This window comes from Zingiber officinale, chromosome 3B, assembly GCF_018446385.1.
Source record: "Zingiber officinale cultivar Zhangliang chromosome 3B, Zo_v1.1, whole genome shotgun sequence".
Lineage (NCBI taxonomy): Eukaryota > Viridiplantae > Streptophyta > Magnoliopsida > Zingiberales > Zingiberaceae > Zingiber > Zingiber officinale.
In genome coordinates, this window is record NC_055991.1 from 10,219,756 (window position 1) to 10,291,844 (window position 72,089).

At 36.0% G+C, this 72,089-nt stretch overlaps 2 protein-coding genes and 1 pseudogene across 4 annotated transcripts; 1 reads left to right on the forward strand and 2 right to left on the reverse strand.

Moving 5' to 3' along the window:
- Positions 1–2,747: 2,747 nt before the first annotated feature.
- Positions 2,748–15,820, reverse strand: LOC122054673 (annotated as a pseudogene).
- Positions 15,821–42,247: 26,427 nt separating this feature from the next.
- LOC122055860 (probable zinc metallopeptidase EGY3, chloroplastic) lies at positions 42,248–46,286 on the reverse strand. Of its 3 annotated transcripts, none has more exons than XM_042617524.1 (7): positions 46,116–46,286; positions 45,200–45,966; positions 44,910–45,107; positions 44,107–44,331; positions 43,726–43,964; positions 43,466–43,620; positions 42,248–42,720 (listed from the first exon to the last, which is right to left on the reverse strand). In XM_042617524.1, the coding sequence occupies exons 2-7, from the start codon at positions 45,731–45,733 to the stop codon at positions 42,362–42,364; spliced, it is 1,710 nt and encodes a 569-aa protein (XP_042473458.1). In that variant the 5' UTR covers positions 45,734–45,966; positions 46,116–46,286; the 3' UTR covers positions 42,248–42,361. The 3 variants fall into 3 exon arrangements, with proteins under 3 accessions (XP_042473458.1, XP_042473457.1, XP_042473456.1); XM_042617523.1 differs by having other exon boundaries at positions 45,200–45,997; XM_042617522.1 differs by having other exon boundaries at positions 45,200–46,286.
- Positions 46,287–50,083: 3,797 nt separating this feature from the next.
- LOC122055861 (growth-regulating factor 6-like) lies at positions 50,084–54,170 on the forward strand. The gene is made up of 4 exons (XM_042617525.1): positions 50,084–50,597; positions 51,047–51,268; positions 51,801–52,125; positions 53,023–54,170. Exons 1-4 carry the CDS (start codon positions 50,189–50,191, stop codon positions 53,867–53,869), a joined length of 1,803 nt encoding a protein of 600 aa, XP_042473459.1. The 5' UTR covers positions 50,084–50,188; the 3' UTR covers positions 53,870–54,170.
- The last annotated feature ends 17,919 nt before the right edge of the window (positions 54,171–72,089 follow it).

Sequence of the window (72,089 nt, forward strand, 5' to 3'; positions counted from 1 at the left end):
GAGTGGTGGATCGACCAGGTGGACTGGTTGGCTTGGCTTGGCCAAGAAGACTGGAGGATTGGCCAAGAAGAGTGGTGGATCAGCCAAGAAGAGTGATGGATCAGCCAGGCGGACTGGTTGGCTTAGTTAGGCTAGGAAGAATGGAAGATCGACCAAGAAAAGTGGTGGATCGGCCAAAGTGGCAAATCAACTAGGAAGAGTGGAGAATCGGTCGGGAAGAGTGGCGGGTTGGCCAAGAAAAGTGACAAGTCGATCAGGAAGAGTGATAGATCGACTAGGATGGCAGATCGACTAGTCGGATTAGTCAAAAAAGATAGTCATTGACCTCCCTTAACATTATCACAACTCAACTTCTTGGTCGTCATGGCCGCTCTTCCTATTATCCGTATCCGTCATCTTGTCCATCGTAAGCTAATTTTTTTCAAATTTAGTAAACCTAATTTCTTTTCCCTAATCATGTTCCCTCAAATCCACCCTCCATTCCTCTTCGCATGTGCGGCCATTCTTTTCCACGAAGACAACAATCTATCGGATCTCCCTTTAGATGCCATGAAGTTATTTTTCTCCTGGAGCGCTCCGCGATCGAGGTCTCCTAGGCCCTCTCACCAATGGCCCCGTCGCAAGAGGAAGCTGAAGAGTTCTTATCTGTGATCTCTACCTACTTCGTCACCTTGCAGATGGTTTTGAAGTAAATAATGTCACAATTGGTGGGTTTTTAGTGCCTTAAAATCTTATATTTTCTACTGATTCAAACTATCCAAAAATGAGATTTTAGGTTTTATTTTTTGTTTTTGACATTTGGAAGTATGAAGTTTGATCGGAACAAAATAGTCTCTGAGAGCGATCAGCTCTTCCATCTAATGAGTGATTTAAAAGTATTACTGCTTTAGAACGAAACCAAATGATTTGTTGCCACTTTCTCTTCGAACTATCAAGATCTTCTGTGGGAGCAATTTGTCCATTACATGGATAAGATTTCTTAATCCCCTGCTCTTAGACAATGTTATGGGTAGTGCTTCCTATACTCTTTAAGATAAATCCCTCCTTCATGCTGATACATTTCAAGTACTGAAGTTGGGTAAATGCAATTTATTGGTATCAACCGTTTGTAGCTTGTCTTCCTCAACAAAAGTTCTCATATCTTATTATTTAGGCTATATTTGATTAGGAGTATTGTAATCAAACTTATAATGTAATAAAATTAATAATTTAATGTAATGTAATTAACATTACATTATTATGTTTGGTGAAAAAATTATATATTATGTATACATATGCAATATTTAATTATAAGAATGATTACAATTTTCTTTTTATTGTTCATTATTTTTATAAGAAATGTAAATCATATTATTATAAATGATAAAAATATAAATATAAGTAGTTTTATTCTTCCTCTTAATTATATCAAATTAAATCAGACTAAATTAAATAAGATCGAATTAAATCAAATTAAATTTTATCGAATAGAACAAAATCAGACTAGCTAAACTAAATCAAATTAACTCGTATCAAATGAGTCACTTTGTTTGGATCAAATAAGTCAGTTAAGGAACTTGAGATACTATTGTAGCAGCTTTAAGCAATACTCAGTTATAGTAGCTTTATGGAACTTGTTGCAGAAACTTAAGAAACTGTTGCATAGAAAAATAAAGTTTAACCACCTACGAAATTAAAAGCTTAACATACCCAAAGAACATACAAGGTCTACCCCTCAAATCTCTCCACTCAAGAATGCTTTCACCTAAATTTCTTTCTCATCATCTGCTAAAAAGTCAACACCTAAAATGATCATTTCTCAAGTCGGCTACTGGACTCACCTTTCATAATACTAACAAAATCAAAAGCATAGATTAAGGAATTTTGGTGTAGTCGTGGATGCTAATGGAGGTAGTGGATCAAAGTCTTGGCAAGGTTTTAATGGAAAGCAGAGACAAGGGAGGTGATGTCGGCGTTGATGCTGACAGAGGCACTAGGATTATGGTGCACGCATCCGTACAAAGGGCAAAGGCAAGGGAGGTGGTGTCGGTGCAACTTGAAGGTTGGTTTAATCGAAGAGATAAGATTGGGATTATATTTGGCACTTAAATTTTCGTTAAATATTAGATTTGGAATGTAATTGGATTATATGTTATTATCCTTGTAATTGGAGATGATGTTGATTCTATTTTGATCGAGGAGGGCCGGAGGTACTATGTCAATATGGGTTAAAGAATTTAGATATATATAGGTGCATGGAACATCTTTTTTGCCAAGGCATGGAGGTTAGAAGAGGCAAATAAGAATAAGATGAGAATGTAAAAATAGAACCAACATTGTCATATGGACTTGCTTCTTGGTTACTTGTTGGAAACACAATAATTTTGAGAATACTATGAAATTGGAGGTGTTGTGCACACATGACATTTCATGATGAGGATGGCGCAGTGTATACACTTATATTAGATTTATATGCTTGGGAGGAGGGGCAGGTAAAATAAATTTCTTATATCGAAGTGTATGTTCTATATAAATTTCTTTCCTCATCACACCATTATACTTAGTAAACATAATTACCTTCCACATGAGCTATGATTAATTTGGTTTGTATATTTTTCTAGAGTACACATCATTATAGAGCTTATATGTTGGACAATGATTCCCGGGGTATGGTATTACGGTAGGATATCCAGGTTGTCATCCAGTCATTTGTAGTTCGAACCCCAGTTATGACGTATTTGTAGAAATTTTTCCTCCAAATGGAGGGCTTAATTCTCGAGCGAAGGAAATGGCAAAAGCAGTCGACCAACCCCATGGATCCCAATAGCAAGGAAGTGAGCCATCAAACTGATAGGACGAGGATTAAGACCGGAGAGTAAGCCCATCAGTCCACTCGAATAAACACCTACAATGCTCAGGTAGTCAAAACAGGCTTGGCACATTTCGCTTCGAGCTCTGTCAGATGAGGCACGAAATATCTTTGTACAAGGCGTTTGCCAATGTGTTTATCGTAGAAGCCACCGGCTGCAAAGAAAATGACAGTGCACAGGGCACAATCAAACAATGAGTGTGACAAGCATATTAAAGTCAGATTCCTTTACTACTTTTCTTAAGGTGTAGAAGGATTCCAAGTATTTGCACAGAGAAGCTGCATCATGGAGATAAGGGATGGGCCTCAGGAGGTCACGGAGCACAACAATATCGGACAAGGCGACCGTCATTCTGCCTTCGGTAAGTGGGTGACGCATATTAAAAGCATCCCCTAACAGGAGTGCTCCTGGTGTAGGATGTGGAGCGGCCGGCATGCTTTTGTTTGGCACAGACCTAAAGCTTCCTTTATCAATGGCCTCAATAAAAGGATCATGCAGTTCAGTCGGAACCTGAATTGATTGATTACAGGAATTACGGTGAGGGAGTAACGCATCTTGTATTTCTATTCGAGTAAATCTGAAGTACCTGAGGAGCCATAGCAGTCTTCAGGAAATTTGTCATTTCACCGATAGCAACAGACGGTATCTTGTTTCCAGGCACATCGGCCAGACAATGAACCTCAGTGCTACTTATTGGGTAAAACAGTATGATCGAAGGGTCTCCTAAGATGATAAAACTGTAGTTGGAAAATGGAAGCTGAGTACCATACCGACAAAGCGAGAAGGCACATCCACCTAAGGAAATAAATAAATAAATAAATTGTTAGAATGATTGATATGAAAACAGAAAATAAATCTAAACGAAGAGTTTTAGGTCTTCTTTTTACCTTTGGAGAGCAGAGTGTTCGTCTCAAATTTGAAAAGGCAACGTCACATACAATTGTAAGTGGTGCAAAAGCTTCGCGTTGCTCTTCGCCAGAATTAGTCTTGTAAACAACTCTCTCGACTGTTCCATTTTCTTCAATCAAGGACGTGATTGTTCCCTGCTCCAGTTCAACACTGGAAGAAAGATTCATGATCCATCGATCTCGAAAGTGATACTCTAATAATATTTACTGCATGAATGACAGATATTCAAAAGTCTATACAAACGGAATAGAAATTAGTTATGGAAGGAAATTGCTCTCTCTCGCATCCTTTGGATGAAACACCCATTACGAAAGCTCCTCCCGGCAACAACTTCATGATGTTTCTTCGAAGGGTATGTGTGCCTGGCGCTTTTCCTATCTTTGAAAAGGGCATAACCAACGACTCGTTGAGCATCGATTTCATCAACACGGTCTGGGACAAATACCGGGAAAGATGGTATGAGCTTTCAATGTTCAATTGGAGTTTTCAATGTCGATAATAATTATTGAAATTCAATCAACAATAATCAACTTGATGGCTTACCTTCGAGGCCCAGCTCTAGCAATTTTACACTACAAAAAAATAAGGGTTTAGCAGCGGTTTTTCAAGGCCTATACAAGCGGTTTACGACCGCTGCTAACCCTATTGCACCGGTTACAAAACCGGTGCAGGTGTTGGCGACGCTAAATGCAACCGAAATGGTAATACTGACCGGTGGTTTAAACTTATAAACCGCTTCTAATGCTTACCAATAGCAGCGGTCTTAAGGTGGACCTTTAGGAGCGGTTAGTAACCGCGTATATAGATCAATATGGGTCGCCTTAAGGTGGACCTTTAGGAGCGGTTAGTAACCGATTCCGAAGGTCAACTTTTACAAACAGTTAAAACCGGTCTTATAACTTACTTTGCAATTTAAAAATGACTTTTTAGAAGTGGTCTAAAACTGACACAGAGGGCTGATTTATTAAAGGCGGTTGTAAACCATTTTAGAAAATAGTCGTTTAGATGCGGTTGTAACCGATCCTATAAGTTTATTATACAACAGTGACACTATATATAGGAGCGGTTTTAAACCACCTCTAAATATACAGAATTACCATATTTAAAAATGCTTTTATATCATATTGTACCTATAGATTTCCAAAATAAATGCTCAATTTAAATCAATTGATAATATTAATATTTCACTGCACAAATCTAATTTATATTCATAACACAATTTGGATTACCAAATAAACAAGTCATATTCATATTTAAGTTCAAAATATTCATAACATACATTTAACACCACACTATACCACTAATACAATCCTTTCTTTAATTCCCAAAATATATAGAAACTTCAATAACAAGTTTTCTTCGCCAATAAAGCATCAAAAGGCATTTGCTTCAAGCGACAAAAGGCATTTGCTCCAACCTTCAATAGCAACCTTCAAAAAAAATGCAAACTTCAAATAATGCAAAGACATATAGAAGGGAAAAAGATATAAAAGACTATATAGCTATAAAGAATGATGAATACCCTTGCGACTTTAGTGATCAAAGTAAGAATATAGTTTTTTGCTTCATAACATTAGCAATAGCCTTTTTAAAGATTCATAACATCATGCTAACCTAAAATGACTAGCATATGACCATTTTCGAGAAGAACAAGCAATCTATTCATATGTTTGGCCAATCCAACTATTTAGTAGTTGGAAAAAAATACATTACAGGATGAAATAGAAAATTTAGACAAGATCAAGGCACAAAGCAGCTATACATGGTCTTCATAAACTACTTTTGTTGGTTGCTACTCGGAAAACCTAGAGGTTCCACTGTACAAAAATTTTGTACAAAGGTCTGAACCTTTTCCTAGCTACCATGTGTTCTTTTAAATTAAATTTTTGATCGCCTGCGGAACTTAACACGTTTGATCCAAAACTTAATCTATTCGTTCTTTTAGGTTTTGACTTGGGTTTCCTGCGGAACTTAACACGTTCGACCCAAATCACCTTAAGTTATTAATTCTATTAAATATTAATTTCCATAATTGGTTCCCAGTACTGACGTGGCGAGGCACATGACCTTCTTGGATATGGGAGCAACCACCACCGACTAGACAAAACCTTTTATGGAAAGCTAATATTTAATTTCCTAAAATAACTTTAGGTTAACCGAAAAGAACAATCAAATCACAAGGGAAAGAAAAACAAAAGAACACCATATCGAAAATAAATTCGAAACTCTAGAATCGTATGCCTCTTGTATTTAGTATTATTTCCAAAAATAACTAGTATGATGCGGAAACAAAAATTACTAGTTATACCTTTTAAAAAGACCTCTTGATCTTCTACCGTATTCCTCTTCTAACCTCGGACGTTGTGTGGGCAACGATCTTCCGAGATGAGAACCACCAAGCACCTTCTTCTTCCTTACAAGTTTCGGCCATCAAAACTTCTCCTAGGATGAAGAGGTTCGGCCACCACCACCATGCTCCAAGGGATGCTAGAAAAGAGGCTTCTTTTCTCTCCTTCTTCTCCTTCTTAGATCCGGCCACCAAAGCTATCTCCACCATGAGAAGGTTTCGGCCACACAAAGGAGAGGAGAGGAAAGAAAAGGGCCGGCCACACCCAAGGAGAAAAGAGAGGAAAAATAGAATAGAGTCGTTAGCATTGAAGCCTCCTCTACCCCCTCTTTTATAATCCTTGGTCTTGGCAAATAAGGAAAATTTAATAAAAACTTCCTTAATTCTTTTGCCATTTAAAAGGAAAATTTATTTAATTAAAATAATTTTCTCTTTTCAAATTATAATGGTCGGCCACTCTTCTCCCCAAAACAAGGAGAGTTTTAATTAAAACAAAAATTAAAACTTCCTAATTTGTTTCTAGAAATTTATAAAAATTTCTCCAATAATTTTAATCCCTTCATGATTGGTTAATAAAAAGAAATTTTATAAATTAAAATCTTTCTTTTAAACATGTGGATAATTTCCAAAAAGGAAAGTTATCTCTAAAAATTAAAATCTCCTTTCAATCTACAAATAAGGAAAGATATTAAATCTTTTCTTAATCTTTTGTAGAAACTAATAAAAGAGAATTTTTAATTTTTAAACTTTCTTTTAAATCATGAATATAATTAAAAGGAAAGTTTTTACCAAAATTAAAATCAACCTTTTAATCTACAAATAAGGAAAGAGATTTTAACTCTTCTCTTAATCTTTTGTAGAATCTTATAAAAGGAAGGATTTAAATTTTTAAACTCTCTTTTAAATTATATTATCCACATAAGAAAAATTTTAAAATTAAAATTCCTTTTTATTTTAATAGGGCCGGCCACATGAATTCACCCATGAACATACCCATGGCCGGCCCTAACTTGGTCTCCAAGCTAGCTTGGCCGACCCCTATAGCATGGGTAAGAAGGTGGGTATAGGTGGGTATAGTACTCTATAATTAAGAGGCTACGATAGGGACCGAGAGGAGGAATTGGTTTTGGTCTCCCGATAAAATTAAGCATCCCGTGCTCGCCCCGAACACACAACTTAATTTTATCAATAATAATTCATTCCACTAGAGAACTATTATTGAACTACGGCACCAATCCCAAATTACATTTTTGGCTCCTTCTTATCATGAGTGTGTTAGTCTCCCTGTGTTTAAGATATCGAATGTCCACTAATTAAGTGAGTTACTGACAACTCATTTAATTAATATCTTAGATCCAAGAGTAGTACCACTCAACTTCATCGTCATGTCGGACTAAGTCCACCTGCAGGGTTTAACATGACAATCCTTATGAGCTCCTCTTGGGAACATTCTCAACCTAGATTACTAGGACACAGTTTCCTTCTATAATCAACAACACACACTATAAGTGATATCATTTCCCAACTTATCGAGCTTATTGATTCATCGAACTAAATCTCACCCATTGATAAATTAAAGAAATAAATATCAAATATATGTGCTTGTTATTATATTAGGATTAAGAGCACACACTTCCATAATAACCGAGGTCTTTGTTTCTTTATAAAGTCAGTATAAAAGAAACGACCTCAAATGGTCCTACTCAATACACTCTAAGTGTACTAGTGTAATTATATAGTTAAGATAAACTAACACCTAATTACACTACGACCTTCCAATGGTTTGTTCCTTTCCATCATGGTCGTGAGCCACTGTTTATAATTTATAAGGAACCGATAACATGATCTTCTGTGTGTGACACCACACACCATGTTATCTACAATATAAATTAATTGAGCAACTACATTTATCATAAATGTAGACATTTGACCAATGTGATTCTTATTTCTAGATAAATGTTCATACCAAAAGCTAGGCTTTTAGTATACACTCTAACAACTTTAACTCGTTCAATGCTTATCTAGTCAAGGTTGTGAGATATGATATTGCAGATCTACAAGATTTCCATCATCAACAAAACTCAATATGAACCATGAAATATCCAAGTTAAATTCTATAAGGAATAAACAACTTTTTTAGATTTTTAGAGAGACCATGGTAAAGGATATCTCATTGTAGCACCTGTATAGAGGAAGTAGTCTGTAGTTTAATATCTCAAGGAGCAATATAGACATTCCAGGCTTGTTCAAAAAAGATAATGATCGTTGGGTCAAATTCTGCAGATACAAAAAATAAAGTTACAAAAGAGCACATTGTTCTAGTATATTGCTAGCAAGCAAATAATGTAAATTTATCAATTAGGTAAGGTTTTTTTTTCGGTTGAACAATTCAATTTCCTGAACCAGTACAGCAGAGGTCACTTCAGTGAGGTAAATTTTCACAGTTAACTGCTCCAATCAGAGCTATCATACATAGCATCTCAATTAAGTTGAGAGATGATCAAGATTGATGCAATAACCAAAGCAAGATTTGATCTTACTGCTTAAGAAGCCAGAAAAGGCATCACACTAAGCAATTAACATCAGCCAAAATCATACTTTGAGACTTTAATGAAGTCATACTTTACGACTTTAATGACTATATACTAACTTGATAAAATAGTAAACTTATAGAGTCACAAAATAGAGTTTGACCTTAAACTTAATTCAAAATTTAATTGTTTCCAGTTTAATTGTGATAAACAAGATGAGCTGCTAAAACTTCATCTTAACAAAAACATTTGTATTTAAAAATTTCTAACCTGTCTAGTTATTATCTGATTCTTGTGATGGAGAGGATCTACATCTATTTCCTTCCGCAATTGATGAAACTTGTTGTTGCATAATATTTGTAAGCATAGCTGTCATCTACAAAAATAAATAAATTTGCTATCATGTACTTAACTATACAAATAATTTTAAACAAATTCTTTTATTTTATTAATGTTATTACCTGTGCCGGTAATGATTCAGGTCCATGAGAACCTCCAGCACTACCCGACATCATACTGAGCATTACCCATGCAAAATTTTGGAATTGATCATTTTCTTTCATTTGTCTTTTCATCTGCTCTATTTCCATTTGTCGTTGTGCTTCTCGCAACTCCATATCTTTAATTTTCTCTCCCATTTCCTTAAATTTGTCCGTCATATCTGAATTAGAGTGATAGTCTTGCCAATACATTGAGCTATGTTTATATAACTCTGGGAACACTTGACTAGGCAACGCACCAGCTCCTAAACATCGTACCCGACCAGAATGCTCGGGGTCCAAAAACCTCACTATATACTGAATAAAATTAAAGTTGAACCATTTGCAACAGCTTTTACAAAAATGAAATGAAATTTAAAAAATATTATTACCGAAATGCCTCCTCATGGACTTCTATTGGTTGTGTTCCTTCAGGTTTATCTTGAAGGTGACGATCCACAGTCTCTTTAAGTAAATTCTAACAAGAAAATAAATTGTTAATAGAATAAAAAAATATTTAAAAGTCGACTTAAAAAGTGAAATATATTATTACCTCAATTCGTATTGCCTCGTCATCAATAGGGGCGCCTCCTTTCTTTCTACTTCTTTGACTCAATTGTTGTATTTCAATACGACTCGGTTTTCTTCCATTTTCTTGAAACTAACAGGATAACAAATCCACATTTAGCACCAAATATTAATAGCATAAATTCTTCTATTTGCATAACAACTTATACTTCTAATTTGCAAATTCCATCAAAAACTAACTATATACATTACATTGCTTGTAATCAATTTCTAGAATCTCATAAAACCTTGGAACTTCAAGGATAAGAGCATTAAAGTGTAAAACAGTAAATAAGCAGTGTGAAACTAACTGTAAGAAAGAAAAAAATAATAATTTTGATTCTTACAAATTTATATTCCAATGATGGAATATTAGTGCGTCCTTGTGCATGAATCCCTTTCTTTTTGTTCGCATTTTCTCTATTGATTTTTGAAGTTTTCTGGCACAAAAATTTATAAGGAAATTATAACATCCATAACCATATATAAAAACCTATTAATACTAGTTGTACCTCGGTAGACTTCCAATAGTTACATAAAATTTCCCATGTTTGAAGTGTCAACCCATGAGGAATGAGTTGTATTGCAACAAGCTCTTCTAGTGGAGTATTTAAATCATAAGATGTAGCTTTCACTTCAGTCCTCCACCGTCTCCACGCAGCCCCCATCATTTGCATTATAACTCTTCTATGGCAATTGGAGATGCAGAAACGTGCCTATAAACATAAAATAAAATATGTACATGCTTTAAATTCATAATTGAAATTATGATCTTATAAACTTACAGTAACAAGTTTCCATGCATCATTCAAGCGATTTGTTGGCATTTTTATCCAATCTAAAAAGCTCAGGGGCAACACAACTCCATTCTGTGCAATAGTCCCAATATAATTTGCAAGAGTCGGTTGTAGATCATCGTAAGGCTGTCCCCTTTCATTGAATTTCACTACCAGCATATGATCGGGATGTAATGCATGAATATCTCTCATAATAGTCTTTCCACGTTTTCTTTTCTGAGCTTGGGATGAAGACATGATCTCATTTTCATCTGAAAAATATAATTTTCACTTAGTGTTGCAAAAAATAATTTTCTATTCATATCCAAAAACGTTTTTCACCTTGCTCATTAACCTCCTCATTTTGTAGCTCTAATGGTGAATGAGATGTTGTGTCTTGTGATTCATTTTCATGATCAACTCCTTGTTACTTGAATCTTCTCTTGTAGATCGTCTTTGGCTATTTTGTATTAGCTTTCGCATTCTTTTGTTTGCCATTTTTGAAAGTTACCTACAAATCACAATATAGAAATATGAATGAAGTTTGAAGTGTAAAATCTGAAATTGTCATAAAATGTTCAAGCATAATAACAAAAGAGAACAAATTTTCTGCATTAAAAAAACATCTAGATAATTGACTTCGGTATCAATAACAAAAGAGAAACAATGTTCCGCATTAAAAAACACAAGGAATGAATAAAATGCATCGTATCCATATCATCTTCATTGCCCATGTTATACATATCTCTTGGTGTGTGACGAATGGCGCAGTACCAATCCTCCTCCTTTGGATCGCGAACATAATAAACCATTTGAGCTTGCGTAGCCAAAATAAAAGGTTCATGTTCCTCACGTTCTGTTGTATGTATCAAGCATGAAAAATTCAGCATTGAAAATCCAAATGGATCAATTTTGAAACCTGTAGTAGTGTTAACCCAATCGCATCGAAAAACAACAATTCGTCCACAACCACCATAATCAAGTGAGATGACATCAGTTAGTCGACCATAATAGATTGACTCATGATCATCATTATCATGCATCGCCTGCACCATAACCCCACTATTCTGCACCTTTTTGTTTTTTTCAGATTCCACAGTGCGAAATGCAAAATCATTTATGTTGAACCCATGATAACTAAATGCTATTGGATTTGGACCACGCGAAAGCACCCGAAGATCTAAGTCATCGATTCGTTCATTTAGTCGATCAACCTGTACGGTACACATATAATTTTTACAGTAAAAAAATTAACAAGTCCATTTATTAAAAATTTATAATATAAAATAAATCACATATATTACTTACTCGTCTTGCAAACCATTCTGGAAATTGCATTCTAACCATGTCATCCAATTGAGAATTACTTGGACGTTGACCATATCTATGTCTTCTCTTCAGTTCATTTTTTATTTCACTGTTGAATATCAACATTAATATATAATTAGAACCAATTATTGATCATAAAATAGTAAAATATTATGCAAAAAATTTTAAAAAATAGTAATACTTACTCACGATATGGTTGCAACACTGTACAATTAGAGAGAATATATCCATGAGCTTGAGTTAGAGTTTTGTTATCTAAGGTAACTACTTGAAGCCCTTTTGTTGGTCGCCCTACATGCGGAAACATCGAGAGTGTGGGAAACTCATCATTTGGTGTCTCTTTATGTCGTGTTCCGAGATTGTTTAATAAGATGTTACCATCTACATAATGAGAACAAAACACAACACATTCATCTGCTAAATATGCCTATGCCATGTTGGCCTCTGGTCGTGCTTTATTTTTAACAAAATTTTTAAGTTTCCCCAGATATCTTTCTATTGGGTACATCCATCGATAATGTACAGGCCCAACAATTCTTGCTTCATACGCTAAATGTACCACCAAATGAATCATTATTGTGAAAAAAGATGGTGGAAATATTCTCTCTAATTGGCATAAAACCAAAATAACTCCTTCTTCAGCCTTTTGTAATTCATCTTCTTGTAGGGTCTTTGCACATACTGTTCTAAAATATTCACACAACATAATAAGTGGAGCGGTTACCTTTTTTGACAACACGCGACGAAGAGCAATTGGAAGGAATTGTTCCATCATAATATGACAATCATGGCTTTTTAAGCCCATAATCCTACAACGTCCAACATCCACACACTTTGAGATATCAGATGACATACCATCAGGAACACGAATATCTTTCAATACAGAACAAAATATCTTTTTTTCATCTTTACACATAGAGTAACATGCAGGTGGCAAATACTCTCTACCATCTGAATGTACCCGGGGCCATAATTGTTTCATAATACCCAAATTCTTTAAGTCTCTACGTGTTGCATAATTATCTTTGCTCTTGTTGGAATCACCTAAAAGTGTTCCAACAATATTGTCGCAAACATTTTTTTCAATATGCATAGGGTCCAAATTATGTCGGATCAAATTAAATTCCCAGTATGGAAGGCTAAAAAATATGCTTTGTTTTCTCCACATTTGTTCAATTGATCCTGTTTTTATTCTCACATTTGGTTTTGATGCATTACTCTTACCAAAAATCACATTCTTGTTTAAGGTCATTCGTAGAACATCAGATCTAGACAATGGTGCCAAATCTAACTCACATAGCTCAGGTTTGCCATAACTTGGCATTGTTCGCATTTCTGAATCTGGTGGTAGAAAACGACGATGCCCTCTGAATGATCACTTTTTGCCATATTTTAGGTACACTGCATCTGTATTATCAGCACAAGTTGGGCATGCATTCTTGGCATATGTATTCCATCCAGACAAACAACCCAAACCAGGAAAATCACTAACTGTCCAAAGTAATGCAACCCGCATTTGAAACATTTTTTTGTCACAAGCATCAAATGTGGCAATTCCATTTTCCCATAAATCTTTCAATTCAGTCAATAGGGGGCGCAAATATACATCAATATCAATGCCAGGTGCTTTTGGACCTGGAATAAGGGTGGATAAAATAATAGAATAAGGCTTCATGCATTCCCAAGGCGGCAAATTGTAAGGCATCAAGACAATAGGCCAAGTACTATGTGAAGTGCTTTGATTTTTAAATGGATTAAACCCATCAGCGACGAGTCCCAAGCGTACGTTTCTAGGATCAGACGCAAATTCATAATGACGTTCATCAAATTCCTTCCATGCTCGAGAATCAGCTGGATGCCTTAGATTTCCATCTGAAACACGTTTTTTGAAATGCCACTACATATTTTCAGACGTCTTAGATGACATGAATAACCGTTGCAATCTTGGTTTCAATGGAAAATACCAAAAGACTTTAGCTGGAATTTTAACCTCGAGACGTTTTTTTCCACCTTTATACGATCTCCTTGATGATTTCTGCAAATTTTTCCATCTTGGAAGGTTACACACTTTGCAAGCCTGTTCATTCTCATTTCCCTCCCAATAAATCAGGCAATCATTTGGACAAGCATGTATTTTTTTATAATGAAGTCCTAAACTAGAAATTAATTTCTTTGCTTCATAAAACGACTTAGGCACTTGAGCTTCAGATGGAAGTACTCGACGAAGGAAGTCCAACAATGCTGTAAATGACTTATCACTCCATTTTCCATTCACTTTCAGTTGAAATAACTCAACAAGGAACGACAGTTTAGAAAACTCTGTGCATCCGGTATATAGCTGTTGTTTCTCTTCCTCAATTAGTCGATAAAAATCTTTAACATTAGACTCAATTGGTGTATGACTCGTTGATGCTCCAATGTAATTTTCATTACTTGTAGATCCTTCATGAATTCCAAATGCATAATGCAGCATTTCTTGTACCATCGGTTCATGGCTAGTTACTTCAGAAACTTGTTGCACTGAATAATGAAGTTCTTTGTTATCATGATCTTGTACAATTAGTTTTCTCCATGAAAATTCCAGATGTGATAATCTTGTAAAATACCATTTATCATCAGATGTTCGTGTACTGTCTCACGATCATGACTCAATGAATTTATGCATTTGCAACAAGGACATGGTCTCGTGACATCTGGAGCCGCATCACCAAATGCATAACGTAAAAAATATAGGATTCCCACCCGATACTCAAGACTGCCATGTGGCGCAGCCATCCATTGCTTCTGCATAATTTGATGCTGTTCAATAATTTATAAAAGTTAAAACATTGAAGCAAGATTTATCAAAAATTAAAGAAACTTCGTAGATAAAATTTCCAAGAATTCAACAAACATATATATAAATACAATTACTAAATATAAAAATGAAGCTTAGCATCATAGACACGTTGTAAGCAAACTACAATAATAAACTTGAAAAATAATACGGATAACTTGTAGAAAAAAACAAATCAAATTAAGGGATTCATTGGAAAAATTTACAAATCTACCGGCCAACACAAATTAAACCCTAATCGATTATAATTTTTATCACCATTAACATATAAAAACATTGTCACCATACGAAAACTAAACCAAGAAATTACCTCGAGAAACAAAATCAAAGGTGATTTATGATGTGGATGTCGAAGGATGACGCTAGGGTGCAATTAATCTGATGTGTCGCTATAATAGAGAGGATCGCTGGAATATAGATGGTCGATAGAAAAGAGAAGGTCGCTGGAACAAAGAGGGTCACTGAAATAGAAAGGTTTGCTGGAATTGTGAAAATAATATGAGATGCGAACATGGTTTTTTATTAATCTCGTATGTACCCTTTAGGAGCGGTCATATGTAACCTTTTAGAAGCGGTTTTAACCGCTTCTAAAAGGAACTTATAGGAGCGGTTCCAAAACGCTTCTAAAAGGAGCTTATAGAAGCAGTTCTAATAACCGGTTCTATATGTGTCCAATAGCAACGGTTTACCAACCGCATCAAAAAAATCTCAATTGAGGCGGTTTTAGGAGTGGTTACACTTAGCCGATTCTATTGGATCTGCTGTTACAACCGCTTCATCAACCGCTGCTAATATTGCGGTCCTAATGTCCAATTTTTTTATAGTGTTAGGTACCCTCCTGGATGCAAAATTTCACCAACAATTCTGTCAGGTTTAGACAAATCTCTCTTGATTACATGTACACGTCTACCATCCTGTTAAAGGTAACATGAATCATAACTAGGAGAAGCAAAAATCGAAGAGAGCAGCAAAGAAACGTCTCACCTTCCCAAGCATGTACGCTAGGGCAGAGCCTGCCACTCCGGCGCCGACGATGATAATGTCTGTGTCAGTGCCACCCTTTCCAGCTCGAATAGAACGGGAACTCCCGTTTCCGGGGGCCAGATGAGCCTTCCGCCTGCATCCGCAGAACCTTATCAGGAGAAGAAACACCATGATCGAAGTCGTGACGATGCCCGAGAGGCATTGATCCGCCATTGCCTTCTCGTCTAGAAGAGAAGCCGCTCTCTCTCTCTCTCTCTCTCTCTCTCTCCCCAGGGCGTAGCACAACTGGGGGTGCATGGTTTCGTGGCCGAAAGGTCCAGGGTTCGATCCTCGGGGTGTCATTGCCTCGGGTTAACTCTCGGCTATGCACTTTCAGCTGTGTACCTGCATTTACCTCCTTCCATAACCGTGGGACCGGCTCTAGGGGGCCGCTGATGTGACGGTTCCACATTTTTTGAGCGCGCACTCGTGCGTTTGCGAAGCCGCTTGTTCTCCATATAAATAAATGTAGAGTGAGGATATTTCGTTTCCGTCTCTCTTGTCTTCACGAGTTTTGCTCCGCCTTCTGAAATTTGTCAAATGTTTTCATCATGCTCTAAAGTTTATAATATCAAAATGGAAATTACTGAATCCATCTTGTAAATTTTCCCGACTTATTAGGGTGGCCAATATCAAAATGGAAAAAAAAACAGGGGTATATATATTTTCTAAACGGCCACTTGCTAGCTGGTCTCATGCTTTGCCATTTGTCTTGCTTTGTAATAATTTTGATTATATTAAAATTTAATAGTAGAGTAGAGAGAATTATTTCTACTAAATATTCCTATTTTATTTATATTTATATGATAGGTCAAGTGATATAAAAACTAAAAGAATTCAATAATTTATTAAGCAATAATAAAATCATATTAATCATCTATTATGATATTATCATACTCCTCCAATAATAATAATTAATAGAAAATTTAAGTTTCCACACCATGTCCAATAAATTAAAAAGTGAGAGACTTATTATAATAGGGTAAGAGATCAATTCTCAGTGAACACATACATTAAAAAAAAAAATTCGCCCACTCCCTAGTCAACTTAGCAATAGACTATAAGTTGACCCCGTAATTTACCTTCTTTCATATAATTTAGGAATAGATTGTAAGAATATCTTAAGGTGAGCATAACTAGGAGAAGCAAAAATCGAAGAGAGCAGCAAAGAAACGTCTCACCTTCCCAAGCGTGTACGCTAGGGCAGAGCCTGCCACTCCAGAGCCGACGATGATAACGTCTGTGCCAGTGCCACCCTTTCCAGCTCGAATAGAACATGAACTTCCATTTCCGAGGGCCAGATGAGCCTTCCGCCTGCATCCCCGGAACCTTACTAGGAGAAGAAACACCAGGATCGAAGCCATGACGATGCCCGGAAGGAATTGATCCGCCATTGCCTTCTCTCTCTCTAACCGCGCGCGCACTTGTGCATTTGCGAAGCCGTTTGTTCTCCATATAAATAAATGTAGAGTGAGGATATTGTACTGAATCTGTCTCTGTAACTTTTCCCTGCTTATTAGGGTGGTCAGATATCAAAATGGAAAAAACATGGGTATATTTTCTAAACGACCAACTGCTAGCTGGTCTCAGGCGCCATCAGTTGCAAAAAATATCCCCCAAACTTTGAACTCGATAAGCTCTGTAAACTGTGTTTTTTATCCATACTAGGGAGCTTTCCAGGCTGTATGAGACGGGTCTGGAGGACCTAATATCAGGTTGAAATTTAGTTAGGCATGTTGGACCTGATAGCTGGTGGGAAGTCCAGATAGATTAAGGAGTGATTCGATATCTAACGGGAAGTTGGGCTGCCTGCGAGACCTGATAACTAGTTGAAATCCAATTAGGTATGCAGACCTGACAACTAGTAGAAAGACCTGGTGGGTCAAAGGAGAGTTAAACTATTCTGTGTGGTAAGTGAGCTAAGTTACTAGAGGAGAGTGATCAGTGAGGATGAGTCCCAATTAAAGACTTTAGGCACTGGTTCAACTTAGATTCATTTTAGAAGTCTAAGCTGAGACCATGATTAGATCCTAGTATTAGAAAGACAAGATCTAATTAATAACGCCTTATATTTAATTGTGCTAACTCTGTTTTGTAGGGTATAATTTGTTATTTGAACTAACATTTCTTATAAGGGTTAAATCTAAAAGTATCTAGGGATCAACAATGTTCAAAGCACCTCGGAGGGTTAAGGAGGTGCCTCAGAGAGGCTCGGAGGCGTCCTCACGTGGATGAACTTTGAAGATAAAGTTCTCGCGATGGGGAGGCACCCTAGACTGTTTAAAGTACTTATTTGTTTGTGTTCATTTACCTTTAAAATATCTATTTCTAGATATACCTTATTAAAACATTGAAAATATAATCTTTTTTGTGTGGCAAAAGACGATTCATTCGCCCTAGCACCCTCGTCAATCTGTTCTTAGGTTAATACGGAGGAGATAAATCACAAATGACTACTAATTATTAGTATAAGTCGTCAAGATATAAAGTAAGGCATAATCGAATACTGACCTTAAAATTCCATCTAGTAACACCTCATACATACCGTCTGTTAAAATAATTGGGTTGAGAAATATCAACACAAAACTTATGCATTATATTCAATTCTTAAGAAATTATAAACAGAATAGATAAAATTACAGAAGCATACCAGAAGCCATAGTCTGCAATCGATTTTGGGCAAGATCTTCAATTTGCAGATCTTCCTTAGTATCCAGAGAGTTTTGTCGATGAGGAAATAAAACAAAAGCATCATCTGCAAACTGGGACCATAACCCTTATTTATAGAAACATAAGTTTGCCTATTTCTAATTTAGCCCCTCAACAAATTAGAAATTGCACATGGTATCCACATTAATTTATTCATAACAATTAACCCCTTAAGTCATATTCCTTAATCATAAATTAGATTACATTAAACTATGACTTCTTTAATTGATGACATTAGACATTTATAATTACAATTATGGTCCCAAAATTCTAACAATCTCCCACTGGACCATATGTGTAAACTTATAAATGTTAACCTTAATGAGCTCATAACTTTTGTCATCATAACTGTAGGGTTTCCTTAACAATCTCGTCCATTAATTATATAGACATAGGATCAATGTAGTCTTTGTTATATCTTTCACAACTAAACCATCAATGGTCACGTACATCAATATAATCAAATGACATAGATCAATTATGAATATGTGGCATGAAAATTACATGTAAGGTGAACTATTCATGTCAATTTTCAATTGATCCTCCTTATAACCAAAGTGAGATCAAAACTTTAACTTAAGTTATACAAAGTGTAATGAAGTAAACATTGAACTTTATATCTGATCAGATAATCTTCAAATACATATATTTCATCAACATAACCAAACATATATAGAAAATATATATATAGTACAAACTCCCACTAGATCTAGATTTCACCAAACTGAATAACACCCATATGAGTGGTATGCTCATAGAAGACATTGGGTGGTAAACTCTTTGTAAAAGGATCTGCTATCATGGAGTTTGTGCCTATGTGTTCTATCGAAATCTGTCCACTTTGTACTCTTTCTTTCACAACAAGGAACTTGATATCAATGTGCTTGATTTTGTCGAGCTCCTATTGTTGTTAGAATATAATACAGCTGATCGATTATCATAAAATAACTTCAGTGGTCTTTCAACCTTTCCCAAAATACGCAGCCCAGTGACAAAATTTTTCAGCCATATTCCATGATTAGATGCCTCATAACATGCTATAAACTCTGCTGCCATGGTGGAAGAAGCTGTCAATGCATGTTTGGCACTTCTCCAAGAGATGGCTCCGCTAGCCAACAGAAAAACATAACCTAAAGTGGATCTCATGCTATCTTGGCATCCCGCAAAATCAGAGTCAGAATATCTCATGATCTCAAGAGTATCTGACCTCTTATATGTGAGCATGTAATCACTAGTTCTCTTTAAATATCTCATTACCCTCTTTGCTGCTTTCCAATGATCCATTCATGAGTTGCTTAAATATCTACCCAACACTCCAATAATGTACGCAATATCTGTACGCGTACAAACTTAAGCATACATAAGACTTCCTACAGCCGAAGCATAGGGAATCTTTTGCATTTCTTGAATCTCGAGGCTTCCTTTAGGGCATTGTTTAAGACTAAACTTGTCTCCTTTAGCGACTGGGGTATTACCTGGTTTGCAATCTTGCATGTCAAATCTTTTAAGCACCTTATCGATATAGTTCTTTTGCGATAATCCAAGAATACCTCGAGAACAATCTCGATGTATTTGGATTCCTAATACAAAAGATGTGTTACCAAGATCTTTCATTTCAAAATATCTAGATAGAAATCTCTTGGTATCGTTCAACATACCTATATCGTTTGTGGCAAGCAAAATGTCATCAGCATATAGAACCAGGAAGATATGCTTACTCTCACTGAACTTATGATACACACAATCATCTACCACATTTACCTCAAAATCAAATGAGATGATTATTTGATGAAATTTGTGGTACCATTGACGAGATGCTTATTTTAACCCATAGATGGACTTCTTAAGTTTGCAAACCATACTTTTTGGATCTCCTAATACAAAGTATTCTGGTTACACCATATAGATTGTTTCCTCAATGTCTCTATTAAGAAAGGCTGTCTTGACATCCATCTGATGGAGTTCCATATCGAAGTGTGCAACAAGTGCCATGATTGTCCTTAAAGAGTCCTTCGTTGAAACTGGAGAAAAGATCTCTTTAAAGTCAATCCCATATTTCTGAGTATAGCCTTTAGCTACAAGACATGCTTTATACCTTTCCACATTACCATTTGAATCCCGTTTGGTTTTAAAAATCCACTTACAACCAATGGGTTTCACACCTTCAGGTAATAGGACAAGTTCCCAAACTTTATTGTCTTGCATTGACTTATACTCCTCATTCATTGCCTGAATCCACATTTGAGAATTTGAATCTTGCATGGCTTGACGAAAGTTGATAGGATCATCCTCCGCCATACCATCATTTTCTTCATGTTCTTGAAGTAGTACTATGTAATCATCCGAAATAGCACTCCTCCTTTCTCTAGTGGATCTTCGTAAAGGCACTGGTTCTACACACACTGGTTCTTGAGGTTGTTGAGTTTGTTCTTCTGGGAGTTGATTAACAATGTCTTGTTGTTCTTGTATTGCATCCTGATCACTGACAGGAATAAAATCCTGATCATTATTAGAAGCAATCATAGGATTATAAATCATTTCCTCTTGAAGAGTAGTGGGAATACATTCCTCCTCAAAGACAAGGTCAGTTACTTTATTCTTCCCCCCAAACTCAATATCCTCAAAGAATGTTGCAGTTCCCGTCTCAAAGATGATCTTTATTTTGGGATCATAAAACTTATAGCCCCGTAATCGCTTAGAATATCCAATAAAGTAGCTACTTACGGTTCTGGAGTCCAGTTTCTTTTCATGTCGTCTATACGGTCTAGCCTCAGCTGGACATCCCCAAATATGAAAATGTTTGAGACTTAGCTTTCGCCTTGTCCAAAGCTCAAAAGGTGTTTTAGTAGCTGCTTTAGTGGGTATTTGATTTAGAATGTAAGCTGCTGTCTTTAATGCTTCTCCCCAGAGTGACATTGGTAAGGTTGAATGACTAATCATACTCCTTACCATATCCTTAAGAGTTCGATTACGTCGTTCAGCTACACCATTCATGCTTGGTGAGCCTGGCATGGTGTACTGTGGGACGATTCCACACTCCTCTAGGTATTGAGCAAAAGGTCCTAGATGTTGCTCACCTGAACCGTCATATCTGCCGTAGTATTCACCACCACGATCAGATCTGACTTTCTTAATTCTTTCGTTTAGTTGGTTCTCAACTTCAAACTTAAATGATTTGAAAATGTCCAATGTTTGAGTCTTCTCATGAATAAGAAATAGGTATGCATATCGAGAATAATCATCAATGAATGATATAAAATATTGTTGACCATTCCAAGGAGATGTTGGAAATGGTCCACAAACATCTGTATGTATCAATTCTAATACTTCTGTAGCTCTATATGCACCCTCTTTCTTTCTTTTGGTTTGTTTGCCCTTAATGCATTCAATACAAACATTTAGGTCTGAAAAATCAATGGAGTGTAAAATTCCATCTGATACAAGTCGTTCAACTCTATTTCTAGAGATGTGTCCTAAACGTTTGTGCCATAAGGCACTTGAATTTTCATTATTAAATTTACGCTTAGTACCACGTGATTCCACATTCAGGGTTTCAATATAAGAAGTATTTATATCAAGCATATATAGATTGTCATAAATTATAAGTGAACCGGTTCTAACAACAGTAGAATTAATAGATAAACTGAATTGACCATTTCCAAACGAACAACAGTAACCTAATTTGTCCAAATTAGAAACAGAAATCAAATTCCGTCTAAATGACGGTACAACAAAAGTATCTATTAAGTCTAAATAATAACCAGTGCTTAACAACAATCTAAAATGGCCTATTGCTTCCACCTCAACCGACTTGTCATCACCCACATAAATGCATCTTTCAGCATCAGTTGGCTTTCGGTAGCTCAGGCAACCCTGCATTGAAACACTGATGTTAGTAGTAGCACCATAGTCTAACCACCAAGTGCTTCTAGGTACTGAAGCTAAATTTACTTCAGAACAGACCAAAGTGAAAAATGTACCCTTTTTCGCACGTCAGGCATGGTACTTAGGACATTCTTTCTTGACATGATTAGACTTGTTACAGAAGAAACAACCTTTCGTATCAGTATCCTGCTTTTGTTTCTTCACATAAGGACCTTTAGTAGCCTCATTCTTTCTTTTGTTGCCCTTATCTTTAGGGGTGCTTGCCAAATAGGCACTTTCAGCCTTGATTTGCTTCAACCTCCTCTTCCTCTTGAACATAGTATGAAATGAGCTCATTAAGAGTCCATTTCTCCCTTTGACAGTTATAATTGATTTGAAACTGACTAAACTGGTTTGGAAGAGAAATAAGCACTAAATGCACAAGCATGTCATCCGACAATTCAAGATTAAGTGCCTTCAACTTCGATGCAAGGTGGGACATTTCCATGATATATTCCCGAATATTTCCCTTGCCTTTATACTTCATGGAAATCAAGCTCTTCAGAATTGTGCTTGTTTCCGCCTTATCGCTTTTGGCAAAGCACTTTTCAATCTCATCGAGATATTCCTTAGCTTTGGTGACACTATTAGACACCACGCCCCTAAAAGCCTCAGGTATGCCACGCTTGATGATCATAAGACTCATGCGGTTAGAGCTAGGAGTGATCACGGATCGGGTTGGTTCGGTTATTGGGGTAAAAAATTATCCGGCCCTACTAGATCAGATAATGCAATATCAGGACCTACATCCGACCCTATATCCGGTGGTTCTTATGTATCAGATATCCGATGGATTGTCAGTTATTTGGATATCCGACCCTATATCCAATGAAATATCAAATATAAATATAAGTATAACAAAAAAATAAAATATTTTAAAATGATAATAGACATTACTCATTATACGTTGTAGTTGTAACACCCACGAAATTTAAAATAGGTATATGAATATTATTTTCCTTAGAGCATAAAGAAATGAAAAGAATAAGAGAAAAAGAAAAATAAAAACAAAAGAAAATATAGAATAAGAAGAGGCGAGGTCAAGGATTGAACCTTGAACCTCCCACAGTTAATGGAGATAAATTGATGAATGATAACCATTAGGATAAGGAGAAATAATTGAATAGAAAGGAATGAAAAATTTAGTTAAAGGAGAAAAGAAAACTAAGCAAAAAGAACAAGAGAAAACCAAGTTGCTTACCTTCTTTTCCCTCTTGGTTAAGAAAAGGGAGGAAGCAAAAGAGGGATTTTCTACTCCCCTCCCTCTCTCTATTTTCGTGGGAGTTAATGGAGTGAGGGAAAAGAGGAGTTGGGGGAAGAATGGGGACATGTCTCATTGGCAAAGGGATAAATAGGATTAGAGAAGAAAAACAAAGGGATTTAATTCATTTTCTTCTTCCTCCTTCTTCCTTCTGCATTCTCACCGAACCAAGAAACCCTTTCCTCTCCTTATACCAATTTCTAAGTTAAGTTCTTCTCCAAGAAAGCTAATTTCCGAGAAGGAAACTTCAAGTTCTAGTCCTTACAAGCAAAGGAAATAAGAGGAGGTACAAGAAGAAGAAGCTTCCACCTTCCTTATCACTAGAACACTTTTCTCTCTAAGGAAAACCACAAGCGAAAGGATGTAAGTTCCCCTCACCTGTGGTACAATAGCTCTTATTTTTCTATGTAGAATTCGGTCACATAAAAAGCTAAGAAAACATCATGAATAAATTCTAACCAAGATAAGACCAAAGGAAAAACCTAGAGAAAGAAAGGATCTAAACATTTATATGCTTGATATTTCTCTTGTAGCATGTATTTTTATGGTAAGGAGTTATCTATGTTGAAATGTTTGGTAGAACTTAGATTTATGAGTATTCGGCCATGGTAGAACTAAGGGCCTAGGAGAGCTTTAAATTTTAAACTAAGTATGCCAAGATCTCCTTAAGATAAGATATGAAATTATTACGATATGCCCATGATTATATGTTAAGTTGAACTCTATTTTATGTTCATGAAGGTTCGGCTATGTTTGGATGTTTTGTTCTTAAAAAGCCTAGGAGAATTTAAAGCAAATCTAAGATACTCATGATCTCCTTGATGAAATGATTGTGTAGCTAATCTAATGTGCTTATGTTAATTGTTGTATGGAAATTTAAATTCATGCTATATAACCTTCGGCCACTTCATGATTTAGGACTTAGGAAACTTAGAACTCAACTCAATCATGCTCATGTTATTCTTTGAAATGTTTGTTAAGAAAATTGTTAAGGTTCTCATGTTTTTAGGGCACTTAAACCCTAATATGAAGCCCTACATGTTTCGGCCACTTCAAGATTTAGGGCTTAGGAAACTTAGAACCTAACTCAACTATGCTCATATTATTCCTTGATATTTTTGCTATGAAAGTTGTTTAAGGTTCTCATGCTTTTAGGACACTTGAACCTAAATTTTAAGTCCTATAATATTCGGCCAATACATGATGAAGGACTTAGGAAACTTAGAACCTAACTCAACTATGCTCATGTTATTCCTTGATATATTTGCTATGAAGGTTGTTTAAGGTTCTCATGTTTTTAGGGCACTTGAACCCTAATATGAAGCCCTACAAGTTTCGGCCACATCAAGATCTAGGGCTTAGGAAACTTAGAACCTAACTCAACTATGCTCATGTTATTCCTTGATATATTTGCTATGAAGGTTGTTTAAGGTTCTCATGTTTTTAGGGCACTTGAGCCCTAATTTTAAACCCTACAAGTTTCGGCCAATACATGATGAAGGACTTAGAAAACTTAGAACCTAACTCAACCATGCTCATATTATTCCTTGAAATGTTTGCTATGAAAGTTGCTTAGGGTTCACAAGCTTGAATGATATTCTTTAACCCAATGCATGCTTGATAAGGTTCGGCCATGATAAGTTGTAAGTTTAAGTAACCTAGAACTCTACCTAAACTTGCTCATGATAGTTCTTATGGTATAAGAAGTGATGCTTGCTTAGGGTTCACATGTTGGGATGAAATTTTACCATAAACCCAACCTATATGGTTCGGCCACTAAGAGACATTAGGGTTAGAGATCGAATTATGTTTTCCATGTATCTTATATGCCATGATTTTGAGATTTCCATGCTTCTATGTTTAATTATGCACACTTATGATCTATACATAATGGAAGCCCTTATGCTATGGTGTGTATTATTTATGATGAAGCTATGTGCAAATTTATGCATGAAATATATGATGTGCTGTGTGCCTATTTATGCATAAAATATATGATGTGCTGTGTGCCAAATCTTTACATACCATTATGATGAGTTGTGTGCCCAAAAGTCTATATGATATGATATGATAAGTGACACGATGTACAAGAAAAGATAAGAACCATGATATGTATAAACATGCTATTTTACTTTATGTATGGCTTGTACCAAGGGTGGGCTCCATAAGCGCCCCGGGGTCGATGGACTAAGAAACAGGCATCGTTAGGAATGGGCTCCTAAGTGCCCCTAGGTCGATGGACTAAGAAACGAGCCTAGTATGTATGCCTTGTAGGGTTCAAGACTTGCTACCTTGGACCTACATAGGACGCGCGCATTTATGTATGTGGTACAAGCCGGGGCCCCAATCATGTTAAGATTATGTTTAAGTATGTATATTATAAGTTTTCAAAGGACATATTGCATATGCTTTTATGATACATATTTATGAATTCACCTTGCATATACCTTATGATTATGCCATGATATTTATGATGATGTTATGATATGACAGGGTGCAGTTGATGATTATGTTATGTTATGCCATGATACCTTATGCTTACGTTATGATATGCCATGATATGCTGCATGATATAATGAATTTCCTCCATGTGTTATGTCTTGTGATTTTAATATGTTATACGGTTTTGTGAGTAGGAAAGGAACTTACTGAGCCATGAGTGCTCACAGCTTACTTTCTTGTACCACAGATAAAGGCAAGGAATGGATGAACTAGGGGAGCAACAGGAGGGGCTAGAAGGATGTGTGTGGTAGTGCCTTGGCTAAAGGAGAAAGACCTGCTTTTTGTTTAATAAGAACTATGCCTAGTTATGTTACTGCTTTATGACTCCATGACATTTAATTTTGTGTTTGGGCATTATGACTTACAAATCATGTTAAGTATGCAATGTGGTTTTATATGTCCAGGTGATTAGTCATGTTGATTTTAAAAAAAAGAGAAAAGTTTCTAAGTTTTATAAAAAAGACTTCCGCTGTAGCAAGTAAGTATACATAGGTATGTGTAAGTAACCCCCGTCGCCTTAGCAGGAGGGGCGGGGCGGGGCGTTACAGTAGTAGCTAATCGGAAATAGCTACTATAACATGTAGCAGCTTATCGGCAGTAGCTGCTACAACGTGTAGCAGCTTATCAACAGTAGTTGCTACAAGTAGGATCGCGGATCGGGTTGGTTCGGTTATTGGGATAAAAAACTATCCGACCCTACTAGATCAGATAATGCAATATCAGGACCCTACATCCGGCCCTATATCCGGCGAATTATTTTTTTTCGGTTCGGTTCGAGTCGCTATAACCGGGTTGGTCGGTTTGACGGGTTGGCTACTCACCCCTAGTTAGAGCGATCCCACTTCTCATATTTAGCTCTCTGTTCAGAGGAACTAGTATATGTAGGAGCAGTGGGTTGCTCTGTCCTAAGCGCAAGATCCAGATCCATGCAGCCAAGAACAATTAGAATGTTCTCCTTCTAATCCTTAAAATTTGTACCATTAATGATCGACACTGAACTTAAGTTAGCAGAAATAATATCAACATTTGCTGAAAAGAGAACACAAGAATTATAACATAAATAACATGCTCATTTTGAATCAGTTAAATTAAATGATAAATCTCATCTAAAGATACCTAGTGCAACAACAATATCAAGTCTTTGGACAGTAATATTATTTGCAAGTGGTACTCTTTCTGTAATAATCAAACACTAACAATAATGCATGACAAATAATAAACCTATCTTTGGATCAATTTATTATATGCATGAACCATAACAGATAAAATCTTATAATTGTTAAGTGTTTATTATCACAAGTAAATGTATAATTTGTAAGTACAAATCTTTCTTTGGACTGATTAATACTCACATAAATATACACATTTACACTTTATTTAATATCTCAATAATATTTTAATTAAAATTAAATTTAAATAATAGAGGTCATTTTGGCGACATATAATTTAAATTTAATTGAAATTAAAATAATAAATATTAACATAATCCAATTAAATTAATATTATAAAATAATGTACTGAATTTATTTTATCTAAATAATAAATTTAATGGATTATGTAAGGGAAATTTGGCAAATGCTTTCTAAACGTGGCCAATGCTTTGGAAACGTGGCCTTCATTCCACGTGCATGGCCTTCACGCCATGTACGCCGCGTTGGTTTTTTTTTTTTATCTGAAACCAACACCCACTGCGCCACTTTATAAAAAATTAAAACCACGTTACTTTCATTCGACGCAACTGTCCATCGCTCCCAAAATCGACGCACGATTTCTAAAACCTCGATTCACCGCCGCCGCCGTCCCTTCCACCGAACCACCATGAAATGATAGCAGCCCATAAGAGAGCGATAACGACGGCATACCGGAGCAGCCGCCGGCCCTTTCCTATATCGGAACGCCGGTCATCTTTGTCGCTGCCGTCTGCTTGTGCAGAAACAGCGAGAGGCAACCAACTTGTTGTAGGATATTTTTTTTCGACCAGTTGGAACACTGTTCACAGTGTTCGGGCTTGGAAGCAAGCGACGAAAAAATTACGATGATAAAATAAAATCGTAATCGAATCAAAACTGAAATTATACAAAGATAAAACTTTGTATCTAGAATAAAAATATTTTCCTAAGAAATTGGAATAGAAGGCTCTGATACCAATTGTTAAAATAATTGGGTTGAGAAATTGTTGGATATTGGGGCCTTAAATGGACCAAAACGATTTAGAGGAAGGAAGCCATCAATTGTTGAAAGTCGTAATTGACTTCAAAATTGAAATCTACGATTCGCGTAAATAGATTTAGACTATTAATTTGCTCAAAACTGATTAAGGGTGAATAAGAAATTAATGTTTAAAGTCAGCCCAAAATAACATTTATTATTCATTAATAAAGTGCATGGGAGAATAGTCCCACATCGGAAATTCTCGATGTGTATTCTCTACTTATTAATGAAGATGTGTTAATGGAGTTAACACAAAAATAAAAGGACAGGTTACCCCTTAGCCCAGGGCGAGCAGGTGCTCGCACCTGTGAGCCCGCCACCCGCCACCCGCCACCCGCCACGTGCGCAATGGGCGCTTTGTAGGCGCACTTTGCACTTCGCATCGTCGCGAGGAGCATTGCGGAGCTTAAATTTATGCTCCAGGTGACATTGCAGTGCCTACGTGACACTCGGGTGACGTGCTGAGGATCACAACTCCTCAGATCCGATGGATGAGATTGAAGTGGGCTTGGTGAAGGGTTACAACCCTTCAGAATGGATGATCTAGATCGATCCAGCCCAAGGAACACATCCACTCACCCAAAGGACAATCAACCTCTTCTTTCAGTATAAATAGAACCCTCCAGATGATGAAAAATTCACTCAATTCACTCAATCCTCTCTTCTCTTCCTCAAGCATTCATCTCATCTTGTGCATTCAAGAGTCCAAGAAGTCTACTAGAAGGTTCGCTGGTCTCGGAAGTCGGAGTGCTACGATTCCGAGACGTTCGTCGTCGTTGTATCTTGGGAACGAATTGCAACAATCCGTTAAGCACCGTAGCGGAGCAATATCGTTTACGGAGATAGTGTCGAACACTAGCCTCGACGATCAGTTTGCATACTCCAGAAGCTACCCAGTGAACAACAGTCGTAAACGATATTCCTGCAAACTGATATGGCTACCAACGACATTCCGACGGCCGTTCCGACAACCATTCCGCACGGAGAAAAGCCAGAGAAATTCACCGGAACCGACTTCAAAAGATGGCAGCAGAAGATGCTGTTTTATCTAACAACGCTAAACCTTGTACGGTTTTTGCACGAAGACACGCCAGCCGCTACGGAAGGTAGTAAGGCTGCTAGCGATGCGTGGTCTCACGGAGATTTTCTTGTAGGACCGTTAGATTCGATAGAGGGGGGGGTGAATATCGATTCGAAACCTTAGAGTATAAACGCAGCGGAAAAGTAAAATAGACACAGATGTTTTTTACTTCGTTCGGAGTCTGTGATGACTCCTACTCGAAGGCCCGTGGTCCTTGACCACTTTCGTTGGGCAATCACTAACAAGTCGAAATATGATTACAGAATAAGTACAGGAAATGCTAGTGAAAATAAAACAATACCGACAAGGAAATTAAATAAAAGCCGAAGGAGCACTTTGTCGGAGCGTTGTTGGCGTCGCACTGAACGTCGAGCAGCAAGACCAGCAGTAGAAGAGTTCTCAGATGAAATTGATTTTGAAGCTCCTGTCTGGGGCTTCTTTTATATGCTGTTCCGAGCGCCTGGATCCCTTCCGGGCGCCTGGACTGTGACGTAGCTGCTCAAACCGAGATGCTCCACGTGGCGATGCGCAATCAGGATAAAGTTTGCCTCCCGGGCGTCCGGATCCCTTCCGGGCGCCCGGACCTCCGGGCGCCTGGATTCCTTCAGAATCCATCCTGCACGACACACGTTAGTCCGGAGGCAAATATATATCCTGTAAAACAGATTGTTAGCACAATTAAAGTTCAACAAAGTAAGAGCAAAGAGTATGACTTAGATTCCGTCTTTCCGAGACCGGAATCTAGTCACGATCTCGACTTAGACATCCGAAATGGATCTAAGCCGGATCGACGCCTAATGTTCCCTTCCCGGGAACGCGTCCTCGCAGTCACTCCCCTCCAGTGACTTACCTCACTTACCTGCCAGACGTCCGGTCAGCCCGTCGACCCGTCTGGACTTCTCGCCAAGCGTCCGGTCAGCCCGTCGACCCGCTTGGACTTCTCGCCAGCTATCCGGTCAGCCCGTCGACCTAGCTGGACTTCTCGCCAAGCGTCCGGTCAGCCCGTCGACCCGCTTGGACTTCTCGCCAGCTATCCGGTCAGCCCGTCGACCTAGCTGGACTTCTCGCCAAGCGTCCGGTCAGCCCGTCGACCCGCTTGGACTTCTCGCCAGCTATCCGGTCAGCCCGTCGACCTAGCTGGACTTCGTGCCAGACATCCGGTCAACCCGTCGACCTGTCTGGACTTCTCCTGCACACTCGATCAAAGTGTCAGACAACAACAAAACTAACTTAACATATTTGTCATTCATCAAAACCTGGGTTAAATCGTTAGTGCTAACCGCACCAACAATCTCCCCCTTTTTGATGGAATGACAACTTGGTTAAGTTAGTGAAAACATATGCAAGAACCATGCATTTATGTGGTTTTTAAGTTAGTTTGAATTTTCAGTTTGGTTCAGCTAACTTAACCTAACTTAACCACCTAACCCTCCCCCTTTGGCATTCATCAAAAATAAGCATGGATTAAGTAATTATAGACTTCAGACAAAGTAAAAAAAATGTCAAGTTAATCTGGGGGAGTTTAAGCTTTTGAAAATTTGTTTAAAGCATTAGCTTTTAGCTTTTAGAAAGCTAGCTAAGTTTAGATAGTTTCATTTTTAAACATAAGTTTTCAAAAGCCAAAATTCCAAAACTAAGTTTGAAAATTTTATTTTTCCAAAAACTGATTTATTTTTCAACACTAAGTTTGTGAACGATTTAATTTAAAACTTAAGTTTTGACAATGATTTAAGTTTGAAAAATCTAACTTTCATAATTTTCAACACTGAGTTTTTGTAAATCAAATTTCAGTTTGCAAATATTGATTTTGAACTTTACTTTTAGTTTTCAAAGGAGTTTGGTAGAACTAACTTTGATAAAGTAAAATAATTAAATCTAATTTTCAAAAATCAAAATTTTAAAGTTCAAAAGTACTAGTTTCAAAACCATGGTTTAAAATACTTGAAAAGGTGAGTTTTCAAAGACTAAGTAAAAAGGATAAAAAGTTTGTGATTTAAAACAAACAATTTTGAGTTGATTTAAAAAATTTTCACAATTTTAAGCAAGTTGATTTTGAAAATTGATTTTTAAACTTTGATATTAAAAATTAAGGAAAATGATTTTGAGAAGCTTAGTTTGTAAACTTAAGTTTTGAAAAATCTAATTTCCATAATTTTCAAAACTAAGTTAAATCTAATTTTCAAAATCAATTTTCAATAAAAAGTAAACCCCAATTCTTAAAAACAACTTAGTTTTATAAGAGTTAGTTTTCAAAAGTAGGTTTAATAAATTTTTAAGAAAACATTTTTCAAACAAAATTTAAAATATTTTATATAAAGGGAAATTTTTAATTAATTCCTCCCATAAAATTTGAAAATATTTGCTAAAAATATTCAAAGTAGATATATATATATATATATATTTTAAATTGAGGTAGAATTTTCTAGAGAGAATTTAAAGAGAAGATTAAAAAAATAACACTTAAGGAGATAATTAAAAAATAAACCTCCCCCTTAATTTGATACTCCTTTAATTTATTAATTCTCCTTATTTATTACTTCCCCTTAATATAAAATTTTACAACCGTAACATATTTTTGTACCTAAGTGTTTTAGACGATTGTATAATTATCTTTATAAAATTGTTCATTTAAATTTGACTAACCGTAATTAATGTTAGATTAAGTTGAAATAAATTAACCTTTATTGTAATGTTAAGTAAGATAAGTTATTAATTCAATAATTGATCAATATTAATAATTTATTGATTAAATTTTGCTATAATCTAATTTTTATATTAATTGATGAAGGTGTTAGTTATAATTTAACTTTTCATTTACTTCCTTTTAAGTTGGATTGACTTAGTTTAAAGTTGGTGGTAATTTAAAGTTAAACTCGTTATAAAACAAGGTTAAATAAAATTTAAGTCAAACTTCAATTATGTTTTAATAAAAATAATTAATATTTTAAAGGTTGATTAAGAAAAATGACTTAGACTAATTTTAATATTTTTACTAAGGTTAAACCTAGGTTCTAATCAAATCAAGCTTAGTTCTCAAATAAGGTTAGATTTAAAGAATTAGTTATTTACTTATTAATTACTTGATTAAGTTTAAAGTCAAAATTTTAGTTTTAAGTTTTATCTTAGGTATGAATTTAAAGTTTTAATTCTAAGTTATATTAAGTCTTAAATTTAAGTTTTAAATGGATTTAAAAGAATTATTATTATTATTATTATTTTTAAGGGATTTCTAATAGGATTTCTAAAATAGTGTTTAAAAGGATTTTAAAATGATTTTTATAATTATTTAATGACAATTAACATACGTTCAATTCAGTTTTGATTTCAGATTTAAATTAATGTTAGTGGTTAATTTAAGTTTAAGTTTAATTTTAAGTTTAAGTTAAAATTTTTAATTTTAATTGTAATTTCAACATTAAGTTTTAATTTAAGATTTAATTTTTAGTTAAGTCAAATTAAAAATTAATTTTAAGGTTAAAATGATGTTTAAGATTAAAAATGAGTTTAAAGTCAAAATAATAATTTTTAAAGTGAAAATAATCTATAGAAATAATTTATTATTACTATTTTTAAGTTAACAAAATTTCATTATAGTGAAAAAATGAGAATAATTTTTCAAAATGATACAAAATTTTTAGATAGTTTTAAAATGATTTTTAAAATAGTTTTTAAATGATTTTTAAAAGTTTTTTTTCAAAATGATTTTTGAAATAATTTTTAAGTTAAAATAATTTTAAAAATATAATTTTTATATTAAAATAATTTTAAGTTAAAATAATTTTTCAGTTAAGTTAAAATAATTTTTAAAAGGTTTTAAAAGAATTTTTTAAAAGAATTTTTAAAGTTTTTAAAATGATTTTTAAAAGAGTTTTTAAAATAATTTTTAAAAATGTTTTAAAAGAATTTTTTTAAAGTTTTTTTTTTAAATGATTTTTAAAAGAGTTTTTAACATAATTTTTAAAATGTTTTAAAATAATTTTTAAAAGAATTTTTTAAAGTTTAAAATGATTTTTAAAAGAGTTTTTAAAATGTTTTAAAATAATTTTTAAAAGAATTTTTTAAAGTTTTTAAAATGATTTTTAAAAGAGTTTTTAAAATAATTTTTAAAAGAATTTTTAAAAGTTTTTAAAATGATTTTTAAAAGAGTTTTTAAAATAATTTTTAAAATGTTTTAAAATAATTTTTAAAAGACTTTTTAAAAGTTTTTAAAATGATTTTTAAAAGAGTTTTTAAAATAATTTTTTAAAATGTTTTAAAAGAATTTTTTAAAGTTTTTAAAATGATTTTTAAAAGAGTTTTTAAAGAATTTTTTTTAAAAAAAATCTTTTAAAGAATTTTTAAAATAGTTTTTAAAGAATTTTAAAAAAATTTAAAGAATTTTTAAAAGAGTTTTTAAAAAAAATTTTAAAATAGTTTTTAAAGAATTTTAAAAATTGTTTTTAAAGAATTTTAAAAATAGTTTTTAAAGAATTTTTAAAATAGTTTTTAAAGAATTTTTAAAGAATTTTAAAAATAGTTTTTAAAGAATTTTAAAAATAGTTTTTAAAGAATTTTTAAAATAGTTTTTAAAGAATTTAAAAAAAATAGTTTTAAAGAATTTTTTTTAAAAAAAATAGTTTTTTTTAAAGAATTTAAAAAAAAAGTTTTTAAAGAATTTTAAAATAGTTTTTTTTTTAAATAATTAAGTTAAAATAATTTTTAGGTTAAAACAAATTTTTTAATTTAAAATGATAAATTTTTAAAAAAATTTAGTTTTAAAATAAATTTTTAAGTTAAAAAAAATAAGTTTAATCTTTAAAATAGATTTTTTTTTAAAAAAATATATTTTAATTTAATTTAATTTTAATTAATTTTAATTAATTTTAATTAATTTTAATTTAATTTGAATTTGAAATTCCAAATTTAATTTTAATTAATTTTAATTTCGTTTGAAAATTAATTAATTTAATCCTTATTCATCTCACCCGATCTAGATTATCAATCTGGGAATCTTATAATTTTGTGAGATGAATTATTTTTAATTACAGAGTTTGGTTTAACTTGTGTTAGATTCAGGTTTAGATTTGGTCTCAACAAATAGGCATTTTTCGAATAAACTTCTAAGCTTGGTGAGTCACCTGGACATCATTAGAAGTAACCAACCCTTCGAGGTTTTCCGAATAGTCCTATCCACGGAGCTTAGTATTAAACCTTGGTCTAACCTGTTAGGATTCATTAAGGGTAGCTTCGGTCAATTCCACTTAGCCAGATGCACCAGGTCGAAGCCATATCTTCCTAGACATGCATAGACTAAGCTTCCCTAACGTACTATCATCCAAAACTTCGCCAGTACCATTTTTCAAGTTAAACTTGAACCCTCTTTAACTAGTCCTAATTACCCTGTCAGGTAGGTTGGTTTGGGTTACCCTTTCGGGTAGGTTAGTTTTGGAGGTGCCAGCTATTCTGAAGCCTCCCCCTGAATTATTGGCCATTAATTTAGTTTTTAGTTCTGGGTTTATTATAGTTAAGTTTTGGTTAAAATTTATAATTTAAATTTAAGTTTTTAATTTTGAATTAATTAAATTAGTCAAATTATCTTTCTTTAAGAGAGTATTTTTAATATTTGAATTTTCTTTCAATTTCACTTTTATTAGGTTAATTGAATTATCTTTCTTTAATAGCTTATTTTTAAAGTTTAAGTTTTTATTCATTTTTAACTTTGAATTAATTAAATTGTTTGAATTATGTTTCCTTAAAGGTTTATCTTTTAACCTTTTATTAATTGTTAATTTTGAATTTTTCGGATTATCTTTATTTAATATGTTATTTTTAACATTTAATTTTAATTTTGTTAAATTTAGTTTTGATTTTATCAAAGTGTTTGATTTTATTCTTATATTTTCTTTATTTTTTAAGTTGATATAATTAGTGGAATTTATTAGATTATTCTTATCGTTAAAACTTAATTTTTTATTAATTAAATTATCTTGGGTTTGGATAGGATTTTCTAGATTAATATTGTCTAGATTATTAAATTATTTATTAATTTTATCTAGATCAATATTGACTTTGTCATCTCTATCATTTGAGTTTTCATATTTGTTTAGGTTTAAGTTTGAATTTTTTAAATTAATTGGATTTGTTTTATCAGATAATATCCTAGGGGTATTTTTGTAATTATTGTCAACTACATTATTTTCACATATATTTTCAGAAATAACCAGATCAATGCTCATATTTTTTAAACTACTATTAGCAGGGGTATTTTGGTAAATATCACTAACCTTGAGCGCAACCCCTAATTCAGTAGGCTTTTCGATTGGATCTAACCCGAGTTCAGATTCGATTTTTACTTGATCCTCAAGCTCCATCGACTCCTCGTGAAGTTTGATCAATTGGGTCCAAAGCTCATGTGCATCTTTGTACTTTTTTACTCTGCATAAAACATTGTTAGGTAAAACATTACAAATGATTTTACTTACATTTGTGTTTAGTTCTGAGTTCTGAGAAGGTTTTCTCAATATCAGCCAATAATCAAAGTTTACGCTTCCTAAGAAGCATTCCATTAATCGCTTCCAATAGTTGAAATTTTGATCGTATGGTGGTGGTTCGTGGGGGTTCCATCCTTCTTGAAGAGTCATTATTCTTGCACACAGAGAAACAGAAAAAAATCCCAAGACTTGGTCTTGGATTAGCAGTGCTGAAAAAAATAATATTTCACTATTTTCGGAAAAAATAATAAAATATTTGAAAAAATATTATTTCAAAATTTTGAAAATGTAATATTTTTTAAATACTAAATAATGGTGAAAAGATGGCGATGTATTTTTCAAAAACCGTTTTGGAGGGAAAAACCGAAAGGCGTAAGGTTTTATTTTAAAGACAAACGATATCTAATTTTTTCTTTCAAAAAGTCCCCCCTTTGCCTGATTGGTGGTTGCACCAAATCAGAGCGGTACCTGCTCTGATACCACTTGTAGGACCGTTAGATTCGATAGAGGGGGGGTGAATATCGATTCGAAACCTTAGAGTATAAACGCAGCGGAAAAGTAAAATAGACACAGATGTTTTTTACTTCGTTCGGAGCCTGTGACGACTCCTACTCGAAGGCCCGTGGTCCTTGACCACTTTCGTTGGGCAATCACTAACAAGTCGAAATATGATTACAGAATAAGTACAGGAAATGCTAGTGAAAATAAAACAATACCGACAAGGAAATTAAATAAAAGCCGAAGGAGCACTTTGTCGGAGCGTTGTTGGCGTCGCACTGAACGTCGAGCAGCAAGACCAGCAGTAGAAGAGTTCTCAGATGAAATTGATTCTGAAGCTCCTGTCTGGGGCTTCTTTTATATGCTGTTCCGGGCGCCTGGAATGTGACGTAGCTGCTCAAACCGAGATGCTCCACGTGGCGATGCGCAATCAGGATAAAGTTTGCCTCCCGGGCGCCCGGATCCCTTCCGGGCGCCCGGACCTCCGGGCGCCTGGATTACTTCCGGGCGCCCGGATCCCTTCCGAGCGCCCGGACCTCCGGGCGCCTGGATTCCTTCCGGGCGCCCGGACCCTGTTTTCTCGCAGAATCCGTCCTGCACGACACACGTTAGTCCGGAGGCAAATATATATCCTGTAAAACAGATTGTTAGCACAATTAAAGTTCAACAAAGTAAGAGCAAAGAGTATGACTTAGATTCCGTCTTTCCGAGACCGGAATCTAGTCACGATCTCGACTTAGACATCCGAAATGGATCTAAGCCGGATCGACGCCTAATGTTCCCTTCCCGGGAACGCGTCCTCGCAGTCACTCCCCTCCAGTGACTTACCTCACTTACCTGCCAGACGTCCGGTCAGCCCGTCGATCCATCTGGACTTCTCGCCAAGCGTCCGGTCAGCCCGTCGACCCGCTTGGACTTCTCGCCAGCTATCCGGTCAACCCGTCGACCTAGCTGGACTTCTCGCCAAGCGTCCGGTCAGCCCGTCGACCCGCTTGGACTTCTCGCCGGCTATCCGGTCAGCCCGTCGACCTAGCTGGACTTCTCGCCAAGCGTCCGGTCAGCTCGTCGACCCGCTTGGATTTCTCGCCAGCTATCCGGTCAGCCCGTCGACCTAGCTGGACTTCGTGCCAGACATCCGGTCAGCCCGTCGACCTGTCTGGACTTCTCCTGCACACTCGATCAAAGTGTCAGAAAAAAACAAACTAACTTAACCTGATTTGTCATTCATCAAAACCTGGGTTAAATCGTTAGTGCTAACCGCACCAACATTTTTGTGCCGCAATTATATACTCAACGCCTTGGACAAAATGTTATATAACGTATATTGTTCTCTGGAGACGGCAAAATCTTTGTGGGAATCCCTTGAGAAGAAATACAAGACCGAAAATGCTGGATTGAAGAAATTCATCGTCGGTCGGTTTTTGGATTTCAAGATGGTGGACTCAAAAAGCGTCTCATCTTAAGTCCAAGATATGCAATTAATACTGCATGATCTGGACGCCGAAGGCATGAAGCTGAACGAGACATTCACAGTTGCTGCGGTAATTGAGAAGCTCCCTCCGTCATGGAAGGATTTCAAGAATTACCTAAAGCACAAGCAAAAGGAGATAGGGCTGCAAGACCTGATCCTGAGGCTACGAATAGAGGAGGATAATCGAAAGTTATCCGACTCCAGAGGAACCAAGCGGACTGTAGACGAAATATCCAACCTGGTCGAGCCGAACGCCAAAAAGTCGAAGCAGTTCAAAAAGAAGGCTCAAGCAAAGAAGTTCAAAGGCTCCTGCTACAACTGTGGAAAGGCAGGACACCTATCCAAGGACTGCAGATGCCCAAAGAAGCCAACCAAGGGGCCAAAGGATGTTGCGAATCATGTCGCAACCTCTCTTGAGGACTTAGATCTCACTGCGGTTGTATTTGAAGCCAACTTGGTGGATACCAACCCGAAGCAGTGGTTCATTGATACTGGAGCAACTCGTCATATCTGTTCCTATAAAGCGATGTTCTCCAAGTATACTCCAATAAATGGCAGGAAGCTCTATATGGGTAATTCCACGACGTCGCCAATTGTTGGACTCGGAAAGGTTGTTCTGAAGATGACGTCCGGAAAGGAGCTAACACTCATTGATGTACTCCATGTTCTCGACATCAGTAAGAACCTAGTTTCTGGAGCGGCATTGGTCAAGGCCGGATTTAGGATAGTGTTCCAGTCAGACAACTTTGTACTTACGAAGAATGGTATCTTCGTAGGAAAGGGGTACCTAGAAAAGGGTCTATTCAAAATGGTTGTAATGCCTGTACTCCGAAATTTTGATGGTAATAAAATAAATGCTTCCAGCCATGAGAACCTAAAGTAGGTGAGATAGATCTCTGTGTGGGTGTTATTGTCTCAGTATACACCAACAGCTGAGCAGTTCAAGACATCACGTTCACTGCGCAGCCTAGTATACTCGATAGCATTTCACTACGGAAGGTTCAAAGCCACAAGCTACCTCTCCCGATGCAGTGACTTATCGATTGGACTCTTGTAAAATGTCAGCATGCATACACGCATTGCATTAATTTCCATTCATGTGGGGGATTGTTGGATATTGGGGCCTTAAATGGACCAAAACGATTTAGAGGAAGGAAGCCATCAATTGTCGAAAGTCGTAATTGACTTCAAAATTGAAATCTACGATTCGCGTAGATAGATTTAGACTATTAATTTGCTCAAAACTGATTAAGGGTGAATGAGAAATTAATGTTTAAAGTCAGCCCAAAATAACATTTATTATTCATTAATAAAGTGCATGGGAGAATAGTCCCACATCGGAAATTCTCGATGTGTATTCTCTACTTATTAATGAAGATGTGTTAATGGAGTTAACACAAAAATAAAAGGACAGGTTACCCCTTAGCCCAGGGCGAGCAGGTGCTCGCACCTGTGAGCCCGCCACCCGCCACGTGCGCAATGGGCGCAATGGGCGCTTTGTAGGCGCACTTTGTACTTCGCATCGTCGCGAGGAGCATTAAGGAGCTTAAATTTATGCTCCAGGTGACATTGCAGTGCCTACGTGACACTCGGGTGACGTGCCAGGCTCGTACTTGACGTGGCAGCACCTATGCGGCATCCTCGTGGGCAAAGGGAGATGACTGGACAGTTGACTTAGGGAATGGATGGCTACCGTTGATCAACGTTGATCAAATAGGTATGATGGATCGCTTGTGATGTGATCTAAAGCGTTGGATCGCAAAGAGTAACGATCTGACGGCCTGGGATGCGATCTAAAGCGTTGGATCGCAAAGAGTAACGATCTGACGGCCTGGGATGAGACTTGATCTGAAGCATCGAATCAATGGATCCAGATCCGATGGCCGATGACAATAGGCAGGATCTGAGGGTCACAACTCCTCAGATCCGATGGATGAGATTGAAGTGGGCTTGGTGAAGGGTTACAACCCTTCAGAATGGATGATCTAGATCGATCCAGCCCAAGGAACACATCCACTCACCCAAAGGACAATCAACCTCTTCTTTCAATATAAATAGAACCCTCCAGATGATGGAAAATTCACTCAATTCACTCAATCCTCTCTTCTCTTCCTCAAGCATTCATCTCATCTTGTGCATTCAAGAGTCCAAGAAGTCTACTAGAAGGTTCGCTGGTCTCGGAAGTCGGAGTGCTACGATTCCGAGACGTTCGTCGTCGTTGTATCTTGGGAACGAATTGCAACAATCCGTTAAGTACCGTAGCGGAGCAATATCGTTTACGGAGATAGTGTCGAACACTAGCCTCGACGATCAGTTTGCATACTCCAGAAGCTACCCGGGGAACAACAGAAATATCAATACAAAACTTATGCATTCTATTTAATTCTTAAGAAATTATAAACAGAATAGATAAAATTACGGAAGCGTACCAGAATCCATAGTCTGCAATCGATTTTGGGCAAAATCTTCAATTTGCAGATCTTCCTTAGTATCCAGAGAGTTTTATCGATGAGGAAACAAAACAAAAGCATTATCTGCAAACTGGGATCATAACCCTTATTTATAGAAACATAAGTTTGCCTATTTTTAATTTGACCCCTCAACAAATTAGAAATTGTACATGGTATCCACATTAATTTATTCATAATAATTAACCCCTTAAGTCATATTCCTTAATCATAAATTAGATCACATTAAACTATGACTTCTTTAATTGATGACATTAGACATTTATAATTATAATTATGGTCCCAAAATTCTAACACCGTCTCCAAACATTATTATTTTTTTTATGTGGTAAAAGATGATTCGTTCATCCTAGTGTCTCCGTCAATCTGTCCCTAGACTAATATGAAGGAAGTAAATCACGGATGACCAACAATCTAGAAATCCAATATCTCATAATTACATATCCCGTTTGAAGGAAGATAGCCAATTCTGATTACAACACCAATAATTTTCTTGATTTTATTGGTTCTAAAGTTTTAGGATTTAAAAAGTATTTAAGTGATTAATTAGTTTTTGAATAAAATTTATTAATGGACCTAAATAAGTTAGATTTAACCCGAACTTTATCTAATAGATTATTTCTACTATCTTGAATCTCACAATGCCCCAAAACTCTTGATTACCACATTCAATTTTCTTTTAAAAAAAATATTTAAAAATTTTAATTTTCTTTACTTTTGGTGATTATGGGTGAGCGAAAAGAACTTATTTGGTTTGTATTGAATCTGGCTTTTATTTTTTTTTCTCTAATTAATGAGTTTTTGTCCAAATTTATTGAGGAATTAAATGATTTTAAAATTCTAAACCTTTGTCACTAAGAAGATAAAGAAAATATAAAAAAAATTATTGGTATTATCTCAAAATGAATTATAGAGGTTTTATCTCCAGAAATAATATTGTGCCAAAAGTTAAATAAATAAATTTTTTAAATAATATTTTCATATAGAATCTTAGAATCTTGAGTCAAGAGTTTTTTATCATAATAAAACTTATTAAAACAAACCTCTTGATTTTCCACTCAGCAATGACTTTTGATTAAGGACATTAAAGGCTCAATTTTATTTTAGATTATAAATAAATTAAAGAGGTCATTTAATTGTAAACAATATTAATTTGATATAAATCTTATATTTTTAATGTCATAAAAATTTTTGTATAAAAGTCGCAATGAAATAACTAACTTTTTATATTTTTCTTTTATTAATTGTGTTTCATTTTTCTATTTTTATTATAATTATATATTATAAAATAAAATTTATAAAAATAATTGTTTTAGGTTTTTTTGTTAAGACGCACAAAAATAAAAATAAAAATATAGATAAATTTAGAGGATGCAACGACTTAAATTTAGAATAAAATTAAACTCTTTAACTCATCAATAATATTCGATCAAAACATTATATATTTAAAATTTTATTTTAATAAATAAATAAATTAAATAAATCAAACAAAATGAATAATATAAATTTATTTTTCTTATTTTGATTCGATTTAATTAAAAAATAGATTTTAATTTTAATTTGAGTCAAAAATTGATGAAAAAGGAATTTTGAGGAAAAAAATACCTACTTTGTTAAAAATTAAAATGCGATGCATCTTTAATAATTTTCAAAATCTCAAAATTTAGGTATTCGTTTGGTAAAATGCCGAACATTTAATGTGAATTTTATTTTAATTTTTTATAGAAATTTAGCGATTAAAATGCTGAACATTTAATGTGAATTTTATTTTAATTTTTTATAGAAATTTAGCGGTTAAAATGCTGAACATTTAATGTGAATTCTAAAATAGTATTGCTACATATATGAGAATGAAAGAGATAATTCTTACAATATGAGAATGAACAGATAAATTTAAAAGATAAATGAATGTATATATATTTATGGAATATGTAAATAAAAGATTGAAAAGGGGTAAATGTAATTAGAGGGCTCTATTTTTTTTTGTACTTTAAAATTATCATGAATAAGTTCAAAATCTTAAGCATTGAAGATTATCCAAATGAGAAAGTTACTTTGCATACAAGTCAAAATATATTTTAACATGGACAACGGAAAGAACATATGAGGTAGTGCCTCAGCTAATAGACGTCTCCTCTGAAGAACGGCGGGTTAAAGAAGGAGCTGGAGAATGTGCCGCCACCATTTGGAAGAAGGGTGAGGAAGCAAATCAAGGCCAAGATGAAACCCCAAGCGTAACGGTTGTCGTCCAACGGGGTGATCTCATCCTTGGCAGGCAGTTCCTCCCCGCCACGGAAGAATGTAGCAAATAAGCCCCAGGTTAAACAGAGCACACTGCCACTGAGGCCACCGATTCCGAGGAGCAAGGATGTCGCGGACGATAATAGGGCTGCAGTTCTCCTTCCCAAAAGAGCCTGTGCGATGCGCCCGCCTTCAAGCCTTCCACATGGTAGTAGATTCAAGGATGTCACAACTATTCCTGCACCATATATTGTCATACTACAGTGCTTTTCAAATGCCAAAGCGAGAACACAAGTGATTGGTAGAGATGAGAAGGCAATTGAGGCAATCTAGAGGATAGATAAAATTTTGAGTAAGCAGCCATCAAGGTTCTAGAGATCTAGAAGAAATTTCTGATTTGTTCCCTCTGAGGATGAAAAAATAAAGGTACTAATGAACATGAGTCATGATTCAACAAGTTCTCTGGCTCAGCACGATCCATTTGATCAATTTGTTTCATCCATTTAACTCTACTGACCTATTCAATGTGTCCAACATGACCAAATCAACTAGTCTGTCCAGATCATTGGACCTAACTTGTCCAACTGGTTGGTCCAACCTACTCAATTTGTCCAACCTAATCGACTCACCAAACTTGTTCAGGTCACCAAATTTGTCCAACCCACTTAGCCTAAAGAGACTCGTTAGTCAAATTATGTGAACTACTAAGCTCTGATTCATTTGGTTTCACAAATTCAACACTCACATGTTCGACAATGGGACTTGAGAATGAGGTTTGGTGCTTAGGAGCTCGATACTAGTGAAGATAGATAGGCTATATATAGAGCCAGCTCGCAAGCTTTTCAAGTTGGCTCAAAAAAAAAAAAACTAATTGATTCGTATTCAAAATTATCCAATTTGAGCCGAACTAGAACATGCTTAACAAATAATTCATACCACATAAGGGAAAAAGAGAAACACAGTTCTAGGAAGAACCAACATACCTAAAAGTCCAGCAAAAGCAAGAGGATCAACAGGTACTCCAACCCCTTCAACTGCATTTGGTAGTACATTGCCCAATTCATCAGCATAAGGTCCTATCACAAGTTGAATGAATGAAAGAAGTGGATTGTTATAGAAGAATTGCGGCCTGATAAATCTGCAGCAAGGAGAAAATGAGAAGAAAGACATGAGTTAACGATAATGTTAAGATCTCTAGTTAACTAAAAGGCATGTTGGCCTTGAAGAAAGGCTGGATACTTACAAAGCATTGTCTCCACCATTGAAACTACCATCAACTACAAAAGCAGTGATGGCAAGGGTTAGTGATGTTATATAGGCACTGGCAGTGCGTGCAACAGGGATGTCGAATAGAGCCTTTTTATTGGGCAATAGTGATTCATAGTTATTCATGACCCCTATGCATCCAGTCCAATTTGATGGCACAAGGAATGATGGACTGAGCTTAACACCATAGCGAGCTGCTGTTACCCTTGTTGTAATCTGTAAAGCAAACCTTTCATTACCATAATAATGGCCAGCAAAAGTATAGTGTTGTGACCACAATGTAGAACAAGGAAGAAATGTCAATCCAAATTAGAACTCAATATGCAGCCGACAATTTAGCAAAACATGGATCTCATACCTCTGATACACCTAAGATCAAAAGAAAGCCGCTGAAAAGGGGGAGAACATCTGCTATGTAATCGTCAAAAGTAGCGCCGGGCTTAAGGAAGAAGCCACTCATCAATGCTATAGTTCCAAATGTCGCAACACACAGCATTAGGGCACTCAAATATCCCCATGGTGTGCTCAGCGTTGTCGACTCAAATTGAAGATCAATTTCTGCTTTGGGTTGCACCACACACACCTACATAGTAAAGATTTGAAATTCCATATATACTGTAGAATAACAAAACTCATGCACAGAGAAAACAAGAATGCTAAACAAAAATACACTTCTCATACGTATCTCTTATTCACCATTTCTTTTTTTTTTGCTGGTATATTCCCAACTAAACAAAATACATTTTTCATGCTTACTCTCTTACTGCATTTTCGTGATCCTTTTTGAAAAAAAATGGTGTGGGACTATGTTATTGTAGCAGATTCTCTGAACATTGCACAAAAACTACATATTCAACCTTCCTCTCTTAACTTCTTCAATGTGCAAATGCTTTCTTTGGCATGAAGAAGGAAAGAGGAAGTTTTTGGTGCAGTGGATTGAGGTTTATTAAGGAATTGGGACATGATAAAACCAGGTTTTATGAAGAAACTATGCTAGAAACGACTATTCTAAATCAAATAGAGAAATTCCATGAGTGAATATAGAAGTTAAGAAATCAACAGTAATTGAAAGAGAAGCTATCAGGAGTTCCTATGATCATACAAATCATAAAAGGAAAATGCAAATAGGTGCAAGCTATATTTTAGTTGAGTTGATTTAACCTTCTTGGTTATGTCGTCCTTCATCTCCTCCATGAACCACAACACCACGTCCCGGCCAGCTGCCTCAGAGAGCTTTTTTTCCAGCTTCGGCATGACCTCTTCGATCGGTCTCCTCAAATTGCCAATGAAAATACCACCATCACCAAACCTCCGAACATCCACAACAAAGAATGTGTCAAAACCAAAGCAGTTCTTGAGCTGCAAATGCATAATTCCATTTCAAGAGTCCATTTTCCCCAAAGGTACTATTAAATTCGCAAAAGAATTGTTCTTTCAAACTCAATTATTACCTTGTTTAGATCCAGAGCCTTGAATGTCTCTTCTGCCTTCTCCAATCTCTCCTTCTCTTTGGCTAGGCTATCCCTGAGCAGAATCCTCAAAGGAAGAGTGAGGGGATTGGCATCGGATTCCCTGTCAAGCTCCCTGAGCTTCCGCTCAGCCCGTTTCTTCTCGAGCTTGATCGCAGCCTCTATGGAGGGATTGCTCATGAATTTCTTGAACTCCTCGTCCGTCTTCCAATCCACTTCCTGCTGCCGAGCCTCCTCATCCAGTTCTCCTCCCACCGCCGACCCACTTTCCACAACCTTATCCGGCCTGCTATCACCAACCTCATCGGTAGCGACGGCAACAGGTGAAGAAGACGACTTCGGTAGCTCTTCCTGATCCCGGGCCGAGAACATTGGTAGACGTCCATCTCTGCGGCGGGAGCGGAGCCGGAGCCGGAATCTGCGAGGTTGCCAAGACTGGAGCTTGGGGCGAAAAGAGATTGGGACAGGGGAAGGGGTAAGAGGGAGAGACACGAGGAGGAAGTGGGAAGAGGCCATTGAAGCACTAGTATCGAGATCTCTGAGAGGGAGGCGTTAGGGCCTTCGCCCATTTTCATTGGAGAACGCGGGTGCGACATGGAAGGCGAAAGAGAAGAATCCGGAAGGCGGGAGAAACCATGGCACGTGTGAATAGGACGAAGAACTCGACTCCCTTCCCAGGTCCACAGCAGTCCACTTCATCAGACCAAACTGATGACAACCAGATGAGGCTGCGATTAAACCGCAGTTCACTGAGCCAAAATCAGAATTTTAGCCGACGAACTGCCGAATCCAAAACGATCAGATCGAATCACGAATCGCACGCCAAATCGAGCAGAGATCCAATCCATCCGCTTATTCTGAAGGAGAATTGCAAAGCAAGAGAACGAAACCAATTTACCTCATCTCGATCCAGGTAGAAACCCTACTGAAAGCGCCGCCAAGCATCCATGGTGATCGCGTCGGTGCCGCTGACGAAGTCCACAAAAAAGACGCCTCCGGCGGTGATCGACGGAGAGGAGAGCGAGGGATCCAGGCGAGGAGGAGAGAAGAGCTGTCTGTTATTGTCTCGTTCTGTATGGGCCCGGCCCGATACTTGTTGATTTAAGCCCAACTAATATTATTATTTTTGGGATCTTTTTATGATTTTAAAATAATTTTGGAGGCAAATAAAAAATCTTAATTCTATAATAAACACAATTATTCGTGGAACTAAACAACGATTATATAATAATAAATGCTTAACATACACTAAATAATAATATGATTATTTCACGAAGCCCAACTCCTATAACATGGGGTGATGCTTTTGCAAATCACTATTTAAATTGCACGCTTTGGCTAATCACTAATTTAATCAACATTTGCATGTGAGTTAACGCATGCATGAGACCTTGGTTAGGGGGAAGCATCATACCACACTATTTATTGTTTTCTAAAATCAATGCCTAAATGTTTGTTTTAATCAATCATTTCGCTAAACTGGATTAAGTTTTTTATTCTTCGATTCGTTTATTGACTAATCCTGTCGGAATTCAAATCCAACATAATTTTTTATGATGGTCCCAAAGTTGTTTCTTTTGTAAATCAAAATTATCTAAGTCTCATCTTTAAGATGAATATTAAAGTGTACGTAGAGCTTGTTTTGATAATTTTTAATTAAAAATGAGGTGAAATTTTGATGATAGAAATAAATAGCATTTTTCTCATCAAAAAATATAAATATCTATTATTAATAAATAAACAAGTAATACTATGACATAGCTGTTCATTAGGATAGTTTGATATGAGCATTTCAAGGCATGAAGGCGTGTGGAATCTTTCATTGTGTTACTAGGAATGTGTGAACTATGCCGAGCAAGACTTCTCTTTTGTTGTCTTTTGCGATTCGTGTTATTTTATTATTATATTTATCTGTATTTTTTATATATTTTTCGTTTGGATCTCGAAATGTCTAGAGATTACTCTCTATTAACAATAAAAATAATAATAATTATTCGCAATTTCAAATCGAAGTAAATAAGTTATTTTTCTCAAGTATAAATTTAATCATTTGACATAAAATTTTAAATTTTATTATTAAATAATTGTTAAGTAATTATCTAAATTTATTTTTTTTATTTTATTTTAAAATTTAATGCCTAAAATATCAAGAACACAATGGGACACAATACTTGGAAATTGTGTAATTTGTGGAACCCTACGAAGCATCGTGTTTCGTTCTTATAAATTAATCATTATCTTTTAAACTAACTTCTATTATTAAAAAAATAAGAAAAGAATAAGTAAAAGATTGTGGTTTTCAATATACGACATAGAAATGGATAATATAAATTAATATTAATTACGAGTAAATTATCTATTAGATTTTTTAAAAAAATAAAAATGATTTTATTAAAAACTTAAAATTTTAAAACGAGTAAATTAAGTAGAGAAAAATCTCCAATCATAACTTGAATTTTACATGCAATCCCCACTCATAAAAAATTTTGTTTCTACTCCTTGCATGCAAAATTTTATTTGCTTCAACTCCCTCATGCAAATATTATGACCTAATTGCCCCTCAGATTTTTTAGGTACAAAAGGTCAAAAAATGAGTATAATTTAAAAAAAATCTAGTATATTTTCTATCCAATTGAGTATCATTTAAAGAAAACCTAGTATATTCTAGTATATTTTTAATTAAAATTATCCTTCATATATTTTAGGTATAAATAATCTAAAAATAAGTATAATTCCTATTAAATTCAACATTTTAAACTAGAATCGAGTATATTTATTATTAAATTGAGTACGACTTTTTTCCTATTTAATATAATTCTCTTAAATTCAGTACCATTTGAAAAAAATTTAGTATATTTTTCATTCAATTGAGTATCATTTAAAGAAAATCTAGTATATTTTCTATAAAATTGAGGTGGAAAAAAAATCGTACTCAATTTGATAAAAAAAATATACTAGATTCTAGTTTAATGTACTGAATTTAAAAGGATTTATATTTATTTTTAGATTTTTTATACTTAAAATATTAAGAACAATTAGATAAATATATTCAATTAGAGAATAAAAAAAAGATTTTTTCTATCGAGGAATACATGTAAAATTGTGTTAGTCGATATGGGCTGTGTATAAATTTTCCCTTTTAAAACTTTCGACTGCAAATCGATGCGCCGGTGACGTGTGAGAAGACTAATTGCGGCCGAGGCGGGGTCCACCACATGTCGGCCACGAGGAGGCGAAGTCCTCTCGATTTGTAGTAATTTCACTTTTATTTTTTTCCACTTTAGTCCCTGTCAGTTATTCAAATTTAAAACCTAACTGTATCTGTATTTATTTCCGTCTCAGATTTTTTCAAATATTCCGATCCACATTCTTTTCTATTTCTGAATTCTGATCGTTATGCATAATTGTCCTGTCGATCCGCAACGAAGACTGAAGGAATTCGGTAATATGCAAAATACATAGGGGTGTAAAAGTAAACCCGGGTTTACTTTTTCTTTATTCAGAAACGCCCCGATGAGTTTACGAGACGTCCCTGTCATGCGATGGTGTCGGATTCCCTCCACTTTCCTGTTTTTATTTGTCTCCTCTCTCCTTTTTCTTCCTATGGGCATGTGACAAGTGGCAAGTGATAAAGCTGAAACGCTCATTTCACACACAAATTTTTATCTATTTACCCTCTCAGCCACTGAGACTCCATTTTCTCCTTCCGTGTCAATTGAGGATGCGAAAGAGTGCAATTATTTGTTATTTTATTCCTCCGTCTAATTACTACAATATTACATTCAAAAAACAATATCATTATTGTATTAAATTTTAAAGAAGTGATATGATACTGATTTTAAAATTTATACACATGAAGTTATATTAAATTTAAGAAATTAAAATCATAGTGATGCTGATTTTTTAAAAATCAATATTATTGATTTTTTAAATGTAACAAGATGATATTGTTTTTGAAATTTAATATTAAATGAGAAATTGAAAAATTGATTGAGTCTTTTAAAAGCTTTGTAACTTTAAGTGCACTCTTCCTAGATTTTCCGAATATTTTTCCTCCTTTATTTATTTATTCGTTTGCTAAAAAAACTCATAGCGTTAATGGGAATACGTACGGACAAAATAATTGTGGTGTTTTTGGTCAAATGGAGAAGAAACACCTAAAGCATGACACAGTCACCCTAATGAACACACACCGTGCTCATGCACGTGACGTGAGGAGGAGAGAGCGCAAAGGCTAATTCCTTTCATTAACGATGAATCAATACATAATTAATTAATTTTAAATTACTACCTTTTTTAAAAAAAATAACACTTGTAATTTTGAATATTATAAATATTTTTTAATGTGAAATGAGATTTAATATAAAAATCTTATCAGTGATTTTCTTATATAATTGAAAAGGCAGGAGGATTAAATTAAACTGATTAGTCATTAAATATGATTAATTTGGCCCATTAAGAATCAAAGAGCAGGTCAAAGACATAGAGAACAAATCAAAGAGAGTGGAAGGACACGTGAGGAGGGGGGACCACTCCTACCCCCATTAAATTGTTGTAGTGCAATTACTTTTGGTTTGAGTAGTTACATTACTTTTTGATTCATTAATTATTATAAAATTTTATTGAAATAAAAAATAATTATAAATCGTTTTTTTGTTAATAAATAAAATTAGGTTGACGCGAGCGCATGTAAACACCACAAATATCTCATTATTTTTATTATTACTATTATTATTTTTAAAAAGAAAACTGATCAACAATTATGTAACATTACTATTTACTCCTAATATTTCTCAAAAAAGAAAAACCACCCTGTTTTTTTCTCTATAAGAACACAGCCACACTGTCCCCCTTCCCTTCGCCGGCAAAAATGCCTCCTTTTTCCTCCTCCTCCTTCTCGTCACACGAACTCACCGCCTCCCTGCTCGATCTTATCTAGTAGCAGCGCCGGAGCGGACCATTGACTTCGCCATGGACGCCTTAGCTGGAGACTCTTCTGAAGCTGCTGCTGATGCTGCTAGTGGCGGCGGTAATGGTACTGGTGGCCTATTCTCGTCCTCAGCAGCCTCTGCTGTCAGTAACCAGAGAGGTCCCTTCGGATCCGTGCTGCAGAAGCACGACAGAGGGTCCGCTGAGTCCGAAGAGTACGATTGGAGATCGCCCAAGGTGGCCAGGTCCGATGCATTGACCGCAGCACCCGCAAAGGCGGTTCCTTTCCTCCTCAGATCCGAAACCCATCCCCTGTTCCCTGACGGCGAGCAAATGCTCAGCTTCTCGTCAGCATCCAAGAGCGAGATGGTGACTGATGCGACCTTGGCTTACTACAACCGCCCCTCCGTGGCCTCTTCCTCCGCGCAGTGCTACCTCAGGGGAAATGCAGGTAGGTAACCCATGCTAGGGCGGCGCTGTCGATAAGGTTTTGTGCCGTGGTGGTTTTCGTTTTTTGGGGGTTTGAGATTAGGGATTTTGGAGCTAGTTAGGTTGTCTATTTGATTCCGGCATTGATTGGAGGAGGGTCTTTTTGGTAACGCGGCTGATGTTTGAGTCTTGTCAAGGAAAAAGTTGCTTCCTTTCACTTTCTGCTTCTCGGTTAGGTCTTATCGTCCCTGGCCTGAGTTTTTAGGGGCTTAGATTCTTTCTTGTGGTAAAAGAAAGCTTTAAACAGTTTCGAGACGGAGAAAGAGCACATGAATCATTTTAGTTGCTTTCTCTGATACTTCTCCTCTCGAAAAGATATTGTCGCTAAAAAGATTATATTTTAGACATTTTATGCGGCATGATGTGATCTCTTTCTATATCTGATGTGCATTTCTTGGATCTCTATCTCAGGCTTGTTATCAGCAAGTTCTAATGGTAACTCGCAAAGCGTTTTGGCGAGGGTAAGGGGACCCTTCACTCCTTCTCAGTGGCTGGAGCTGGAACACCAGGCATTGATCTACAAGTACCTCCTTGCAAATGTGCCCATTCCAGCCACTCTGATCGCCCCCCTACGGCGGAGTCTAGGTGCTTCTTCCTGGTTCTCTCCTCTGTCAGCTGGATCTTTTGGCTCAGGTGCTTGTTGAATTTTTCTCTCTAGCAAAAAGAAGAAACATTGTTATCTCGGGAACAGATTTGTCGCCATACCATAGCTTTGATCCTTGGTTTTCCAGCTTCGCGTGGAATATTATCTTTTCAGAATCTTCATTTGCTTTCCGACATCTTTATTCAGTGGCATGTAAGCTGAAGATGCTCGTTTTGGTAGATAGATTTGCAAAATCTAATCTTTTCAGCAATTATTTTGATTCCTCATCTTAATGCATCTCAAGATTCAAACTTTGCTATATTAAATGTAATTTGAGAAGGTCCTTTCTCCTTTTTTTTTTTTTGTTTTCTCCTTTTCCTTTTCCCCCCTTTTTTTTCATGGCTGAATTTTATGATCAAAATCAAAGGTTGAGCTTTATGGAAAAAGAAATTAAAAGTATATTTAATCACCATAACGTTTCATGATCTTGCTGCGTTTAAAGTGTTGAAATATGAAATTTTTTCTAACGACCATTAGAGACTAAATTGGTGGTATGTTGTGCTGTCTTTCTGGTTGCTGCAGTGGGGTGGGGGTCATTCTATTCTGGGAATGCTGACCCAGAGCCTGGTAGATGCCGTCGGACCGATGGGAAGAAATGGCGATGCTCCAGGGATGCAGTTGCTGACAAGAAATACTGCGAGCGACACATGAACAGGGGCCGCCATCGTTCAAGAAAGCATGTGGAAGGTCAGAGTGGCCATGCCGCCAAAGCAACTCCCATAGCTACCTCTTCCCAACCGACTTTTGCTCTTCCTGATGGTGGTGCTTCGTCTGGTGCTCTCACGGCTGCGCAGCAGCTGAGTAAAAGCTTGCAGTCTAACATCAAACATCCTGTGCAGTACAATGGGTAAGTCAACACTAGTGATTGGTTCGGTTTGATTTTCAGTATATAGCTTCCATAATTGTTTGATGTTATGCATTTGTTGGTAAAGTTAGTAAATTGATGCCTTCAGTAAGGAATATGTATAAAAACAGTTGAAGCAAAGCACATTGAAGTTGATTGGCAGGGTTTATGAATGTTTTCTATAAGATGCATAAATATCTAAGCAACACTATAAAACTTTCGGTAAAGGGATTGATTCATCTAACATAGGGGAAAAGAGTACACACAACTGAGGAAGGAAACAATGCCAGAAAAAAGTAACTTTGATGCCTTCTTTTGTCATACGGAAATGGAGCGAGGGAAGAAAGGGTTTGAGAATTCTTTCCCAGAATTTTCCTTTTGCTTCTGCCTTAATTGGGTAGAAGAAATTTTACACCAAATATCTCTTAAAGCCGGCCAAAAGAAACAACTAAAAGTTTGAGAACTAAGTAATAAGTAAAGATTAGATTATGATACTAGAGATTACTTAGATTTTCCTCTTATAAGAATAGTGTGTTTGAGAAGAAAGAAATTTAGGTTTAAAAATTGTTCTGTTCGAAACTGTCACAAGTCATTCTTCTTTCTTTACATTGTTCCATAAACTTGTATTAGGGTACTTTGTTTTTTATGATAAAAGTTTATTTTGATTCTCCCGACCGTACCAAATTGAAATCCTCAACAGCCTACATTTACCTGCAAATATTTCAGAAAATTTACTTGGGTGAAAGGATGAATTGTCTCCATTATATTGTTCTAGTACTATATATAGAGCTGGCAACTTTGCATCTGTTATCTCTACATCTTTCATTTGTCGAATGATGGACCTTTAAATTAGATCTTTGCTTTTGTATTTGCAATGCTGATCTATGTACGGATCTGCAGGATGCCGGTGAACAATGAAGAACAAAATAATTATGCTCAGAATCTGAAAAGCCTCTCTGTGCCAAATCTTGTTTGCCAAAGACCTCAGAGTAACTTCTATCCGATCTCAAAGCCACACACGCCCTTTGAAGGAACCTCTTCCAGTGCTGAGTTGGGTGCCTTTGCCAACGATTCAGTTTTGAATTCCTCATGGAGCTCGTTATCTGATAGTGTCAGTTTGATTCCCTCCCCCAAGCTCAATCACCATGATCAGTCCAACCCCCTTCGGCACTTCTTCGATGACTGCCCCAAAGTCCAGTCCAACTATCTGACCGCTACCTGGCCTGGAGTTGAAGAAACACAGTCAGATAGAACCCAACTCTCCATCTCCAATCCAATATCTTGTTCTGACTTCTCGTCCACCACCTCATCTAACCATGACATACTAGCACTTTCACCGCTTAAGTTGTCGAGAGAATACGGATACGACCATGTCCATATGGGTTTAGGCATGGGAGTTCTAACCAATGCATGCCAAAGGCAGATGAATTGGAGACCTCTCTCCTGGGAGGCTTCCATATCTGGACCCTTAGGAGAGGTGCTGAACAGCACCAGTAGCACACCCAAGGATCAAAGCAAGAACTCTTTTACATCTCTAAATCTCTTGGCAGATGACTGGGATTCAAGAAGTCGAATGGAGTTCTCGCCAACTGGTGTACTGCAGAAAACTTCATTAGCATCATTATGTAGCAGCACGGGAAGCAGTCCGAGGGCAGAGAACCGCATGCTTCATGAGGGTACAAGCAGCCACTGCAATGACCTGAATGACTCAACGCTTGTCGATGCTCCAACAATCCCTCCACTCTGAAATCTGAGTCAACAGTATCATGAGAATTTCAACCGGAAAAAAAAAAAGAGTGCTGACTTAGCTAATCAAGAACATGAAACTATGTGAGTCTCAATTGATATGCTAGTCTATATCTTTATTTTGTTCCTGTAGAAACTTTAGTTGCCTGGTTCACTATAAGCACCAGTCTTCTCTGAATCTTCAGTTGATAATGTTTTATTTTCTATATGTTTGGGAACTGAAAGCTTCTATCACTTTGTATTTCCTTTGTAATGACAGTAATTTTCGCAGTTGGCTTAATGTTAGTTAATTTGTTCACTCATCTTGTTGTCTACTCCACTGATTCAATTCGAAAATTAATTTCAATTGCCTCTTCTGCTTTGTACTATCTAATGATTGAGAATGCTCACATGAATCAATTAATATCTTCACAAGTATTATCTCCCTCCACCCTAAACTATGTCAATATGAAGGCATCTCAGATCATGCAACTAGTTTCAATGAAGGTGGTGATGCCACAATTAAAATTGAACTGTGTGATGAAATGGCATCTTTTGGTTCGCTCAAGTACGCCCAGTACTTCTTTGTTCATGACAGAATGGTCGGATAGAGCAGATCTAAGAACAAGTAGAGGTAAGAAGCATCTCTCAGGTCTGTCTCGATACAAGTGCATTTCTGATTGCCAAAGCATCGATCGCCCCATCATCTGCATATATCTTTCTTATTGCCGCATTGAGTGGTTGCTTTCGAGAAATAGTGCTCAAAAATAGATTACAGTGTTTAACTACTGGATACATCTTTTTTTCAAGTCAATCACTGTCATCATGTTTATGGGGCATTATACTTTTATTAATATTTAAATAACTCAAATTTTTCTGACCAGAGTTTGAAATCTTAAAAAAAAAATTAACTTTATAAGATTTTGAGGAGCTTATGATTTATCTTCTCTCATCTTCTTTTGTAAAATTTTGAGATAGACTGTGTGAGGAACATTTAAAATAGGTATAATGTTTTAAAAAATATATTTATTTTAAAAATCTAGCTGATTAATTATAAGGTGGAATCAAGAATTGGATGGTATAATTACACTTAGGGAAGATTCCAAGAATATAATGATCTTAATTTGGATTAAATCTCACAACGCTAAAGTCTTTAGTAAGCTTCGGTCAAAAGTCAATAATAGCTTAGTTATAGTTAAATCAACTTAAACTAGGACTAGTACTTCGAATAGCATTCTAAGTCTCACCGTACCATCAAACCATGATTTTTTCGCACCCTATGTAGATTGATTTGAGTTTCAAAATTTTATACAACTTAGAGTAAATTTGATACAAATTTATTGTTGAACTTAGGTATATCATATTCAGTAAAAACAACATTGAATGTATTCTTAAGACTCTCTTGATTTTAACCATGATCAAAATTTTAAAATTTGGATATTATAAGATCATTAATGAGTTTTGATCAAAACTCACTCACGACTTTAGCCACATCTAAATCAACATTAGGACCAATGCACTCCTAATAATCTTATGAGTCTCGCCATGCCCTCTAACATTAGTTTACATCTTAGATGGATTATTGTGAATTTTAAAATTTATATAACTTTTAAGTAAATTTGACATAAATTCACTATTGGACTTACACATATCATATTTACTCAATAAAAGTACCAATGTATTTCTTGGATTCTCTCTACTCTGACCATATTTAAAATCTTAAAATTTGGACAATTGCATAATCATCAATAAATTTTGATCAAAACATGCTCATGACTTTAGGAATATCAAAATCAATCCAAACCAGAACTAATCCATTCCTAAGAGCCTCCTGAGTTTTATTATACACTGAAATTTTAATTTTACAGCTTAGATAACATATTACGAATTGCTAAAATTTAGACAATTTTATCTAATTTGACTCAAACTTACTATTGAATTTAGACATATTATATTCACTTAATAATGATATCAATGCATTTTTAGAACTATCCTAAATTTGACCGTGCTTAAAATTTTAAAATATGAATATTATAGTATGTTTTAGCCAAAACTCACTAATAACCTTAGGAATATCATAATCATTTCAAACCAAAACCAATATACTTATATAAACCTCCTGAGTTTCATTATGCCCTCAAACATTAATTCACATCTTAGATAGCATGTTATAGGGTTCTTAAAATTTAGATAGTTTTATGTAATTTTAACACAAAGTCATTGTTGGACTTATGCATATTGATACGGCAAATAAGGTAGGGCATCTAATGTGAGAGCCGAAGTCAAGGAAGTTGTGCAATGTGGCGGTCAAAGTCAAAAAGGGGTCAATACTCAGGGTCGGCACGGGCATACGACTTGGCTGAATATTCTAGTCGATCGAACCTCTTATTTGATTGGATCCTCGAGTTCTCCTTGCTCGATGGAATCCCGAGCCAAGTCCTAATTCAATTCAGAACCAAGTGGCACGGTCGCAGGTGTTGGTGCAACCTTAGGTCAAGGTTGACCTGACTCGAGTTGTATTTGTTGGTTGCTACTCGGAAAACTTATAGGTTCCACTGTACAAAAATTTTGTACAAAGGTCTGAACCTTTTCCTAGCTACCATGTGTTCTTTTAAATTAAATTTTGGATCGTCTGCGGAACTTAACAGTTTGATCCAAAACTTAATCTATTTGTTCTTTTAGGTTTTGACTTGGATCTCCTGCGGAACTTAACACGTTCGACCCAAGTCTCCTTAAGTTATTAATTCCATTAAATATTAATTTCCATAATTGGTTCCCAGTACTGACGTGGCGAGGCACATGGCCTTCTTGGATATGGGAGCAACCACCACCGACTAGACAAAACCTTTTATAGAAATCTAATATTTAATTTCCTAAAATAACTTTAGGTTAACCGAAGAGAACAATCAAATCACAAGGAAAAGAAAAAAAACAAAAGAACACAACATCGAAAAACATATTCGAAATTCTAGAACGTAAGCCTCTTGTATTTGGTATTATTTCCATAAATAACTAGCATGATGCGGAAAGAAAAATTACTAGTTATACCTTGTAGAAAAACCTCTTGATCTTCTACCGTATTCCTCTTCTAACCTCGGACGTTGTGTGGGCAACGATCTTCCGAGATGAGAAACCACCAACCACCTTCTTCTCCTCCTAGCTAGGTTCGGCCACAAAGAAAGAAGCTTCACCAAGGAAGAAAATCAAAACACCAACCAAGCTCCAAGAGATGCTAGCTTCTTCTCCTTCTTCTTCTTCTTCTCCAAGTAGTATGCGGCCACCACAAGAGCTCCAAGGGAAGAGAGGGGTTCGGCCACCACAAGAGGAAGAGAAGGAAAGGATGGCCGGCCACACCAAGGAACAAAAGAGGGAGAGAAAATAATAGAAGTTGTGTCTCATGAAGGCACCCTCACCCCTTCTTTTATATTCCTTGGCCTAGGCAAATTAGGAAATTTAATTACAATAAAATTTTCTTAATTTCCTTGACATGATTTAATTGAGAAAAATAAAATAAAATTTTCCCAATTGAATTATATCATGAAGAACAAATTGGACAAGTTTCAATCAACAATTAAAACTTCCTAATTTGTTTCCGAAAATTTTTAAAAAATAAAATTTCTCTTCAAATATCTCTTCATGGTTGATAAAAGGAAATTTCTATAATTTTAATTTTATCAACATGTGAATAATTTTAAAGAGAAAATAAAATATCTCACCAATCTACAAATAAGGAAAGAGATCTAATCTCTTTCTTTAATCTTTTGTAGATCTTTTATAAGAGAGATATTTTAATTTAAATTCTCTTTAATAAATTATTTCTTCCACATAATAAAAATTAAAATTAAAATTCCTTTTTAATTTAATTTGGCCGGCCCCTACTAGCTTGGGTTCAAGCTAGGGCCGGCCACCCTATTTTATACCTAGGTCGGCCCTAGCTTGGCCGGCCCCCTATTGGTGGGTATAGAAGGTGGGTATAGGTGGGTATAGTACTCTATAAATAAGAGGCTACGATAGGGACCGAGAGGAGGAATTGGTTTTGGTCTCCCGATAAAATTAAGCATCCCGTGTTCGCCCCGAACACACAACTTAATTTTATCAATAATAATTCATTCCACTAGAGAACTATTATTGAACTACCGCACCAATCCCAAATTACATTTTTGGGCTCCTTCTTATTATGAGCGTGTTAGTCTCCCTGTGTTTAAGATATCGAATGTCCACTAATTAAGTGAGTTACTGACAACTCATTTAATTAATATCTAAGTCCAAGAGTAGTACCACTCAACCTTATCATCATGTCGGACTAAGTCCACCTGCAGGGTTTAACATGACAATCCTTATGAGCTCCTCTTGGGGACATTATCAACCTAGTATCTCTAGGACACAGTTTCCTTCTATAATCAACAACCACTATAAGTGATATCATTTCCCAACTTATCGGGCTTATTGATTCATCGAACTAAATCTCACCCATTGATAAATTAAAGAAATAAATATCAAATATATATGTTTGTTATTATATTAGGATTAAGAGCACACACTTCCATAATAACTGAGGTTTTTGTTCCTTTATAAAGTCAGTATAAAAGAAACAACCTCAAATGGTCCTACTCAATACACTCTAAGTGTACTAGTGTAATTATACAGTCAAGATAAACTGATACCTAATTACACTACGACCTTCTAATGATTTGTTCCTTTCCATTTTGGTCGTGAGCTACTGTTTATAATTTATAAGGTACTGATAACATTATCTTCTGCATGTGACACCACATGCTATGTTATCTACAATATAAATTAATTGAACAACTACAAACAAATGTAGATAATTTGACCAAATATGATTCTTTATTCAAAACAAATGTTTACAAAAGCTTAGGCTTTCAGTATACACTCCAACAGTATTTTGATGTTTGACGAGAATAGAAAAGTTCTATTTTGATGTTTGACGAGAATAGAAAAGTTCTATTCTGATGTTTGACGAGAATAGAGAAGTTGAAGTTGTATCTTGATGTTTGACAAGGATACAAACTTGGGAGATTATGGGTGCAATCTTTGGTCAAGGTTGACCTGGTTGACCCGACTTGAATTGACCTGATTCGGGAAAAGTCCAAGTATGGAGACTTGGCACGGAAAAGTCCAAGTATGGAGACTTGGCACGGGAAAAGTCCAAGTATGGAGACTTGGCACGGAAAAGTCCAAGTATGGAGACTTGGCACGGAAAAGTCCAAGCAGGGAGCTTGGCACGGGAAAAGTCCAAGTATGGAACTTTGGCATGCGAAGTCGGAGAGGGCTCGGCAGCTCGTTCTCCGGACTAGGTCAGAGAGGGCTCGGTAGCTCGTTCTCTAGACCGGATGGAGTAGGAGAGGGCTCGGTAGCTCGTTCTCCGGACTAGGTCAGAGAGGGCTCGGTAGCTCGTTCTCTGGACGAAGTCGGAGAGGGCTCGGTAGCTCGTTCTCCGGACTAGGTAGGGTTTAGGGCTGGGAGCTCTAAACCTGGATCGGTCTGGTGACCGATCCAGTGATACGCTGGTTGACTGATCGGTCTGGTGACCGATCAGTAACCAAACAGTGTGTTTCTGTGAATTACCTGATCGGTCTGGTGACCGATCAGAAGCGAAGAAGATCGGGAGAAGAAAGAGGGGGGATCGGTCTGTGGACCGATCCACCTGAGTCCTGATCGGTCCACAGACCGATCAGAGACGAGGCCAACTCTCACAGAGAGTTGGCTGATCGGTCTGGGGACCGATCAGCCTAAGGCCTGATCGGTCCCAAGACCGATCAGAACACTCCTGGACCGATCAGGAGTGTGCCTGATCGGTCCAGGCCTAGCCGTTGCGACACAACGGCTATCTCTGCTTCGTCTGTTTTCGTCTGTTCTTCTTCGCAGGTTGCAGGGAGATACCAGATGATATAAGGCCTCTACAGTGAAGAACGAAAGACAACACTGGAAGAACTGCTTCTGCTAATTCTTCTTCTTCCTCTTGAGCTTTGCTGAGCTCTCGGTTTGCTGAAGCTTCGCGTGAGCTTCGTGCTGGTTTTCTAGCTGCTGGAGCCGTGAAGCTGCTGCTTCATCAACGGACTCCGACGAGAAGGCAAGCAAGTGTGTTTACAATTTCTATTGTTCTTGTTTGTTTCCTCTATTGTTGTACTCCTCTGTTTTGCTGTTGCAAAGACTTTGTGGTGAGGTTTCTCCACCCAGAAGGAGTTCATATTAGCCGGTTATCCGGGGTTTCATCCACCGACGGATTGATAGGCTTCGTCCACCTTACGGACACGCCGAGGAGTAGGAGTATCATCTCCGAACCTCGTTACATCGCTGCGTCTAAGGTTTGATCTTCTCGTTCTCATTTCTATTATTTTATTCCCGCTGCGCTAACCTAATTCGTAGGAAGAAAAGAAAAATTGGGGTCGGCTATTCACACCCCCCCCTCTCTAGCCGCATCCGAAGGTCCTAACAAGTGGTATCAGAGCGAGGTTGCTCTTCGTCGGATTAACACCCGGGGGAGCACAAGCTAGAGAATGGATCGACTCGGAGAAGACATCACGATTCCACCCTTCTACGAGTGCTGCGACTTCGCGTATTGGAAGGTAAGAATGAAGTATTTTCTTATGACTAACCTAGCAAATTGGAATTGTGTACAAGTAGGTTTTATTCCTCCGGTGGATAGAAAGGGAGAACTTCTCAAGAAAAAGAAGTGGACGAAAGAACAAATTCACCAATCCACAATCAACGACGAGGTAACGAAAATCCTTGAATTTTCATTACCTAGTGATATCTTGTGTAAGATAGGTGGATACAACAATGCCAAGGAGTTGTGGAACAACTTGGCTAAGTTCCATGAGGAGAGCTCCAATTCAAGTCATGAAGAGGAGTCAAGTGAGCCAAGTAGCTCACATCATGGAGGTAAGGAATTAGAAGTTGAGGGCTACTCAACATCTATGGAAGAAGAGGAGGAGAGTTCTTCTTCAAGATTGGTGCAAGAAGAAGCTTCTACCTCCGGAAGGGATGAAGAAGAGAGCTTACATCCATCCTCAACCCTAGGTAACTCAAGCGATTTAATTTCAAGTAAATTAAATTACATATAATGTGCTTTGAGTGTAGGGAATATGGGCATTACAAGAGTAAATGTCCAAAGAGGATTAGGAAGACTCCACCGGCACCAAAGGTCAAGGAAGCCGGAGTCCCGAAACGCAAGAGCAAGGAGCACGTGGTGTGCTTCCAATGCAAGCGAAGGGGACATTATAGGAGCCAATGTCCGAGGGGGAGGCAACCTCACAAGGACAAGAGACCAAGCACATCTATAGGGGGAGCTAAGACAAACCCTAAGGTACCCTTTAAGGCACATTATTGCATTTCTAATAAGAAACATGTTAGTAGCTTTATTGCAATTGCCAATGATGATAAGCATGATAACTATAGTAACCGATACACGTGCTTAGGTGTCAAACATGTTAGCCTAGATAAGGACAATACTAGAAAAATCAACCCTAGAATTAACTCATCTAAGGTTAAGGAAAACCTAGGTAGGAATCCCAAAACAACTAGACATATGCCTAGGTATACCTCAAAGAAAAATGACAAATTAAAACTTGAGGTATTAGAAAAGGAAAATCAAGTCTTGAAGTCAAGACTTGACACTTTAGAAAAGACCCTTAAGAATTTGGAGAAATCATCTTTAGGGCCTAAGGGTCAAAAGCAAAAGCCCAAGGACATGAGAGGTTTGAGTCACAAACCTAAGTCTCAAGTGGTCAAGCCCACTTATCATAATGTTCCATTCGATTATGGAACAAGACCTAGGGCTAGGAAGACCATCACCAAGGTCACAAGGGGAGTCACCCCTAGAGTTAATCTTGATGAGTCCCAAATGGCCAAGGCTTTAAAGCCTAAGAGGGTCATTAGGAGGGTTGCTAGGGAAGTCATCCCTAGTGAATATTTAGTGAACCCAATGAGCTCAAATAGGTATTGGGTTCCTAAGAGCATGATTCCATCATGCTAGATGGATTAGAGTGTGCCAACCTTAATTGAATAGGTAGTTAATCTATTCATGACAAAAGGTGGCACTTTAGGAATTTTCAAGGTGTAATCAAGCCTTGAAAATGAAATGGAAAATTATTCCTAAGGTGATTAGCATGTGCCAACTGTTGGTTGCTACTCGGAAAACCTAGAGGTTTCACTGTACAAAAATTTTGTACAAAGGTCTGAACCTTTTCCTAGCTACCATGTGTTCTTTTAAATTAAATTTTGGATCGCCTGCGGAACTTAACACGTTTGATCCAAAACTTAATCTATTTGTTCTTTTAGGTTTAGACTTGGATCTCTTGCGAAACTTAACACGTTTGATCCAAATCACCTAAGTTATTAATTCCATTAAATATTAATTTCCATAATTGGTTCCCAGTACTGACGTGGCGAGGCACATGGCCTTCTTGGATATGGGAGCAACCACCACCGACTAGACAAAACCTTTTATGGAAAGCTAATATTTAATTTCCTAAAATAACTTTAGGTCAACCGAAAAGAACAATCAAATCACAAGGAAAAGAAAAACAAAAGAACACTATATCGAAAAAAAATTCGAAACACTAAAATCGTATGCCTCTTGTATTTGGTATTATTTCCAAAAATAACTAGTATGATGCGGAAAGGAAAAATACTAGTTATACCTTTTAGAAAGACCTCTTGATCTTCTATCGTATTCCTCTTCTAACCTCAGACGTTGTGTGGGCAATGATCTTCCGAGATGAGAACCATCAAGCACCTTCTTCTTCCTTGCAAGTTTCGGCCATCAAAACATCTTCTAGGATGAAGAGGTTCGGCCACCACTACCATGCTCCAAGGGACGCTAGAAACAAAGCTTTCTTTCTCTCCTTCTTCTTCTTCTTCTCTAAACTTGATCCGGCCACCATATGAGTCTCCACAAGAAAGATGAGGTTCGGCCATCAAAGAGAAGAAAGGAGGAGAGGATGGCCGGCCACACCAAGGAAGAAAAAGAGAGAGGAAAAATAATAGAGTTGTTAACCATGAAGGCACCTCTACCCTCTCTTTTATAATCCTTGGCCTTGGCAAATAAGGAAATTTAAATAAAAATTTCCTTAATTCTTTTTCCATTGATAAGGAAAATTTATTTAATTAAAAACAATTTTTTTTCTCATCAACAATGTGGCCGGCCACTTTAAACCAAGCAAAGGAAATTTAATTTAATCAAGAATTAAAACTTTCCTAATTTGTTTCCGGAAATTTTATAAAAAATTTCTCTAATAATTTTTCCCTTCATGATGATTAATAAAAAGGAAATTTTATAAATTAAAATATTTCTTTTAAACATGTGGATAAAAAGAAAGTTATCTTTAAAAAATTAAAATCTCTTCCAATCTACAAATAAGGAAAAATATCTAATCTTTTCTTAATCTTTGTAGAAGTTTTATAAAAGAGATATTTAATTTTTAAACTCTCTTTTAAATCATGAACGTGATTAAAAGGAAAGTTTTTACCAAAATTAAAATCAACCTTTTAATCTACAAATAAGGAAAGAGATTTAACTCTTCTCTTAATCTTTTGTAGAATCTTATAAAAGGAAAAAAAATTTTAACTCTCTTTTAAATCATGTTATCCACATAAGAAAAATTTTAAAAAATAAAATTCCTTTTTATTTTAATAGGGCCGGCCACCTAAGCTTGAGTTCAAGCTAGGGCCGGCCACATGAATTCACCCATGAACCAAAACATGGTCGGCCCTAGCTTGGTCTCCAAGCTAGCTTGGCCGGCCCCCTATAGGATGGGTAAGAAGGTGGGTATAGGTGGGTATAGTACTCTATAATCAAGAGGCTACGATAGGGACCGAGAGGAGGAATTGGTTTTGGTCTCCCGATAAAATTAAGCATCCCGTGTTCGCCCCGAACACACAACTTAATTTTATCAATAATAATTCATTCCACTAGAGAATTATTATTGAACTACCGCACCAATCCCAAATTATATTTTTGGGCTCCTGCTTATTATGAGTGTGTTAGTCTCCCTATGTTTAAGATAACAAATGTCCACTAATTAAGTAAGTTACTGACAACTCACTTAATTAATATCTAGCTCCAAGAGTAGTACCACTCAACTTCATCGTCATGTCGGACTAAGTCCACCTGCAGGGTTTAACATGACAATCCTTTTGAGCTCCTCTTGGGGACATTCTCAACCTAGTATCTCTAGGACACAGTTTCCTTCTATAATCAACAACACACACTATAAGTGATATCATTTCCCAACTTATCGGGCTTATTGATTCATCGAACTAAATCTCACCCATTGATAAATTAAAGAAATAAATATCAAATATATGTGCTTGTTATTATATTAGGATTAAGAGCACACACTTCCATAATAACTGAGGTCTTTGTTCCTTTATAAAGTCAGTATAAAAGGAATGAACTCAAATGGTCCTACTCAATACATTCTAAGTGTACTAGTGTAATTATATAGTTAAGATAAACTAATACCTAATTACACTACGACCTTCCAATGGTTTGTTCCTTTCCATCTTGGTCGTGAGCTACTGTTTATAATTTATAAGGAACCGATAACATGATCTTCTGTGTGTGACACCACACACCATGTTATCTTCAATATAAATTAATTGAGCAACTACATTTATCATAAATGTAGACATTTGACCAATGTGATTCTTATTTCTAGATAAATGTTTATACCAAAAGCTAGGCTTTTAGTATACATCCTAACACCAACCATATTCGAGGAATTCTCTAGGGTCAATCTAATTGGCACATAGTGATCTAAAAATCTTTAGTATATGATTTTAGGTCTATTACACTTAGGAATATAGAATTTATGGCAAAATGATCAAAATTATCAAAAATGGCAACTAAGGCTAGAATTAGGTATTTTCTATACCTTTATATGTTATTTGTCATATATTGTTTGTCATATGCCATATCATGACATCATATCTAATTTGCTATCATTTGAAATGTCATGATAATGCTTAGGTTAGTTATATGTCATGCCTTATTTAAGTTTCATACTTTATGCCATGACATCATGACATTGGCACATATTTTTACTTATGATATCATTATATGCCATGTCATCATCTTTTGTATTTATAATCAATTAATTTGATTTAAGGACAAAAACACAATTTGATATGGAAATCAAATTGTTGTTTAGAAAATACATGAGAACTTAGATTAAGATGACCTAAACCATATCTCACATCAAAAATTGACTTGGATGTGTTTGATACACCTTAGATGTGTGTGAGATATTAAGATCATGAGTTAGGATTAAGGTGCATAGTTCTTGTACCTAGATGAGCCTAATTCAAAATGGAGGATCATAGGGAAAGCTTGTGTACAAGTCATGTACACTTTGTTGGAGTGTATACTGAAAGCCTAAGCTTTGCAAATATTCATTATGAATAAAGAATCACATTTGGTCAAATTGTCTACATTTAGTTGTAGTTGTTCAATTAATTTATACTGTAGATAACATAGTATGTGGTGTCACATACAGAAGATGATGTTATCAGTACCTTATAAATTATAAACAGTAGCTCACGACCAAAATGGAAAGGAACAAACCATTAGAAGGTCGTAGTGTAATTAGGTATTAGTTTATCTTGACTATATAATTACACTAGTACACTCAGAGTGTATTGAGTAGGACCATTTGAGGTCGTTTCTTTTATACTGACTTTATAAAGGAACAAAGACCTCGGTTATTATGGAAGTGTGTACTCTTAATCCTAATATAATAACAAGCATATATATTTGATATTTATTTCTTTAATTTATCAATGGGTGAGATTTAGTTCGATGAATCAATAAGCCCGATAAGTTGGGAAATGGTATCACTTATAGTGTGTGTTGTTGATTATAGTAGAAAACTGTGTCCTAGAGATACTAGGTTGATAATGTCCTCAAGAGGAGCTCATAAGAATTGTCATGTTAAACCCTGCAGGTGAACCTAGTCCGACATGACAATAAGGTTGAGTGGTACTACTCTTGGATTTAGATATTAATTAAATGAGTTGTCAGTAACTCACTTAATTAGTGGGCATTCGATATCTTAAACACAGGGAGACTAACACACTCATAATAAGCAGGAGCCCAAAAATGTAATTTGGGATTGGTGCGGTAGTTCAATAATAGTTCTCTAGTGGAATGAATTATTATTGATAAAATTAAGTTGTGTGTTCGGTGCGAACACGGGATGCTTAATTTTATCGGGAGATCAAAACCAATTCCTCCTCTCGGTCCCTATCGTAGCCTCTTATTTATAGAGTACTATACCCACCTATACCCACCTTCTATACCCACCAATAGGGGGCTGGCCAAGCTAGCTTGGGAACCAAGCTAGGACCGGCCTAGGTATAAAATTGGGTGGCCAGCCCTAGCTTGAACCCAAGCTAGTGGGGGCCGGCCAAATTAAATTAAAAAGGAATTTTAATTTAATTTTTATTATGTGGAAGAAATAATTTATTAAAGAGAATTTAAATATCTCTCTTATAAAAGATCTACAAAAGATTAAAGAAAGAGATTAGATCTCTTTCCTTATTTGTAGATTGGTGAGATATTTTATTTTCTCTCTAAAAATTATTCACATGTTGTAAAATTAAAATTATAGAAATTTCCTTTTATCAACCATGAAGAGAATTTTGAAGAGAAATTTTAATTTTAAAATTTTCGAAAACAAATTAGGAAGTTTTAATTGTTGATTGAAACTTGTCCAATTTGATTTCATTGATGTGGTCGGCCATAAGATTTCAATTGGGGAAATTTTATTTTATTTTTCTCAATTAAATCATATCAAGGAAATTGAGGAAATTTTATTGTAATTAAATTTCCTAATTTGCCTAGGCCAAGGAATATAAAAGAAGGGGTGAGGGTGCCTTCATGAGATACAACCTCTATTATTTTCTCTCCCTCTTTTGTTCCTTGGTGTGGCCGGCCATCATCATCATCTCCCTCTCTTCCTCTTGTGGTGGCCGAACCTCTCTCAAAGGCTTGGAGCTCTTGTGGTGGCCGGATACTACTTGGAGAAGAAGAAGAAGAAGAAGGAGAAGAAGCTAGCATCTCTTAGAGCTTGGTTGGTGTTTTGATTTTCTTCCTTTGTAAAGCTTCTTTATTGGCCGAACCTAGCTAGGAGGAGAAGAAGGTGGTTGGTGGTTTCTCATCTCGGAAGATCGTTGCCCACACAACGTCCGAGGTTAGAAGAGGAATACGGTAGAAGATCAAGAGGTTTTTCTACAAGGTATAACTAGTAATTTTTTTTCCGCATCATACTAGTTATTTATGGAAATAATACCAAATAAAAGAGGCATACGTTCTAGAATTTCGAATATGTTTTTCGATGTTGTGTTCTTTTGTATTTTCTTTTCCTTGTGATTTGATTGTTCTATTCGGTTAACCTAAAGTTATTTTAGGAAATTAAATATTAGATTTCTATAAAAGGTTTTGTCTAGTCGGTGGTGGTTGCTCCCATATCCAAGAAGGCCGTGTGCCTCGCCACGTCAGTACTGGAAACCAATTATGGAAATTAATATTTAATGGAATTAATAACTTAAGGTGATTTGGGTCGAACGTGTTAAGTTCCGCAGGAGATCCAAGTCAAAACCTAAAAGAACAAATAGATTAAGTTTTGGATCAAACGTGTTAAGTTCCGCAGGCGATCCAAAATTTAATTTAAAAGAACACATGGTAGCTAGGAAAAGGTTCAGACCTTTGTACAAAATTTTTGTACAGTGGAACCTCTAGGTTTTCAGAGTAGCAACCAACAATTGGTATCAGAGGTAGGGTTTTGCCTCTGTGTATTTGGTATTAGGTTAATTATGCACATGTCATACATAATTTAGGCAGGTTAATAGTAGGATGTGCTAACTTTGTGGATGCAGGATCCAACTATTATGACTTTTAGTTATTATGTGTGTGATTGGACCCTTGGACATGTCAAGGGCATTTATATATATGTGCATGATTGTATTAAAATACAGCAGGAGCTGTATTTAGTTTTATTAGGATTTTATTTTTGATCTAGATACATGTACATTCCTTTTATGGAATATAGGATCAAAAATGTAAAATTCTATTTATGTCGCGGATCGAATCTTGCAAAGCGTGGAACCTTCTAAGGACCAGAGGCGCAGCGGAACTAGGAGCAAGATGGATGCGACAGCTAGATCCGGTGGCGGTGGCCAAATATGGCAGCAGCTTGGGATGACAACACACGGAGGAGAACTAGAGATAAAAGCCATAATAGTTGAAAATTAGATTTTCTGTTTATTGCTTTTATATTGTGATGTGTGTGTGGTGTTCACAAAATCTAAGTGTCACATTGTACATCAAATTAATAAAGATCGGAACATTCCAAAACTAAAGATAGAACATGTAGCATGAAGTCCCAAGTCGAATCTCACAAGGAAACTAATAGTAGAATGTTTGAAGTTAGACTAGCATTATTCTTATTTTGAGATTTTCTTCTGATGAAATAGAAGTGTCTATTTCTTTTATTCAAATCCGAATTAAAAATTGAAATGCAGCTAATAAATCTGATCTTAAACGATGATTGAATCCTAGCTAAGGAAAACTAACATATTCTATGATTCAGAAACTAAAGAGATATAACAGAATTAAAATTGCAGAAATTGCATGTGCAGGAACTTGATACGAAACTGGAATTTGCAGGAAGGAAAGTTACAAAAACAAAAATCAAGATTCTCAGCTAGAGAAACGAGAGGTACAGAATTTAATTGAAGAGATGAGATCTAAAGGAACAAATCTATAACTATCAGTCCAGATTTCATGAAACAAGAAATTCGACAACGAAATCTTAAGAAAACTAAAATGCAAAAACAATAAACTGCATAATCCAAAATCTAAACCATCTCTAATCAAATCTATTCTTTAACAAGCCTCTCCTTGCCGTCACACAAGGATCCTTAATGAAACCTCACTTCGGACTTGACGAAAGAGCTCTCAACCACTGAATTCAGTTCAATCTCCTCCAGCACCAAAGAAGAAACTTCCTGGAAAAGCTGATGAAGAAATGAACTGCAAGCATCGAAATTCTGCAGATCTGAAATCTACTTTCTCTGGATCGATACTCTCAGATTGAGAGCGAGCCACTTTCACCAAAGAATCCCTCTGATGATGGCTGAAACAGAGGAAGCACACGAACAGATCTGAGCTCCGGAGAGAAAGTCGCCGGCGTGAGCAGATGATCAAGACTTGGAAGCCAATGAATGGAAACTCCAACGCCAATGAAGCTCACTGAAAAGTAGATCTGGAAGAGGATGGGGAGCTGCGGCCGTCGCGCGAAGAAGACGGTGCACTGTAGAAAAATCGCGAGAAACCGAGCTCGACTGTAGCTTCTCACGCGAAACCTTTTAAACTCCTCAGATCTGATCGGACGGTCCATAATCATCGGATCTTGATCAACGGTGGAAAATAACATAAAATCTGATCCAACAGTACCGATCTTCATCTATGGTCCAGATCTACTCCTCATTAGGTTGGATGAGTCGGATCTTCAACGGATGGCTCAGATCTACTTGATCTTCAATGGACGGTCCATAATGCTCCCAGGCTTGATCGACTTGATTAGCCCTTGATTTGAGCCCAAATGCAGTCTGATCTGATCGGGTCTATGACCCTTTTGATGCCTACAAAATAATAATAAAATATTAGCATCAAATACCATGAAAATAGGCTAATTTACAATTATGTCCAAAATCAAATGCAATTATGAAATGTAATGCAAATATGAGTTTAAGCTATGAATAGACCAATAAAAACATGCATTATGATTCAAAATAATATAGCTAAAATCATGGTTATCAAATCCCCCACACTTAGCCTTGGACGTCCCGTTCAAGTCAAGAAAACTAAAAATCATCTCCAAACAAATTCCCTAGCAATACCTAGAAGATGGTAAAAAGAATTTAACTAAGATCATCTTAAAGATCACAAACAATCATGGATACAATTCAAACAATAATCAGTAGGTATGGTGGTTTCAATCCAATTGAAGAATTAAGCAAGTTGCAATCTCACAAGGTATTCACCTATTCTAGCCCTCACACTCACAACATATATTAGTGGAGCTCACTCAATGTCACTCACAACATTTCACTATCATAAGCTTGCTTATTTTCTAATTCTCTACCACTGTAAACATAGCATACATGAATCAAAAGGATTTAATCATGAAGAATTTAAATGGAATCAAAAAGAACAATGAAAGTGAATGAAAATGGCAAAAGAAAAGTATTTAATGAAGAAAATGAGAAGATGAGAGTATTGGAGGAGTATACTTGATGAGTTGACTATTTTGATGTGAAAAGGAGTGAATACCATTTGTTATTACTACTTCAAAGTATCAAGCTAACCTCCCCTTCAATTTGATGACCAACAAAGAATCTTGATACTCTATCTTCACCTTTGATACATTCTTGATTTTGCCAATTTTCTAAATTTTTCTGTTTTTTCACTGTAAGCTAAGATAATCTGGAATTACCTTATGGAAGAGAACTTCCTCCCCCACACTTAATCCATTGGCCGTCCCGGACAATGCAAAAAGAATTTCAGCAATATAGAAGCTACAAGAATTAAAACTGCCGAACCAGAGAATCAACAATGCTGAGCAGAACTGAATCAACACTTGAAAACTATATTATGATTTTCTCAACAAATCAGAACTTTAAGAAAACAATCCAGCAGAACTTAAGAACTTGTTGCCTTTCCTGCATACCAAATCCAGAAAAGAGAAATGTTCTTTTAGCACTAAGTCAAACATAATTGAATTTAAACTGCTGGCTAATCAATTGAGGAACAAACAAACAATTGAAATAGTTTGAGTTCTGATTCAGATTTTTTTTTTTCCTTCTACTGATTTTTCCATTTCTGAATTGTATCACGAATTCAGCAAGAATTCAAGGTTTTCAGCTTCCTAAAGTTCATGGTTGCAAACTCTGGTTGATACACATCAGTTCAACAGAATTAAAATCTGTTGCTACTGATAACTTGAATTGGATTGAGTTTCAAAGCAAGTTATTCTCTGCATTTACAGCATCTCACAGTTTCTTGCACTGAATTTCAGATTCAGATTCCTGAATTCGTAAAGGACTTTAAAGGCTGAAATACCATATATTCCGCATCATATAGGACTAAACTCGAATTCTTTCCTTGTCTAGATGTTGCATCTAATCCTTTGATACACTTTGGCACACAATTCAGCAATGAATCAAAAGAGACTTGAGGAGAATGAAATGCCATAGAATGCAGCAATAAACTCTTCAGCTTGCCAATTCCTGAGACTTTTGAATGCTGATTTCTGTTCAGCTCACAGGGACAGAATTCTTCTTTATTTCCTTGCACATTTAAAACATATAATTCTGCATCTTGTAAGGTTTCACTTAAGCTTCTCTATTTCACCCTTCTTATATTTTTACAGCTGCTGCTGTTTCTAGATTTCTGAAACTCGATTTCAGGAATTGGAATTCAAAGAAATCTGGCCCTTGCTCTTAATCAGCAAATAGGTTGAAGAATTTGTTCCCTTACATTCCTGCACTTCAACAATTAATTCCCAAGAACTTAAAAGAGTTTCAAAGCTGATGACGAAAAAGTTGCAAAAACTTGATACACATATAAACTCCATTCTGATTCCGGAATTTTCCTCACTGCTTAAGGTACCAAATGCTGCCCTTTTCTTCAACTTCTCAAAATAATTGATACTCCATGCAAGTGCTTCATTTATGAAATAATAATCACCAATTAAATTCCCCATTAAAGTCCATTGTGATCAAATTTCAATAGCTCATTTGTCTGACATTTTTGTGTCCATAATTTATACTGAAATTCAATCAAATGTATCAATATTGGAGCAATGACCACAGCAACAAAACGAATTGATCTCCCTGGACACCTACAGCAGCCTTTGTAGTAAATTCAGCATCTCAGACCCTTGTATCATATTCAAGTATCACTCTTCTTCCTTACCTCATTGGCTTCTTCCTAACCAAAATTCCACAACCAAATTTGGCACAATTGATATTAACTTCATTTCCTAATAAGGAATAACATAATTAGTTGACACAGAACAAGTTCGAATGGATGCAATTTCATGTCTCATAGGGCTGATCTCTTGTCCAACTTTTGATGTACTTCATCATAAACGTTATGCTTAGTCAAGCTAAAGTACCTTTCCTTGACCCACGAAGATATAAATTTGGCAAAG

Bases quoted from the DNA above. Each gene is read 5' to 3' on its own strand.
- LOC122055860 (XM_042617524.1), bottom strand. From the start codon at position 45,733: ATGGCCTCTTCCCACTTCCTCCTCGTGTCTCTCCCTCTTACCCCTTCC. The intron at 45,108-45,199 runs GTAATAATTGAG...ATGCATTTGCAG, and splicing joins AGGCTCTGGATCTAAACAAG to CTCAAGAACTGCTTTGGTTT. The intron at 42,721-43,465 runs GTATGTTGGTTC...TATATGGTGCAG, and splicing joins TGCTTTTGCTGGACTTTTAG to GAATAGTTGTGACATCCTTG.
- LOC122055861 (XM_042617525.1), top strand. From the start codon at position 50,189: ATGGACGCCTTAGCTGGAGACTCTTCTGAAGCTGCTGCTGATGCTGCT. The intron at 50,598-51,046 runs GTAGGTAACCCA...TCTCTATCTCAG, and splicing joins CTACCTCAGGGGAAATGCAG to GCTTGTTATCAGCAAGTTCT. The intron at 52,126-53,022 runs GTAAGTCAACAC...ACGGATCTGCAG, and splicing joins CATCCTGTGCAGTACAATGG to GATGCCGGTGAACAATGAAG.